General features: G+C 33.2%; 2 protein-coding genes and 1 pseudogene across 3 annotated transcripts in view; all 3 read left to right on the top strand.

The window, feature by feature from the left end:
- Positions 1–260, top strand: part of LOC131047723 (protein DMR6-LIKE OXYGENASE 2) — a 2,602-nt gene extending 2,342 nt beyond the window's left edge. Inside the window, exon 4 of the mRNA XM_057981521.2 lies at positions 1–260. This exon is cut by the window's left edge and continues 119 nt beyond it. Within this exon, the coding sequence (XP_057837504.2) occupies positions 1–172 (172 nt within the window). The 3' untranslated portion in view covers positions 173–260.
- Positions 261–26,989: 26,729 nt separating this feature from the next.
- LOC131047762 (flavanone 3-dioxygenase 2) lies at positions 26,990–28,841 on the top strand. Of its 2 annotated transcripts, XM_057981553.2 has the most exons (5): positions 26,990–27,296; positions 27,425–27,672; positions 27,762–28,083; positions 28,226–28,532; positions 28,612–28,841. In XM_057981553.2, the coding sequence occupies exons 1-4, from the start codon at positions 27,033–27,035 to the stop codon at positions 28,508–28,510; spliced, it is 1,119 nt and encodes a 372-aa protein (XP_057837536.2). In that variant the 5' UTR covers positions 26,990–27,032; the 3' UTR covers positions 28,511–28,532; positions 28,612–28,841. The 2 variants fall into 2 exon arrangements, with proteins under 2 accessions (XP_057837536.2, XP_057837535.2); XM_057981552.2 differs by having other exon boundaries at positions 28,226–28,841.
- A 1,373-nt stretch (positions 28,842–30,214) lies between these two features.
- Positions 30,215–31,665, top strand: LOC131047722 (flavanone 3-dioxygenase 2-like; annotated as a pseudogene).
- The last annotated feature ends 40,424 nt before the right edge of the window (positions 31,666–72,089 follow it).

Raw genomic sequence — 72,089 nt, forward strand, 5'->3', positions numbered from 1 at the left:
TGCTTCGTTAATCACCAGTGGTAACCCTGCGTGGTATAAAAAGTTTACCTACGAAGAATATTATCAGATGTTCTGGAGCAAAGAGCTACAAGGAAATTCATGCCTGGATTATTTTAAAGCCAACTCTGTAAATTCATCTATGACGAATCAAAACAAAGTGCAGTACATGTAGTTATTATATTCAATCGATATTTTTGTTTCTCCCTGTGAAAGATTCCAGACCGACTCTATATGCCAAATTGTGTTAAATGCATATGAACTGACCCACATATTCATAAATAATAAATTGTGTTAAATGACAATCTTTTTAAGATTCCTATTGAATGATTGAGAATAGGGTAGGCATTTCGTTTTCGCCGCTTTCAACGAAGGACCAACTTTTCGTTCCCACAGACCTTAAATTTTATTTTTATTTTATTTTATGACATTTTACACAGTAAGATCCTTTGTCGGTACAAGAGCTAAGCATTATTAATTCGCATGCGTGGAAACGTTTGCATGCTACGCCGAATAGATAGGATAAAAATTAAGCAGTATTAAGCACTAGGAGAAGAAAATATATTATATTGAATGTTGAGTAGAATATAGATGAAATAAATGTTTTCAAAAAATAAATAAACAAAGTTATGGCATTTGGATGGAATTTCAATGTAGACAAGTTGGAATAGAGGAATAAATGTTAAGGAAAAGATCGATTTAATAGTACAGTATTTAATGAACTTAAAAAAATATTCTAGAGTTAAACAATCTTTTATTGTATCTTAGGTGTAGACACTAAAGATTGTTCATTTTTCACTAATCTTTTGTGTAAACTGATTAAATAATTTTAAATATTTAAGTAGTATTAATATTCTTCTAATTTGTTATAATTAAATAATTATTAATTATTTAATAATTAATGTTCATCATTATCTCTTTCTCATTAAATAATCTTGATCCTAATTGCCTAATCGCAACTATTCCTCTTCGATTAAATAATTTACTTAATTATTTAATACTTTTCTTCAAATTATTCTAATAAAATAATTTATTTATTTATTTATGACCCCACTTAATGTTACACAATGCACCACTAAGAGGGGGGTGAATCAGTTGTTCTCAAACTTTTCCCTTTAACTGTCCTATGTGTGTATACTGGTTAACAGATCTAACTGGTTGCAGACTTACCGGTTAGAGGGGAGACCAACACAAATGCAATCACACACAAAGGGGCATCACATAACACCAGCATATACGAGGAAAACCCAAGATGGGAAAAACGTTGATGAGAAATGCTGCTGGAGACTATTGCTCCAATTCGGCCTCACAATCAATCTTTGATTACAATGTTTAGGGCACCAACCCAAGGAGCACTAACCCTTGATTTTAGGGTACCAACCCAAGGAGCACCAACTCCTAATTCACGACACCAACCCAAGGAGCTACAACCCCTACACCGATCTACAACTTAGTGAATACAAAAACATATTTTGATACCAAATTTATCTTCTTGTTACAAATGAATTTTGTAACACTTCTTCAAATATCTCTATTGGATCTCTTGTCCAATTCTCTGCCAGTTCTCTCTCTATCGGTTCTCTCTATTGGTTTCTTCTTCTCTCCACTGCTCTACTACTTTCCACCGGTACAATCTTCTGCCAGTTATATAGCTGCCTTCACTGCAGTTACCTTCACTTCTTCTCTGTCGGTATGGACACTACTAGTTTTGCACTTCTGTCAGTTGAACACTTCAACCTAGTTCTCTCTCACACTTAGTATCTTCTATATCTCCTTGATGAGCACTTGACTGATTTGCTCTCACATCTAGCAGCAATACACTCTCCTTCAACAACTCAACAATATCTTTGGCTTACATGTTTATATCCTGGTTTTCTCCCCAAAAGCCAATTCAAATCTCAAGCAGTTAGGGTTTCCTCATCAACCTCAAGGAAAACCAAATCCAATAAGATCTTATCCAATCTGATCTCCTAGACAACTATCTACACATCACCGCCATTAACGTGTCTTCCAATACACATTTTATAAACTTAGCTAACATGGACAGTCAGTCGATGAGACACAAGATCAATCACCATTAATGGTAAACAAATTCCATCATCAACCTCATCCTACACCTGCACCTGGACAATCTACATCGATCACCTCAGTTTGACCTTCCTCGAGATGCACACCTCTGCAACACACCCCATGATTTACGAGGTCTACCATTAATATCGACCAACTTTGCAACAACATCATCTACCATTGCATGTGTGTCCACCACCTTGACTCCGCATGGCATCCATGTCAGCATCCACCTTTGCTCGAACAACTATGTCGGTATGGATTGGATCACCGATCAACTCCAATACCAGGTTCCACAAACAGCTTACTAACCCTGTCGGTTAAACCTTGAAACTAGATTGTCATTAACCTTGCACTCTACTTCTCTTCCAGTGGAACACTTCGACCAGTTAGCACTCTTGCTAACCTACCTTATGCATATCTTTAGTAGAGGGGAAGTCTTTTGCATCTGCACCTTGTCCATATTACTGGTGCCTACATACCGGTAAACACCGTAATGACATCATGTCATCAACCTTCAACAAACTCCATCTTTAATTTGGCCATTTTCCTCTATTTGCATCTTCTCAGCCTTGCCTTCTTCTTGATCAACTCAGATCTTATATCAACCGGTTTGTCAAAGAGACAAACCCATCACTCTTCATCTGTATCAACAACTCACCTTTCCTTCTTTGTCAGTTCAGTGCATATTCATGCACTTGAGGCATTCCTTTGATTCACCGGTAGATCCGATGTGAGCCTTCAAACAGTTGCCTTAACCTCTTCTTCCTTATCTCACAAAACTATGATGCACACTATGAATAATAGGAGATAAGCTCCACTTACCGATGGTAATGAATCCTTGTCATCTGCATCCTGCAATGCACTCATGTGGCTTCCCTGTTTGTGCAACATATCTTCAAACAAGAACATGTGATCTGGTGTGGGCACATTCACTGTCAGTCATCCCTTCACATAGCGACTACATCTCTATCTAGTGGGAGTCTTGTTGTTCTACATCCACATAGCATATCGATGACCTGTACATCCTTCACCTCATGTGTTGATGTGATTTAGGTAGCATTATGCCTCATCATCATAAACAACAGCTCAAGCAACTTGCCCATCTTGCTTGTACATTGGTTAGGAGCTTTCCGGTTGGCCACTACTCACTGTCAACACAACTCTTACCAGTTGACATCATTTCCTTAACGGTGAAAGACTGTACCGATAACCTGTCCATTTCATCCACACAAGTCAGACATTCTCAATGATCATTCCTTTGAATGACATTCTCTCCCTTACCTTACTGGTGTTCTACAACACAAGGTGATATCAAAGACATCTCATCCTGTACTCATCCATGACAATTTTGCACATACATCTCTTCTACTAGTAGTCACCCTATATCGGTTGACATCAATGACAACATAATACCAACAATCTCCCCCTTTTCCATTTATGTCAACTCATCTAGTATCCGACATCCTACATAGTCTTTCTCCTCCTTTGTGTGATCCAAAATCTTCCCATTTGTATAGTCCATGGATTCTAACACATGTAGTATGTGATATACTACAAAATCTTTCTCCCCCTTTGACAACAATGGCAAAGGGCACTGTAATGGTATCATTCCTCCTTGTATCTATTGAGCACTGATAGAAATCCTTCTCACCTTTTTCTTTACCAGATGTATCTCCTCCATTGATACCAATTGTTACAAATTGCTACATCTTCTCAAGTCACAACACTTGAGATGGAGGACTCAACCATCAACTGACACCAATTGAGTATGCAAATATGATACTGTTTGTTAAAGCACTCAATTTTTGAAAGATGTGTCAGTGAATACTACTTACCTATCGGTCAAACTACATCACCTCCCATTTGATCCCAAATTTCTTAATAATCAAATGTGATTGTACTATGAATACAACCAACTGAATGACAAGTAGATACCCTTGACCATGAGATTCTCCTAGGTATAACTACTACAATTTCCATCATCTAAAATTTGGGCAGTCAGTATCCTCACAAGTTCAAGCATGTTGATTCTTCTTCATAAGCACTTGAAATCCGCCTAAAACACAAACCTCTGATCTTCATCTATTCTGTCAGGTCCTAAACCGAGACTCACATCTATACCTGTGACATCCACCATCATGACCACAATGCCAACTGCAGGTCACATATCGAACCGATTGACCCATAAAAAAAGTATGCACATAAGGTCAACTACCAGAACAACACGTCATTAAGGTCCTTTTCAATATCATTTGAGACATAACCTCATCCATCCAGGCTATCGGAGTTACAACAATGATCCCTAAACTTATTGACTTACATAACCTGCAACACCGATCAACATCAATGCTGGTAACATGTTGCACATACCAATGTCCTATATCGGTATCTTATCTCTACTAGGACACTTTCCTCTTACCGACAGTGGCTTGTTCATCTGCTTTGTCCCTTTCAACTAAGGAGTGAGTGATCTGGTCAATATGTAACTCCCACTGAGTCTTGCATCTCCTATAAGACATAGGAGATATCATGTGTGCATTGAATGCACAATGCCGGTCCATGCTCTTATCTTCTGGCTTCTTCCTCCATGTCTGCTTGATTTCTTTCCTGTCCACATCTAAAGTCTTGGGAGTAGTGTTGACCTTCTTCTTCTCAATGGTTATCTCTCTGCAGATAGTGCTATAGTAGCATACAACATCCATGCCAATCTCATGATTGGGGAATCTTCTAACATACCATTTTCTTTTTCTTTTTTTGTTCATGCCATTGTACCCGACCGCCAGTATCCATGGATTCCTTGCATGTGGAGGAACACTTTTCTTCTCATTCCATGTCATTCTTTGCCTCTCTTGTGTTCAATAACCACCTCTGAGTTGATTAGGATGGTTCCACTAGTTGCCATAGTACTGCAAGTTCTTCTTCCTGCATTTAGAACTTCTATGGGCAAATCCATTGCTGTTATAACATACTATATTTATGTTTTTAGGAGTAGTGCATGAATTCTTGTTAGCATAACCGAGAAAGGGAACAAGCATGTTTCTACTCTATGAAACATTCTTCTTATATGCATGAAATTTATAGCCACTTGATTTACTATTCCTAGACCTCATTTTACATTCTTCTTCCTTATGGCCATATCCTTTACATGCAAAACAATAATTGGAGAAAGAAGGCTTATTACTTACAAACTTATTTTGCTAAACATGAGGTGATCTTACCGGTTTGGCAACTCCATTTCTTCTTCTCTGGGGGTGAATTATAGGTTGTCCATTCTGAGTAGTTCTACCATTAGTTCCCTTCTTCTTCCATACTTGATTTGATTGATGGGCTTCAACATTTCTTTTTCTTCTATTGGAGGGAGGTCTTCCAAGCTGCCTTCTCATGTTCTTGCTTTCAGTGAAGCTATCTTCTCCTAGCTCCCATTTTCCTTTTCAATCTGCATTGTTTCTCCATGCAACACCATTCTTCAACCTTAGCTTTATGTCCTCATCGGTTGTAGTCAGATCAACCTTTTTTCTCGAAGCATATCTAAGTGCAAAGTTTTGTCCCTTTCTATTTTCATCTGAGGAGACAAACTCAATATCCTTTTGAGGGATCTTCTTGCTTGTGGAGCATTCACCGGTACCACATCCTAATCCACCAGCATCCTTGGAGTGTTTCCATTGGCTTAAAATTCTATGCAAGGCTTCAGTGCCACCATCATATTTCTTTCTCAATTTAAGCTCATCTTGGCACTTATCAAGCTCTAATGTGAGCTTTGCAACTTCATCCTTAAGAATATGACACTTCGTGTCTTTAGTCTCCACCTCTTGCTCTAACACTTTGCACCTATGCCTGTTGGTATCCAGATATGATCTGGATTCCACATTCACATTCTTAGCATCAACCACTTGTGCTTTCAGATTAGCAAGGGCTAACTTTGATTCTTGAAGACTATTGACCAACCGATTTTGTTCTACAATAGCAGCATTCTTGAACATCTTGTATTCTTTCCTCATAATCTCCATTTCACTTTCCTTGTTGTCCAAGACTGATTTCAAATCATCAGTCAATCTCTTTGCCTCTTCTAGTTGAGTGGTCAATAAACTAACCTTTTGGTTTAATTCTTCAAGGTAGGTTCTCAACTGGCTGCAATCCTCATAAACTAATTTTTTGTAGTTTTTAAATTTATTTCTAACATTTTGTAGCTCTACTAGTGCACTTACTAGTTCACCTTCAAGATCAACTTCAACATCATCTTCTTCTTCATCGTTACTTTCAAGTAGATCTTGCTGGCTAGATCTATCTACCTTGTCTCCTTCTTCTTCATCATCTTCATTATCACTGCTAAACACATCATACTGGTGGGATCTATCTACATTAACCCCTTTTGATGTGTGATCCTCAATATATGTCTCATGGGCCATGAAGATATGAGTCTCCTCATCATCATTGTTGCTGCAACAATTTGATCTACATCTATCATTTGCACATGTGTCAGCTGCATTTTTCTTCTCACTTTCACAAACTGATCCAGTAGTGGTAGGTTCATTTCCATAGAGATTTTTTAATCTATCCCATAGACTTTTTGTTGATTTGCATCTATCCACTAGTGAGGAAATATCATCTATTAACCCATAGAGTATAGCTTTCATTGTTGCTTCATTGCACTAGTTTCTTCTTTTTGCATCTAAATCGATAGGAGGACTAACTTTACTAGGACAACCATTTACAATAGACATCCACACATCAAAACCTAGAGAGGATAGATAGAATTCCATTCTACAACTCCAAATAGAATAGTTTGAACCATCAAAAACTGGAGAAGGGATTGATACTAAATAAACCATTATGTCCTTGAGCCAGAATCTACCCAAGTTGGAGAAAGCTTGTCTGATTGGGAACCTAGGCTCTGATACCAATTGTTAGACACAATGCATGATTGAGAGAGGGGTGAATCAGTGGTTCTCAAATTTTCCCCTTTAACTATCCTATGTGTGTATATCGGTTAACATATCTAACTGCTTGCAGACTTATTGGTGAGATGGGAGACCAACACAAATACAATCACACATAAATAGACATCACATAACACTAGCACATACGAGTAAAACCCAAGATGGGAAAAACCTTGGTGAGAAATGCTATTGGAGACTACTACTCCAATCCAACCTCACAATCAATCTTTGATTACAATGTTTAGGGCACCAACCCAAGGAGCACCAACCCAAGGAGCTACAACCCCTGCACCAAGCTACAACTTAGTGAATACAAAAACAAATTTTGATACCAAAGTTATCTTCTTGTTACAAATGAATTTTGTGACACTTCTTCAAATCTCTCTATTGGATCTCTTGTCTAGTTCTCTATCGGTTCTCTCTCTATTGGTTCTCTTTGTCAGTTTCTTCTTCTCTGTACTACTCTATTACTTTCCACTAGTACAATCTTCTATCAGTTATATAGTTGCCTTCACTGCAGTTACCTTCACTTCTTCTCTATAGTCATGGACACTATCGGTTCTTCACTTTTCTTGGTTGAACACTTCAACTTGGTTCTCCCTCACACTCAGTCTCTTCTATATCTCCTTGATGAGCACTTGACTGACTTGCTCTCACATGCAACAGCTCAACAATATCTTTGGCTTGCATGTTTATATCCTAGTTTTCCCACCAAAAGCCAATTCAAATCTCAAATGGTTAGGGTTTCCTCATCAACCTCAAGGAAAACCAAATCCAATCAGATCTTATCCAATCTTATATCCCAGATAGCTATCTGCGCATCACCGCCATTAATGTGTCTTCCAATACACGGTTTCTAAATTTATCTAACATGGATAGTCAGTTGGCAAGACACAAGATCAATCACCATTAATGGTTCATAGATTCCATCATCAACCTCATCTTGCACTTGGACACTCTGCATTGATCACCTTAGTTCAAGCTTCCTCGATCCGTGCACCTCTGCAACACACCCCATTATTTACGGGGTCTACCATTAATATCGACCAACTCTGCAACAACCTCGTCGGTGCACACCTCATCTACCTCTACATGCGTGTCTGCTACCTTGACTCCACATGGCATCCATGTCAGCATCCACCTCTACTCAAACAACTATGTCGGTATGGATTGGATCACCGACCAACTCCAATATTGGGTTCCACTAATAGCTTAATAACCATTCCGGTTAAACCCTCAAACTAGATAGTCATTAACCTTGCACTCTGCTTCTCTTCTCATGGAACATTTCAATCAGTTAGCACTCTTGCTAACCTTCCTTATGCATATCTTCATCAGAGGGGAAGTCTTATGCATCTGCACCTTGTCCATATTATCGATGGACTTACATACCGATAAACACCTTGATGACATCATGTCATCAACATTCAACAGAATCCATCTTTAATCCAACCATTTTCCTCTGCCTGCATTTTCTCAGCCTTGCTTTCTTCTTGATCAGCTTGGACCTTATATCAATCAATTTTTCAAAGAGACAAACCCATCACTCTCCATTTGTACCAACAACTCACCATTCCTTCTTTGTCGGTTTAGTGCATATTCTTGATCTCATGCACTTGAGGCATTCCTTTGATTCACCGGTAGATCTAGTGTGAGCCTTTAAATACTTGCCTTAACCTCTTCTTCCTTATCTCACAGAACTATGATGCACACTATGCATAATAGGAGATCAGCTCCACTTACCGGTAGTAATGAATCCTTGTCATCTACATCTTGCAATGCACTCATGTGGCTTCCATGTTTGTGTAGTATATCTTCAAACAAGAACATGCGATTCACTGTCAGTCATCCCTTCACATGGTGACTGCATCTCTATTTGGTGGGAGTCCTATTGTTCTACATCCACACAACATACTGGTCACCCTTACATCCTTTACCTCCCATGTTGATGTGATTTAGGTAGCATTCTGCCTCTTCATCACAAACAACAACTCAAGCACCTTGCCCATCCTTCTTGTACACTGGCCTTGAGCTTGTCGGTTGGCCACTACTCACTATTAACACAACTCTTACCAGTTGACATCCTTTCCTTAACAGTGAAAGACTTTACTGGTAACATGTCCATTTCATCCACATAAGTCAGACACTAACCTGTGTAACGGTGTCCTTAGTGATCATTCCTCTGAATTAAATTCTCTCCCTTACCTTACTAGTATTTTGTAATACAAGGTGATATCAAATATATCTCATCCTATACTCATCCATGACAGTGTTGAAAATACATCAATTCTACCGGCAGTCACCCTATACTAGTTGACATCAATGACAACATAATGCCAACACTTAACTCTTTCACTTTCTAATTTATATCTCCCTTTAACTCTTCTATCTCCTTCCACTTCTGTCTTCCACCTTTTCATTCTTCATTCTTTCATTCCTCCACTTTCAAAAACGTAGTTTTTGATGAAAATAAATAGTTTCTTTATTTTTTTAACTTTCTCATTTTCACTCCAATTACCTAATTCTCTCAATCAATCCTATTCACTCATTACTCGAATTTCAAATCAATCATAGCCATTGATCATAATCAAAATCTTATATTTAAACCGATCAAATCCTCTTTTTTTACAACCACATTTTTTAATATCCTTGCAATTTGTTTTATCAGTTTTCTTATCACATATTTGCATTCACCTAATTGAGAGCTACAAACCATTTGAGAAGAAAGGAAGAAAAATGGAGCCACATTGAATAAATGTATTGTGATTGTGAAATTATTTTTTTATTTGCATTTTAATTTGATGTCTCTATTGGTGTGATTAGGTAATTTGCATAGGGCTTAGCTTTGTGGTTAGCTTTTAAAATTATGCTAGTTTATTCCTGATTTCCTAGTTGACATTTTGGTGAACTTGATGTGAATCACATCCAGATCTTATGAATTTGTGAGTTTTTGTGTGCATGTAGGTGTAAAACAATGTCTTTTTACCTTTTATGTACCCCAAAGGTAGACCTCCACAATTGACACTAGAGGTGCACAATTACAACTTATTTATGCATAGTTAGCACCAGAGTTGCGTAGTTGCATCTTATTTATGCGTGGTTGACACCAATGTTGTGTAGTTGTAGCTTCTTTCTACATAATTGCAGCTTATTTCTGTGTAGTTGGGCTCTATTGCTACATAGTTGACCCTTTTCTATGGCACAATTATTGATTTTAGTTGACCTTTTAATCCTTGTTTGCATGGAGGGGTTTTTGATGATCTAATTTCTAACATGTAGGGTTTATATGATGAATGTTTATGATAAGTTTATCAAATTAAAATGAAACACAAATTGCATCTAGTGTAATTAAGGGGTTTCAATGTACCACAATTCTCACATAGCCTAATTAGGGGATTAGTTTGACAATAATTCCCATTTTTTTTTGCTAATTGGATATAATGTATCATCACATAGCCTAATTAGGGGATCAGCTGACAACTTCTTCTCATTTTATTTTTCAAAATGTTTAAAATGAATCATCAAATAGTCTAATTAATGTTTCAATTGACATTGATTTTATATTTTAATTTGCAAAGCGACTAAAATGAATCTCATCTAGCATAATTAGGGGATCAACTGACAACTTCTTCTCATTTTATTTTTCAAAGTGTTTAAAATGAATCATCAAATAGTCTAATTAATGTTTCAATTGACATTGATTTTATATTTTAATTTGCAAAGCGACTAAAATGAATCTCATCTAGCATAATTAGGGTTTTGATTTTGTTTCAAATTTCCATTTAATTTTGCAAATTTGTTTTTTAGAACCCTAAAATTGATGTTATTAATGTTTTGTTTGGCCTTGTGGCGATCATGGGATGAAGGTTTAATGAGAAAACTACTATTGAATTTGATGCAAGATGTTTGACAAAGATTTGTAATTTTAAACAATTGTGTGTTTGCTTTCCTAATTTAGAAAATACTTATTTTGCTAAAGGTTAATGATCAAATGTGTGTTTTCTATATCTTGTGCGCTTGCACTATGTGTGGTCGACCTACAGTTCCATTGATTATCCTCTCCCCTTTTTTTGGTGTAAGATAAAAGTGTTAATGATGCCGAAATTTTCCATTTTTAGAAAATAGTCTACCTTGAGGGAAAAAGTACTCACCCCAAGGGATGACTCTAAATAGTACTTTCCTTTGGTCTTCTATACAAATGGCCTAGGATAAAGCCAAAGCTACCTAGCCACATGCATCTACACTAATAGTTCCCTAGTACCCAAATTTGTGTGAGGTATATCAACCCTTGTTTGCAAGATTGGGATAGTCTATTAAGTGATTCACTATCGCATGGGTAGACATCAAGCCTCCAAATTTCCCCTACTAAGAACTAAATTGTTTTAGTGACCAAAACTCCTTATTTGTTGGTTCAGAGAGTGCACATTGTACCCCGAAGATACCCTCCATGTACCCTACATTGTGAGACGAAAAACTCCCTAGTTCATAAGGTTTTTTAACCTTTGGGATTAGAGAGAAGGTGTGCCAGTGCTATGTTCTTGGAGTGAGTTATACCTAATCTCTATCTATTAATAGTGTTTGTGGTATTCTATCATAAGGGTCTCAACAAATATCAGCCTCTTTCCAAGCCTAGGTCATATATTTTTTGTAGTCACATAAATCTGTCCATTTAATTAAATGAATATTTGCTATTTATTTGATTAAAAAAACCCACTAGCCATCAGTTAATTAAATTAACATTTAATTAATTCATCCTCAAACATTCTCCTATTAATTAAATAAATTATTCAATTTATTTCAATTAATTCATTAAACCAAATTCACAATCAATTAAATAAATAAATCCTATTTATTTAATTTAATCGCCTTTCTTCTTTTAAATAAATAATTAAAACATTTATTTAAATCATTCCCCCCCCCACTTGCATTCTTCCACAAATGCAAGTTGCAACCACAAGTTGAAATAAATTAATTTTATTTTAATTTAAATCCTATTTTCCCTCACCCACCAAATCCACTTGCACTCCTAAATCCCCTTTTAGATCCTTCTAACCACTTTCTAATCATTCCTAATTAGCCTAATCCATCCCCTAAATATTGTCACATTCTTAAGAAACTTGGAGTCACTTCTCAAAGCCTTCAAAGTCTTTGAAAAGCATTTAATGCTTTATGTGCCCAACAAGCTAACCTCTAAAGTCTTCCAAACCACTAATGGCTCTTACATGACCATTAATGGGTCTTACATGACCATTTATGGTTAAATCCACTTACTCCCATGGTTAGAGACTTTAACTCTAAACTCAACCCTCATGTAACCCATGCGTCTCCTCAAGCATTTATTGCTTTGATCATGGTTATCCTCACCAACTCTTGCACAAGAGTTTATCCATTGGATAAAGACATTATTTATTGGATAATGGCTTTATTCACTCAACTCAACATTAACCTTACCTCCCAAGTTAACCCTCAAGTCATGTCAAGCATTTAATGCTTATTCCCTCTCCTCTCAACTCATCTCTTGTTGACATTTGTCATCCTGGGATTGGGTTAAAATTATTTACATGGATCATTAGCCCTTTAATCCTGACCCTTGTTGAGATCACTCAATCTCAACCATCCATTACTCAATTTTACCTATAAACAGATCTCATTTCTTCATAATCCAGATCCTGAAAACTTGTATGCATTTAACTTATAGTCAATTTTAGAGAGAATTTTAGCATAATCCCTTATATTGTCATTTTGGACTAAAATTAATCTTAGTTCATTTTATAATATCTCATATTTAGTTTTTTTTACATTTGCATAACATAGTTTAAAGCATTTCAACCTTAAATCTCCATAAGACATCCATAGTGCAAAAAGTTGTGGAGAGCTACACTCATTTGGAAACTTGGACAGGAGAGGAACAAGGGAGGAGGAGCTACAAGCATGGTGGAAGGCATTTGGAGATGCCTTGTTGCATTTGTTTTCTTTGTCAAATGTTCTATTTTTCTTTTAGTGTCTCTCTTGATATGCTTGTTTAGAATAATCTTTGGTTGTTAACACTGACTCTTGTTTCTTTTGTTTCTTGTGTGTGTTGCCATACCACAGGTTTTTCTAACCCCCTTTTGCAGAGCATCATTTTTAAATTGTCAAGATTAGTAATGTCACAATTTGCTAATTTAGGCCCTTGAAATGTCACTCTAATTTTTTAGAGTTAAATGACCATGTTTATTGACATGTCATTTGTGATTGTTAAAACAAAACTTTCGATCAAAAGCATAATTCAACAAAAAATTGTCAAAACAATTTGGTCTCAAACTTGTCTCAAAAATGTTGTCTCAAAATTTGGTTTGAAAGTTGTCAAAACTATCTAAATCTGGTCTCAAACACCATTGTCTCAAAAAAAAATCTCATTTTGGTAACAAAACTTGTCTCAAAGTTGGTCTTAAATTTGTCTTAAAACAATCTCAAATCGGTCCCAAAATTTGTCTCAAAACTTGGTCTCAAAATTGATATAAAAAATTGTCAAAAATTTCTTAAAATTTGGTCTCACTTTGGTCTCCAAAATTATATCACATTGGCCTTAAAACTTGTCTCACATAGGTCTCAAAATTATCTCAAAATTGGTCTCAAAATTTAGTTTCACATTAGTTTGAAAACTAGTCTCCAAGTTTGTATCAAAATTGTATTAAAAATGCTTGAATTTCAATCCACATGGGAGGTCAAAATATCAAAACTTTAGAATCTCATTTTAACCATACACTTTAAAACCTATGTCTCATCTTAGGATAAGTATTGCATAATCATGGCCTTTTATTATTGCATTATCCTATACCTAGGTCATTACATAGTCCAAATCTCAAAACTCTTCATTATTGCATTATCACAAGTTTAGATCATTTTCTTACTCCAAATTTCAAAGTCCTTCATTGCATTCCAATAGCGCATAGTTCTCATTTAGAATTCCAAAAACTAGGTTTAGGAGATCCAAAAAATCAAATCTTTAGTTCAAATCTTAGGTGATCATTAAGGAGTACAAACCTTGTCAAAAATTTATCTTTTCATTACCATTGTCAAGTAAAAACCCTAGCTCATCAGTCCAATGATGGGTATGACTTTGTTCTTTGTCCATTATTTTTGTCCCTTTGGTTGTTTTAAGGTCTTGTCTTCATTTTGTCTCTTCGGGTTATATCCTTAGTTTTGCATTTTCCAAGGACTTCATAGAGCTCAAAATCCCAAAAAGATAGATTGCATTTGTCATACTTAAATTGAGTTTTTGAAAATACTGGAAAAATATAGGTTAATTTTTTTTAATGCATTTGTCACTAATCTTTTAGATTTGCATTTGTCATTTTGTAGTTGCATTTCATTTCATCCTTAAACTTGAAAAATAAAAAAATATAACATAGTGCAATGGTTGAAACAAGATTTGAAACATCAAGGAGACAACAAGATTTGACATGCCAACCCATGGATAATATACAACCACGTTTTTCTCCAAGACAATCACAATTCCATCCTGTACAACAACAAGGAAATATTATGTAATTGTTAGGAACCGGGAAGGACAACTGAGAGGGGGGCAGGGGTGAATCAATTGTTAACAAATTGCAACCCAAAATAAATTATTCCAACTTAAAACTCAGTGTCGATAAAATAAATTTACAGTTATAGTATTACTGGTACAACTTAATGCATGAAACGGAGAGAGAAACAACATCCACAACACATGACACAAAGATTTTGACGTGGAAACATTGTAAGGGGGAAAACCACGATGGGAAACCATACCCACAATCAGATGATACTACTGTAGATAGTAAGTGAATACAATAATGGGGTCTGCACATGCAGAAAGGCCAACCGCCTAGAGCTCACTGCTCAATCACAAAATTAGGAGTCACGCTGACTACACAGTTGGATGGTGAAATCCAATAACAATGTATTGCTTCAATTTAGCATCTTCAATGCCGGATTCAGTACTGGTTTAAGCTCTACACATGAGGACCAAACACCTTCATGACCTTTAACAAACTTCCTTCAACCTTCAGATGATATCTGCATGATTCGCACAAGGATCTACTTATTTTAGTTCTTCACAATAATCTTCAATATATGCACACACCTCTTCCAAATATGATCTTACAATTATTTATACAAAACCTAAGACCTAATGGTTAGGTCAACTCCTAAGAGATATTACATTTGAATCAATTACAAACTAAGCCTTGGTGCAATACAATATGTCGGCGTCAATACATTTACACATTATTGAATCAATAAATCATTTCCAAATTGTGTCGTGCTAATCTAGAACATGTTTTCCTATGCCGGTTCATAACCTAGACCTATCTTCTGGTTAAGGAAAATATGTGAACCTAATCAGACCAATATGCAAAATGCCAAATGCAAACATCCAATCCATGTCTTCAACATAACCAAACGATCTCCAGATGATAACAAGAATCTGATTTTTATTTTCAATTATCTGATTTTTTGAATGATTCAATCTTACATACCTAGGTTTATTCTGATTTCCATTCACAGGTTGTTGTTCTTCAGTCACAGTTGAGTTTTCTGATGATGTTGGTGTGACTGGTTCTTCATTCTGTTCTGCTACAATTTGTGTCAGTTCATTTATAATCAGTTCTACTGCTGGTTCAGAACCTATAGATCTTGATTCTCCTCTAAAATGTTCATCTATCTTCACATTAGTACTTTCAATATTTTTCTGCAATCTTTTATTATAACATCTATATGTCTTGCTTATAGTTGAATAACCAAGAAATATTCCTTCATCACTTCTAGGATCAAATTTGCCAATAGACTCATCTCTCCCAATGTAGCATTTGCTTCCAAATATTCTGAAATATTTAAGAGTAGGAATGTGACCGAACCATAATTCATAAGGGGTCTTACTAGTTTCACCTTTGATGTGAACTCTATTGAAATTATAGACTGTTGTATTTACTGCTTCTCTCAGGTACATATGAGGTATATTTGCTTCCACCATCATGGTTCTTGCTGCATCCTGTATAGTTTTGTTCTTCCTTTCCACAACTCCATTTTGCTGGGGTGTCTGGGGTGCTGATAGTTGTCTTTTGATTCCATTCTCTTCACAGAATGCATTGAATTCCCTAGATCTGAATTCTCCTCCTTGATCAAATCTCAAACATTTGATTTTCTTACTGGTTCATTCTCTACCCTTGCCTTGTATATCTTGAATCTTCCAAAAGCTTCTAATTTATCCCTGAGAAAAGTAACCCAACACATTCTAAAATAATCATCAATTATTAGCATAAAGTATCTATCACCCTGAGGACTTCTTGTTCTTGATGGACCACATAAATCAGTGTGAATTAAATCAAGAATATTATTGGATTTCTCAGAAATTCTCTTAAATGTTGGTCTAACTTGCTTTCCCATTTGACATTCCTTACATACCGGATTATGAGGTTTCACAATCTTAGGTAAATCACTTACTACCTTGGTTGAACTGATCTTTACAATGCAATCAAAATTCACATGATAGAATCTTTTATGCCATAACCAACTTCCATCAATCTGAGCAATCAAACATGTCTTATCACTGGTATTTAAGTGAAAGATATTTCCTTTAGTTTGATTACCGGTTGCAATTTCCAATCCAGTTCGGTTTATGATTTTGCATTTTGCATTATTGAATTGTAATTGAAATCCTTTTTCCACTAACTGACCAACACTCAAAATAGTATGCTTTAAACCTTCAACATAATAAACATTGTCAGTATTGTGCTTACCATCCAAAGATATAGTGCCTCTTCCTTTGATTAAACAAGCTTTGTCATCTCCAAATCTTACTTGACCTCCATGATATTCTTGTCATGAAAAAAATTCCTTTTATCACCAGTCATATGATGCAATTAAAACATTTGAAAGGTGCTTTACCTTCATACTTACTTCTTATAAAACCTTTAGGCATCTTCCTTGCAAATAGTGTTTCAAGTTCTTCAACTTCTTCATTTTCTCTTTTGGTATCTTCAAGTTCTTTTGCATAAAGTGCTTTCCAATCAGATTTGTCAGATGATGATGATAATGATGTTGATGCTTTGAAGGCTATATCAGTCTTGACTATAGCAATAGGACCAAATTCTTCAAGCTCAAATGCTAAAAGTTTTCCAACCAGAGTATCTCTAGATACTGATGTATTAGACATTGTTCTCAACTCATTAATAACTATCAAGTTCATTTTGTAAGCCAGTGGCAAAGCTCTTTAAACTTTAGAAACAATTCCATCTTCACTTAAAGATCCTCCACAACAATGTATTCCTAAAACAATTTCATTAACTTTTTCCATAAATGCAGAAATTATTTCATCCTCTTCCATTTTTAAATTTTCATACCTAACCCGGTAACCTTCCGTTTTTACAATTTTGATAGTGGAATCTTCTTCATTCAATGTTTCTAGTTTATCCCAAATAGCTTTTGTTGTAGATCTGTCTGATAATCTCATGATTTGTTGATCTGATAATGCACTTAGAAGTGCTTCTCTTGCTTTGCAATCATTCTCCAAGTCTTTAGCTAAGGTTGGTGGACTAGGTTTATTCAAATTAGGAGCAATATAGCCATTTTTTGTAACATCCCATATATCTCTTCCAATGTAGTTCGGACGTGTCTCCATTCTGATCTACCATATACCATAGTTAGTTCCATCAAGTTTGGGACTGTCCTTCCTGAAGATATTTGCTGCCATAGGATCTCCTCAAGCTGTTAGGCTTTTGCAAAAAGAAGACTATGCTATGATACCAATTGTTAGGAACCAAGAAGGACAACTGAGAGGGGAGCGGGTGAATCAGTTGTCAATAAATTGCAACCCAAAACAAATTATTCCAACTTAAAACTCAGTGCCGGTAAAATAGATTAACAGTTATAGTATTACCCGTACAACTTAATGCATGAAACAGAAAGATAAACAACATCCACAACACATGACACAAAGATTTTGATGTGGAAACCCTGTAAGGGGAAAGAACATGGTGGGAAACCTTACTCACAATTAGATGATACTACTGTAGATAGTAAGTGAATACAATAATGGGGTCTTCACATGCAGAAAGGCCAACCGCCCAGAGCTCACTTCTCAATCACAAAATTAGGAGTCACACTAACTACACAGTTGGATAGTTAAATCGAATAACAATGTACTGCTTCAATTTAGTGTCTTCAATGAAAGACTCAATACCAGTTTAAGCTCTTTGCATGAGGACCAAACACCTTCATGACCTTTAACAACCTTCCTTCAACCTTCAGATGATATCTGTGTGATTCACACAAGGATCTGCTTATTTTCGTTGTTCACAATAATCTTCAATATACACACACACCTCTTCCAAATAAGATCTTACAATTATTTAACCTAAGACCTAATGGTTAGGTTGGATCTTAAAAGATATTACATTTAAATCAATTACAAACTAAGCCTTGGTGCAATACAATATGTCGACCTTAATACATTTACACATTATTCAATCAATAACTCATTTCCAAATCATGTCATGCTGATCTAGAACATGTTTTCCTATGTCGGTTCATAACCTGGACCTATCTACTGGTTAAGGCAAATATGTGAACCCGATCAGACCAATATGCAAAATGCCGAATGAAAACATCCAATCCATGTCTTCGACATAACCAAATGATCTCCAGATGATAACAAGTAATCACCAACTTCCTGAGTTGCCAGTGAAACTTATACCGGTAACTGTGCATAATCCAATATCCATACCAGGACCACAATGTGCCAGTTCATCAACAAACCAATATAACCAAAGTGCCAAATCAACAATGTAGACCTCCAGAAAGATAAGTGTTGACATCAATGAAAAAACCAATGCAACACATGACAAAGTGAGCCATAATACCAATAGTAACCACATTGCAAAAACTAACCAATGGTAGTTTATTCAACTTAACTAAACCTAAACCTATTAAGCAATGTAACAAATCAAAATTCCCCACCTTATTACATTATCCTAAAAAAAAAATCATCTTGCGCTAGGGTCCCCCCCTTAAGGCTTAAACAACAAAACAATATCAATTACATAATATGAATACATTTTTTTAGAATATCTTCTCTTGAAGAAGAAAATCCTGAACCAAGCGGGGCTCCATCAAGTTGTCTCTTGACCTGCAAAAAGGTGTAGCTTTGAGCTGTGTTCTTAAGCACTCAGTCTAGAACTCTTGAATCAAAAAGTCTTGAAATATTCAACAATGATCCCTAAGAGATATGACAGATATCTATCATTGTCTAATGTCCATGAAAGGGTATAATTCTTGATCATATAATTTGAAGCTCGCATGACAACAATCCATATTGAGATCAAAACCAAATCTCAATCCTATCTACAAAATTTAATCTCCACAACACATGTATTCTTCAAATTTGTCAGCATTAACAAAGAAAATTGAAAGTAAGAAATACTAAAAAGAACAAATACTTCTCAAGAAAAACATCATCTCAAAGTGAGAAGCTAACTTGAGATGATGAAAATCCTCCATCCTTTAGTGCCACGAGCCTCCAAGAAGACCCTATTATTCTTTATCCATTTGATGTTTCTTTGGAGGCCTCATTCTCAAAGTGGGAATTATAAAATAATGTTCCAAGATATACCTCATTATTGCCATAATAATGTGCAAGATCAAGTTCATTATTCTTATTAGAAGAGATATTCTTACTCCAAAGATCTCCATGAAGCAAACAATGTTGTATTTCAATCCCCTTATTAGATATCCTAGCTTTATGCATCATTCTAAGCTTCCTTCCTAACTTTGTCTCATGATTTCTAAATGATTCAAAAGTTACATGTAGCTCAATCTGTTGCAACATGTTCATTGTTGCTTTGTTCACACCATAGAGATCAGCACCAACCATAGAAGTTGCTGAAACATTTTTGTCTCAACATATGAACAGTGAATTTCCTTCATAAGACTAGTGAATGATAATTCCACTTAATACCAAATCCCACACACAAAAACAATGCTATGAACTCTTTACCAATTCCAATTTTTTTTTTTAACCAATTTTAATATTTCAAAGCTTTCCAACATCCAGTAACTTTCCTCTAAGTTTCAATAGATGAACTAAAGTTTTCTTTTCAAACATTGTTCAACACTTATTTTAAACGTACAATAAAACCAAAACTCCTATTCGCCTTATATCTCCTATTGCAAAACAAATATTGCATGTACTTACACGATACAACTTTTGAGAGTGTTTCAAGGAAAAAATGACTGAGATTGATATCAAACAATATAAAGACTGTAGTTGTTAGCGCAATCATAAAATGTAAATTTTTCCTTGCTTCTCTATCCATCCTTAATGGATGTTTATCACATGTTTTATTTCCATGAAATTTGCGGTTGCTCTAATTTATTGTAAGCTAACAAAGGATTTGATGTTTCTAAAATGCCCTTGTTTTGCCTCTACTTTTTGCTTTCATAGAGGTTTTATATATTGTAAATTTATTCATTTGTAAACCAATTAATGAACAAGTTTTGATTCTTATTGCTCTCAATTTTCTCTTTTGTTATACTGCAAGTTGTGTTCTTATTTTTAAGCTAGATCCTCTTGTGCGTGTTTACATAAAATTTAACATGGTATCAAAGTGCACGGGTGTTGGAAAGAAGAAGTATTAACAATCATTGACAGTTTTTGAAGATTAGAGCTCTTTTAGAATAGAATTTTTCATTGTCTTGGGGGTTTTTTTGTTAATTTTGTTTATGTATTGATGAATTGATAAAGTTCCAAAAGGGGGTAATCTAAGTCTAGAATGGGAATTAAATATCATCCATCTGTCATCACTTTGGAAGAAGGAAACTACAAGTCCTGGCGTGATGGAATACTAAAGCATTTTCAATGGATTCATCTATTTCCACATTGGTATGGGCTTATTCTAGAACCAAGTACTTGTTGGTAGAAATCTGCATGGGAAAGTAGAAATGATCATGTCTTAGGATTAATTGGTTTAAGTGTTGGGGAACACACATCATGGGCTCTATCACGCATTGAGTTCCCCCACACTCTTTAGGCCACTTTATAGGATATATATGGAGATCTGACTGAACCTCCATTCCCAGATGATCCAACTATAGACATGCTTCTCTCGCTTGATAATGATGATGATCCTATTTATGATGATGAAACTTAAGAGGAAATTTATTATTGGAAGAGTCTTGATTGTCTTGATTACAGTGAGACAACTCCTCCTGCTTCTCCTCTTTCTACACCTTCAATATTGACATCTATTTAGTCACCTCCACCTACGAAGAGGTTCATTCTTGTCCTCTTAATGAGTGAGATATCATCCTATCAGATATTTATCATTTGTTTGTTGAATCTTTTTTTCATCATGATGACAATATTGAGGACATGTGCCATCTCTCCAATGTCAGCTCACATCAAGATGCATATTCTTTTGGTTTGGATTCTCTTGTTCTCTCTTAGCATGGTGCTACTATCTTGCCACATCCTGATTCACATCGGAACAAATCTCACACTTTAGTGGTCATTGTTCTTAAGTCTTGTATGACAAAGTTGCAATTCAACATCAAATTGGAGAAATATAAGTATTTTCGAGAACCATTCATCTTGATTCCTTCACAAATTTCACTTGAGTGGGAATTGAGTAGTTTGACAGCTCCAGGTTTCTATCTTCCAAAAGGAAGAGGCATCATTTGTTGCAGATGAACCTATTACATCATTCGCCATACTACATTCTCTATTGAGATTCTTTCTCTTCTTTGTGGAGGCACAAATGGGCTACATCTTTTTGTTTTCACTTTCTGCAAGACCTTATTTGGTGAAGGACATTGTAACATAGAAGTTGCCATGTAGAATTAATGTTTATTTTGAGGGCGGGTTTTGTTCCCATTGGATTTTCTCTCTTTCCTCTTTCCTTTCCTTTGGCTTTAGTCTCCTTACTTAGACTTAAGGGGGAATGTTAGCACAATCATAAAACGTAGATTTTTCCTTGCTTTATGGAGCTTCTCTATCCATCCTTAATGGATTTTATCACATGTTTTATTTCCATGATTTGAAATCTGTGGTTGCTCTGTTTTATCGTAAGCTAACAAAGGATTCGATGTTTCTAAAAAGTCTTTGCTTTTCCTCTATTTTTTGCTTTCACGGAGGTTTTATATATTATAAATTTATTCATTTGTAAATCAATTAATGAACAAATTTTCATTCTTATTGCTTTCAATTTTCTCTTCTATTATACTGCAAGTTGTGTTCTTATTTTTCAGCTAGACGCTCTTGTGCAGGTTTAGATAAAATTTTACAGTAGTCTTCTGTATTAGTTCATACCTGTACCCACGGAGAGGAATAAACGTCTCAATGGTAGATTGCAATAATATTGTCCAGTGTATCCTACATTCTGGCCACCATGCTTTTTCAGCCTGCACACAACAGTTCCTTCTCCTTGCGTTGTGGGCCTAAATGGAGACATGAACTTGATTTTGCATGTTAGTGAAGAGGTCGGATCAAGATTGATTGTTTTGATTGTTGTATATGCATCACGCCTATAACAAGGAACTAAATGCCCTTATAACAGATTTAAAAACTAATAACTTAGAGAGCGCCGCTATCCCAGATCTCAACATATTTTCTACCATTTCAGACACCACCTCGTCTTGCCAGTTTTGCCAAGGAAGCGGCTACAATCAGAGGCAAGCAGGAAACGACAATGCAGAACTGTCAATAGATTAGAACCGATGAAAATGGCGTCCACGCTCACCACACAAGATATGGACTTTGTTGTTTCATCATACTTAAATTGTCACTCGTACCTGAGAATGTAAAAGAGTCTTTAAAGCTTCATTACACCAAATATGGTCACACATTGTATTGCTTCCTCCTCCACGCAATCTCCTTCTACTCGATATAATTTGTCTCCCAACACCTTTTGCAGATCATAACCTCATATGGCTCCCATCACTCAAAGTGCTCAGGAGAAAAGAGGGCTCTGATACCAAATGTGAAAACATAAATAAATGTTCAATGAAATCTTCATATTTATTGATGCAAACCATATGCCTCTAAATAGGCAATACAAACAAAAGTGTTATGTAACCACACTGCAGAAACTAACCAGCGGTAGTTTATTGAACTTAACTAAACCTAAACCTATTAGGCAATGTAATACGCAAACGTTGAGTAGACTAAGATATGAGTTTATAGCCCTCTAAACTAGAAGATGCATTTTTGTGATATAACTTTAATTCAAAATTATTATGTTTTTTTACCTACGATAGTGAAATAAAAAATAATGGAAGATTGTGTAGTTTAAGACAAAATTGGACTAGAAGAGAAGGCCAAATGCTAAAGTAAAATATACTGTATCTATGAATGGAGAAGAAGAATATGATTGAGGTGAGAGTTCTCATGTGAATGAGAACATCAAGGAATAGGTAGACTTGGATATACTTCAACCTGAAAAGATATGAGATAATGCAACCTATTTTACATGTATGCGCCACTAAATTTTTCTTATATATCTAGTTTAAATTGTAGTGATGAAAAACATTTATTTGTCATGCATGAATTTTTTATTTATTTTTTAAATTCTTGAATCAAGTTTATGTAAGAGGAAGTGATGGCCTTAGATAGATGTGGTACTTAAAATATTATGATTTTTCGTAAGAGAAGGTAGCACATTTATTGCAGATATCAATTTAAAAAGTAAATTTAGAGAAAATAGGAAGTTGAAATAATAAAAGGAGTTGCTTTAATAAAAGGGCATTCCTAGACATATAAACTTGATTTTAGAAATATATTTTTTCTTCTACCTAAGTTAACCTCCAATATATTCTAATTTTTTATTATTGTTTGTTATATTTTAAAGTAGAAAATATAGATATAAAGGTTCTATTTTTACATTGACATCTTAAAGAGGAAATTCAAATGTAATAGCTTAATAATTTATTAGTCAAGGAAAATGCAAATTTTATTTGTAGCTTAAATGTTCATTGTGTGATTTGAATAGTATTCATATATGTGGTATAGAACTTTTGATGCTTTTGTGTTGATCTGGTTTTTTCTAGAAAGGGAGAAGATTATTTTCTTATTTAAAAAGTATTATTTATGAGAAATTATTTCTTATTTAAAAAGTATTATTTATGAGAAATTATTTTCTTATTTAAAAAGTATTATTTATCAATTTTTCATAATTCTCTTATATTTTGATGACTTTTTCTTATTAGGAATAACAAGGCAATGATTAGAGATATTATCAATGAGCTTTCTAGTACATTATATGTAATATTTTTAAGAGTTGTAAACATTATTTTATGAATAAAAAATAATGAAGATCAAAAGTTTGTAATATTTATATTATTAAAGGTAACCATTTTGATACTATTTACTTTACAAAACTCTGAATCAATAAATATTATTTTACTTTTAGGAAATAGAAATTGTTTTTAGCTTGAGGTATATAATTATTTTTATTAAACTATTTATTTGGGCTAGATGTTGCACACATTAGACATATAGAAATTTATTTATTTAGAATGGTTTTGTGACTTAGATACAATTGTTCCATTAGCGGTTATCTAATTTCTTTATTTGATGGATCTATTATTTTGATAAATAAAATGTGACCCATGGTTACATTATCTATGAGAGCATGAGTGCACATGGAAATCACACAAGCCTATAAATAGGTGTACTAGTTACAAAGAATCTACTTAAGTATGTATTTTTATTTTAGGAATATGAGAATAAATTGTGAAAGTGCATTTTTTTTTTATTGGATAGGAATCCCGTGTGACACACTAAGTATATAGATGTATAATATCACTTTGCTTGGGAAATAGTTGATACTAGTAAGGGCACAATTTGAACTAAAAGAGGGATAAAAATTTATTCAAACAAGAAAGAGATACAAACAAGGAAAGAGCCCAACATGAAGAGCACTATAGGGCTCAATCACTGTCAACTAACTAATCAAGCACATGAGTCATATCAAGAAGAAATTGACCCTTATCCAAAATATTCCAATCTTTCATATGAATCAACGCCTGTCTGGCTAAATAGTCTCATTTTTTATTCATTTAATTGATTCATTGATCCTCTTCTAACCTTTCCCTATTTAAATGAATATTTTCTTTATTTAATTGGCCCCACTTCTTCTATTAATTAAATAGATCTTTATTCATTTAACTATTTTATTAGTTTTTTCCCTCCATGACACTTGCCATTCATCTCTTAATTTACCTCTAACCACCTCTCTAATATTTTCCTATTTTCTATACCCACCGTCTAATCCTAGCCGACCATTTATCCGCCCACCTCTTAATCCTAGCCTTTCATTTTATAAATTACTCTCTGTATAAGAGGATCCTTTCATCCCTAAGATGCATAATCCTAATCCTAATAATTCAATCAATTGATGCTTATGCGACCTTTCATAGTGATCAATCACTCAATCACTCAAGCAAATACACAACCACAACCTGTTCTTTGTTGAGCTCTCATGCACAATACAAATTCTGAGAGCAACCACAATCCATATCAGGCAAGATAAATGGAGATAGGAAACAATGGAGATCAAACCCTAATGAGAACGTGAATGGTATAATCTTTCAATATCAAGTGTTTTGCATGTTTTTAGGTTGTTCATTGGTGTATGGTGGATATAATTGTAGAACTCTAGGGTTTTAATGTGGTTGGATCTTTGTTTGGATCTTTTCTTGGTTGGATATTTTCTTTTATGTCTACAACACTCTTAGAATGTTTAGTTGAATGTCCATGAAGCTTCAATTAATTATCATTCTCTCAATATTCTACAACACTCTTAGGATGTTATGACTAGCAGGTCAATAGTGGGATATTAGCTTTTGTGTCTCTTAGGTGTTATGATATTTATGAAAGAGAAATATATTATTACGATGAGTGGATTTTGTGTGAGCTAATGGTTTTGTGTTGGGGAATTAGATAAGGGAGTAGTTCCTATTGGAAGTCAAAAGGTCAAATATGCCTTTTATAACTAGCATCTATCTAGAATTATTGAGTAAATGTATTGGAAAGGAATGGGATTTTATCTTCAAACTTAATTTTCTTTGCACTTGGAATTGGGAAATCCTTTGTGTTTTCTTTCTTTCGATTTCTTTATAAATTAGAATTATAAAATAGAAGATTTAAATTCTCTTATGAGGGAAGTAATATTTTGTTGTTGACATGTTTTCTAAGAAACAAGTTGGGTGGATTATATTATGCAACACCATATATCTAATTTTACCTCCAGATTCCACGATAGTGAATATAAATTTTTTTTATTAAATTAAGGATCTCTTTGATGGTGGAAATTTTCCTCAAGAAATTTGATTATCAATCCATCTCTCATGAGCATTAAAGATTGATTTAATACCAGTTACATCTAGGTGATGCCTTCTTGTGAGGTCATCCATCCAAACTCTTGAAAAAGATTCCATAATTATAATACTAAATACATATCTTCTCAAAAGAAAAATCATCACTTAAAAACACTAAATATGATATATAATTGTGAAAGAATTCCAAACAACTCAAAAATAACAAAATTGAATCCTAGAGAATTATTTGAAAAAGAAGAGAAATAATCTTTTATAAAAAGGAGGAAGATTGGGTATTGGATCGAAGCGAGCGTGAACAAAACTCGATGGGAAGTACTCTAGTGTTAGGGCCACCGACTTTAATGATGTCAGCTGGCTTAAGTCACCTTTATGACAGCGATAGATCAGAGTACTCCGCGACCGTCAGCTGTTGTCTATAGTCAGTAACATTATTGATCGATTAAATACGATATTTATCGTTTCATTAGCCACTGAAAGCAAGCGGTGTGCACGCGTTTACAACTCTGCTTCTCAAGTCGGCAGATATTGTCAAAACAACGTAATCATATTACGTGTCCCCCCAAGTCTAGAGAAGAAAGAGTTCTGGGCTTCTGCCAAATATTTTGCCTATATATACATCTCAATCTGTATTACTTTACACACCTAACAAAAAGTGTTGCCCATCAGAAAGATATGGCTAAGCAGTTGTTAGCACGAGAGGTGATTTTAAGGGACGAGAGAAGTAGTTGCAAAAGGTCTGTCATGTTTTCTGGGAGCAATCATTGTCTTGAAATTCCGAAGGCTTATATCAGACCTCCAGCAGAGAGACCGAAACTTAACGAAGTGGCCTCCTTAGATAATATTTCAGTACTAGATTTAGCTCATCTCAATGGCCCCAACAGGCCTTTGCTCATTGATAGAATTCGATCTGCTTGTCGGCAAGATGGTTTTTTTCAGGTGCATTTCAAGTTTCTAACTATTTGGTTTCCTCAAATTTGTTGTAGTTGTTTGTACTTTCCATAATTAGCTTTGTGAAGTAAAATTAAGTCAATAGAATCAAATCGCTCATTTTTCTATTTGTTCAGGTTATTAACCATGGAGTCTCCGAGGAAGTCATCAACCGACTACTGGAAGTTGCAAAAGAATTTTTTACCATGCCCATTGAGAAGAGAGAGAAGTTCTATTCCGAAGATCCTTCTAGTGTTATACGCTTGTCAACTAGCTTTAACGTTGAGAAAGAGGAAGTCTACAATTGGAGAGAATTCTTAAGGCACCATTGTTATCCTTTAGAAAAATATGTGGACACCTGGCCATTGGACCCCCCTGCTTACAGGTACTTTTATAAGAATATTTCATCATTTTCTTGCCATTATGTCCTAAATGTTGTGAACTAATATAACTATGATTTGTATGTCCACATAGGGAAGCTGTTGGAAAATATTGCACAGAGGTAAGAGCGCTGGCTCTACGCTTGCTAGCTGCCATTTCTGAGAGCCTCGGACTGGAACCAGATTTTCTTGAGAAAGCTCTTGGACAACAGGCTCAACATATGGCTATCAATTATTATCCTCGTTGTCCAAATCCTGAGCTCACATTTGGCTTACCAGCTCATTCAGATCCCAATGCTCTCACAATTCTTCTTCAAGGAGATGTCTCGGGCCTTCAAGTTTTCAAAAATGGACAATGGTGTACTGTGCACCCCGCACGTAACGCTTTCGTTGTCAATATTGGAGACCAATTGCAGGTATACCACTTATATCACGGTTTAGGTCATTAAGAGGTGTAATGTTTGTGTGATAAGAAAATGAGATCTCTTGTTTTTTTTTAGGGTTTTTTGTTTTAATACCCAACTCGTTTGTTCATACCCAATTCATTTTCTTTTGCAGGTTTTGAGCAATGGAATATACAAAAGCGCAATTCATCGTGCATTAGTGAATGCAGCTGAAGCACGCATCTCAGTTCCTACATTTTACTGCCCCTCTCCTGACGCACTGATTGCTCCTGTTCCATCGTTAGTCACGAGTGATAACCCTGCTCAATATAGAAAGTTTACATATGAGGAATACTATCAGATGTTCTGGAGTAAAAATCTGGAAGGAAATACGTGCTTAAATTTCTTTACTGTTGATTCTACAAATGTATCTCCACCGACAGAAGACGATAACTTGTGACATTAATACTTGTTAATTTAAGGTAGTTGATTAGCTCTCTAGTCTGATGTACTCTGCATTAATGTCACTCGTACAAATGATTCTATTTTCATGGCTTTTAGGTTTTCGTTTTCGTTGCAGGTCTTCATGATTCCCTAAATTGCAAGCCCTCGGATGCATCCACCTTGTATTATCCGAGATCTAAAATTAATGTAATTTTTTTAGGTTTTCTTTTCCATTGCAGTTCTTCATGTTTCTATAAATTGCAAGCCCTTGGGCCCATGCAACTTGTATTATCATAGCTCTAAACTTAATGTAATTTTATGCTTTTCATATTGAAGAGCATAGAGCCTTTTCGTGTAAGAACTATATTAAGTATTCCTCGTTGGGAACAATGAAATAGGATACAGTAGCATAGATGCTATGTTTTAAGGACTTTATTTTGAACCACAATTGAGAATTAATTTAAGGCTCCATGAAATTTAGTTTTCTAGCAACCAATATCATACCATTATAACAATCAATAACTTGGAAGATATGTCAATAGCTGAAATGTAATGTTGATAGGCACTTATGGAGATGAAATAAAATAAAATAAAATATAATAAAATATGAGAGTCAATTATATGAAATTGATGAGGTACATGCAATTAATTAATATAATTGGCGGCGAGAATAAATATTTACAATTACAATATTTACAATTAAACAAATATTTTTTATTTGATTGTATTATTGTATAAATAGATATAAGAATTAATTAATTTATTAGTTAATAATACCTACCAGTAATATGTAAAAGTTATAGTAAACTAATAAAGATATTCAATAAAGGAATACAATTTCTTTCAAATTGTAGTTACACATCATACCATGTGATCAACATTAACTCTATAAACAACTCTTAAATTGACTATTGTCATTACTTGACTATTTCCTCAATAATTTATTGAATATGCTCTATTTATTAAATTTATTTAATTTTTATCATCTTATTAATTAAATAATATGTTAATATCTAATTAATATAATTAATATCCATCATTATTCATTTGCATTTTATTTTGAGTCTAAACCATTTAATCATTCCTCTCATATAATCCACCTTACGTAAATAAACCCAAATTTCTACTTAATTGAATCTTTCATCTTCATACTAAAAAATAAATAAACATCTTATTTAATTACCTATTTTCTACACTTCCCACTAGATGGGCTAAAATCAATTAGTCTTTTAATCTTCGGTAACCTTAGTTAAATTACCCCTAGATCATGCACATTCCCACGTGTACATAGATGTGGTATGTTGTACACACCTCATGAACCTCTGAACACATGGTATTGGTACAATGTCACATAGGTCAAAGGACGTATCCATTCCTCAACAATAATCCAAAGTACTCATTCAATTATCATCATCTTATTAATTAAATAATATGTTAATATTTAATTAATAAAATGAATATCCATAGCATAAACCACTTAATCATTCCTCTGGTATGGTCCCCAAATTTCTACTTAATTAAATTTCCCATCTTCATCCAAAAAATTAAATAACCATCTTTAATTTTTTGTAGTAAAATTAAATGGCCAAAACTTAACGAAGTGGCTTCCTTAGATAATGTTTCAGTACTAGATTTAGCTCTTTCTATGATTTGTTTGTCAAATAATGAAATGTTTTATCAATATTCGACCATGTAGTTTCTGAATTAGTTTCAATGATTCATGTTTCATGAATCCATTTCACCTTTTGTTCAGGTTATTAATCATGGAATCTCTGAGGAAGTCATCAGCCGAATGCTTGAAGTTGCAAAAGAATTTTTCACCATGCCCATTGAGAAGAGAGAGAAGTTCTATTCTGAAGACCCTTCGAGTGTTACACGCTTGTCAGCTAGCTTTAACGTTGAGAATTGAGAAAGAGGCCCCCTGGTTACAGGTACTCTTATAAGAATTCTTCATCATTTTCTTGCCACTGTCCTAAACGTTGTGGACTAATATATATATGATCTGTATGTGCGCACAGGTAAGCTGTTGGAAAATATTTTGCAGAGGTAAGAACCCTGGCTCTACGCTTGCTAGCTGCCATTTCTGAGCGCCTCGGACTAGAACCAGATTTTCTTGAGAAAGCTCTTGGACAAAAGGCTCAACATATGGCTATCAATTATTATCCTCGCTGCGCAAATCCTGAGCTCACATTGGCTTACCAGCTCATTCAGATCCCAATGCTCTCACAATTCTTCTTCAAGGATATGCCTCGGGCCTTCAAGTTTTCAAGAATGGACGATGGTGTACTGTGAAGCCCGTACGTAACGCTTTCGTTGTCAATATTGGAGACCAATTGCAGGTATACTAGTAATATTAAGCTTTGTATCATTAGGAGGTCTAATGTTTGTGTTATATGAAAATTTGATCACTTTGATTTTTTAGGGTTTTTGTTGTTGTTATAATACCCAATTCACTTCTTCATTTTAGGGTTTTTCTGTTTTAATACCTAGCTTTGAGGGCTCCTCCGGGAGGAGGGGCGGGGAAGGCCTCCAATTCCACTTGCCCCCCCCTCCCTTTTCCCCTCCTTTTTCTCTCAGGGGCTCCCCTCCAACTCATTTCTTTTGCAGGTTTTGAGCAATGGGATATACAAAAATGCAATTCATCGTGCAATAGTGAATGCAGCTGAAGGACGCATCTCAGTTCCTACATTTTACTGCCCTTCTCCTGTCGCAATGATTGCTCCTACTCCATCGTTCGTCACGGGTGATAACCCTGCCCAATATAGAAAGTTTACATACGAGGAATTCTATCAGAAGTTCTGGACTAAAACTCTGGAAGGAAATATGTGCTTAAATTTCTATACTTGTGATTCTACAAATGTATGTCTACCGACACAAGACAATAACTTGCATGACCATAATACTTGTTAGTTGTAGGTAGTTGGCTAGCTTTCTCATCTGATGGACTGTGCACCAATGTCAGATGTCCAAGTGATTCTATTTACATGGCTTTTAGGTTTTCTTTACCGTTGCAGTTCTTCATGTTTCCATAAATTCCAAGCTCTTGCGTGCATGCGCCTTGTATTATCAAGGTCTAAAATTAACCTAACTTTTTTAGGTTTCTTTTCCATTGCAATAAATTGCAAGCCCTTGGGTCCATGCAACTTGTATTATCATAGATCCAAAATTAATGTTATTTTATGCTTTTCATATTGAAGAGCATAAAGCCTTTTCCAAGTGAACTATATTAAGTATTTCTCGTTGGCATCCACGAAATAGGATAGGCTATAGAGTAGCATAGATGCTATGTCTTAAGCACTTTATTTTGAACCACAAATGAGAATTAATTTAAAGCTCCATGAACTTTTACTGCTTTGGTAAGGGAATATCATACTACTTTAATAATCAATAACTGGGAAGATATGCCAATAGATTTAATGGTTGATACGCACCTATGTGTAGGTGTATTGTCATATAAATGCATGGATAGTATATGAAAATAAAATAAAATAAAATAAAATATGAGAGTTAGTTATATCAAATTGTTGTTGCACATTCAATCAATTAATAGAATTGGTGGTAAGAAAATAATCTATAGAATAATTGTCTTCAAATAAATATGATATTACAATTACAATCTTTATAATTAATCAATTTTTTTATTTGATTTTTATTGTATCAATAGACATAAAAATTAATAAACTTATTATTGAATAATACTTACAAGTAATATGTAAAAGTTATAGTAAAAATAAAGATATTCATAAGTTAGAGGTATACAATTTCTTGCAAATTGTACCTACACATCATATAGTATGGTCAACATTAACTCTATAAACAACTCTAAAATTTACCATTGTCATTACTTAACTATTTCCTCTATAATTGATTGAATATAATCCTAATTATTCTATTGATTGCTTAATTTTCATCATCTTATTAATTAAATAATATGTTAACATTTAATTAATAAAATCAACATCCATCCTTCTTCACCTATATTTTATTTCTAGAGCCTAAACCATTTAATCATTCCTCTCCTATAGTCCACCTAACATAAATAAACCAAAAAATTTACTTAATTAAATCTCCCATCTTCATCCAAAAAGCTAAATAAGTATATTATTCATATAATTACCTATTTTCCACACTTACCACTAAATGGGCTAAAATTGATTAGCCCCTTAATCCTCCATTTGGACACTAAACATAGTTAAACTCCCCTCACATCATGCACATACCCACAAGTGTACATAGGCATGGCATTTTGTACCCAAGGCATGGACCTATGAATATCATGGCATTGGTACAATGTACATGGCTCAAAGAACTTGCCCATCCCTCAACAATACTCCAAAGTAATTATTCAATATTTATCTTCTTATTAAGTAAATAATATGTAAATATTTAATTAATTAAATTAGTATTCATCATTATTCACTTGAATTTTACAACTTACATAAATAAACCAAAATTTCTACTTAATTAAATATCCCATATTCATCCAAAAAAATTAAATAAACATATTATTTATTTAATTACCTATTTTCTATACTTACTACTAAATGGGCTAAAATCAATTAGCCTCTTAATCATTGGTTTGCAAAATAACCTTAGTTAAACACCCCTTAGATCATGCAATTCCCCACATGTGTACACAGGTGTGGTATTTTGTACCCAATGCATGGACCTATAAACATATGGCATGGTATTGGTACAATGTAACATGGGTCAAAGGACTTTCCCATTCCTCAAAAATACTCCAAAGTACCCTTTTCATCTAGTCCATCCAGTCATCCCATGGAGAATCTCCACCCTTGTTTTCCTTTTTAATCCCTCTCCCTCTATATCCTCCAACCAAGTGAGAACACTTGTGCTTCTCTGCTCTTCCCATGGCTCTCAACCAATATGACCCATTGATATTATCTTTTAATCCTAAACATCTAAATTTATAAATAAAAATCTATAAACTAGATGTAATCTTAATCCAAATAAATCATATTCAAATGCAATCTTATGTTTCTAGCAAGAGTGCTCACTTCCAATCATCCATGAAAAAAATAGCTCATATTTATGCAAAAAGGATTAATTCAATAATCGTTTTCATCATTTACATTTAACTCTTATTGTTAATGTGACTTTTTCTTGTATTTTAGGAAGAACACGTTAGTATCATTTTAGGTTATTCTTGTATCCTCAAAATTTAATGTACACATCATGAGAAATTTTTAATGCAGTGTGTTGGATGCCATATATGAATGAGAAAGCTATATTTATAAGATACAAATATATAATAATAGTAATATCATAATAGGAAGGAGAGATAACACACAAAATTAGAGATGTTCACGAGTAAAGTTGTTCTAATATTTAAGATATGAGTATATAAAGTAATCTTTATAGATAGGGCAAGACTATATAATAGTTCAAACTATATCTCACAAAGATCTTGCCTCAATTCTTAATAATTTAGTTAGCCAATATACTCTAAAAGTATTTTTTGCTACATTGATGGAGATAGAAAACATAAAGTAATCTTGTCAATAATTTATCATAAATAGTTAATTTTATGGCACTTCGTTCAATAATTAGTTGTATTACAATCTCTAATTTTGACATCAAATTATAGAGCTAGATAGATACAAGAATATATAAAAGAAGATAACTTATTGTTGTTAAAATTGGGCATTTGACTTGAGATAGTCAATGCTTTTGATTAATATAAGTGGGGAAGGGCACCCAATCATTACACAGAAGAATAAAAAAATATCAAAAACCAAAGGCTTATAGGACAAGCTAATGAAAAAATAAAACCCAAATTAATTAACAATAGATGTTAACAGTACAAATAGAAAACTGGTAAAAGTAGAGTCCAAAGACAAAATATTTAAAAAACTAGTGATAAAGAAATAGAATATTGTTGAAAAAAAAACAAAATCTAAATGATACAGTCCTAATCCTCGACCATCTACTCCAAAGTTACCTCCAAAGCCGTGGAAGCCACAATTTTCTTTCCTTCTTGTTTTCATCCCTATTCTTTAGACCATTCTTCTTGACCATTCTCTCAGCTTTAATCTCCACAATGAACATCCTAATAATATTTTTATGCATAATATTACTATTAATTCTTTTATTTTTCTATTGCAGTTTCAAGTCTATATAATCTTTCTCTATTCTTTTTACAATCAATACAACTCTATGGGGTTTCCAAATTCTCAACCCTAGTTACAATGTCTTCTAGCTTTGTAGAAAGCACCAACTAATTTTCCACCTTGCTAGTAGCCCCTTTGTATTTTGGTTTCTCGTTGACACAACTTTTGAGAATATTAAGGCCATCTAGAGCTTCTTGTGAGTGTGTCTCATAAGGTGGGGAGCAGGAAAGAGGGTCTTTAGGAATAAGGTCAAGTGGATCCTACAAGGTTTTTTTTTGGTCCTTGCTAACATTCTCTCATTTTCCAATTCTAAGGGAAAGGGAGTCATTCAATGTTTATACTCTCTCCTTTTCCAGGAAACCTACCACCTTGAGTGTTTGTAGGTTGTTGATTTAACAAATAACATAATAAATAATAATTAAATAGGTACCTCTTGATTACTCATTTTTATTATTTGTATCCTCTAGTAAGTCTTCTATGCATTCTTCTTCCTCACTCTAATCCCTTGAATTTAAAACAAATTTCTCATATTTTATCATTGTTGAAAGATAACTCTTTTTACTCTCTTTAATTTTTTATGAGTCAATTGAGTTATCTATGGGAATTTGGTTTTACTAGGATTTTATCATATCTTATAATACTTAACCCATTAATTATAAAAGATTTTTTTTTTTTATCTATTATGCATGTAATAAAAAAAGAATTAGATATGTAAGAAAATTAAAAATTCATACCTCATATTAGATGTGATATTTACTATCACCATGAAATAGGTCATTTAGGTTTTAATCTATAATTATTTTAACTCACAAGGAATGGTTTTAAAATTTCACAATATAATACTTGCAAATCTTGTTTGTAATACTTTGGCTATCATGGTTTTAAAATTTCACAATATAATACTTGCAAATCTTGTTTGTAATACTTTGGCTATCATGGTAAACTTTTTTTTTTTTTGATATACTATTGTTATAGTACAACTATAATTAATTAGTAAAAATAATTAGGTGATGCTAAGATCATTCTTCTTTCATTGATCACATAATAATTATCATCAAATAATTTTCCTTATTTATAGATTCAATAAAGTTTTTGTCACCTTTCACCCACTTGGAGATTTTTATACATTGAAAAATCTCCTTTTCATTGATCTAAGTAAGTGGATCCATTTCATAAAACTTAGGTAAATACACCTTTGATACTAGGTTTTAAATTGTACTCTAACTGATAGTATTTATATAAAAATTAACTTGTCGAGATGATTTACCTTGATTAAAGAAATTATAACATTTTAAATAGAGTTCTAGAGACAAAACATTATTTTGGACATGAATCTTTTCATTTCTCCTTTAATTCCATATTAATACTAGTCACTTGTCCATTTATTTTAGACTTAATATACTAACCATTTCTCTCATCACTATAGAATATATATTGTGCAAACCCTATTCTTAATGAAGCACTTTTCCATTTATGATTGAAAAATAAAATCTAAAATCCTACCTAATTTGAACTCTAGATCTATATCCTCTTTGTTAATGTTTTATCTTGCACTATAGGAGTCCTTATGTTATCATGAAAAGGAAAAAATAATTTTTAATAACTTATTCAAAATTTAAATAAAAATAATGTATATTTTATTATAACTTACCTCTACATAGATCTCATGTTCTTAAAAATATTTCCAATAAATTTATTAATGTTATCCTTACAACTAACTTTATTTAAACCCACCTTTTCTTCAATGAATTCTTCCAAATTTTTTTAGTGATCCCAAATATTAACTATAGAGGCTTCAATATTTTCTTGATCACGCCTAAATATTTAGAAAACAATTTTCTAAAGGAGGACATGAACTCTCCATTCTAGCCTCTTAAATACAAGATTACTTCATCTTTTTCCTTCTAGATTTGAAAATCATTCTTTGGTACTACTCATAATGAAAAGAAAAAAAAATACAATTAGAAATAAGATATAAATACTTGATAATACATGATATTTACAATCCATTTCAAGGGGGAAATTGTCTAGAAGTATATTATAACAATAGAATTGCAAATGTATTATAATAAAGTAACTTGTACCTTTTATGCAAGACTTATTCCATGGATTTCACCCACATTGATGTAATTACATATATAAGAATATTTAGGTCATCTTATGACTTAATCAAGGATTATTTATCCACAAGCTAACCAAATACACATCCAATAATAGTAAACGGTTTAAGGGTAGAGTGATAAGTAGTATAACTATCAACACAAGAAATTATCATAAATAGTATAATAAGAAGGAAAATATGCAATTTCTCACCATAGGTAAAAAAATTTAATAAAAAATTTTCACCTCAAGCTAAAGATTGGAACATTAAATGTTAATTTTGTTACTTTATGTTTACAATATAATTTTTTTGGGGATAAAAGAAATGAAGCTTTAATATATAAATAAACTAATAATCAATACATTTACATCAATTTTATGATAATGAAAGGCATAAAGATGCCAAATTTTGCCAAGGCCCTTACCAGAAGAGACAACAAAGAATTGCAAATACTAGGGATAATGAAGAACAATAAAACTACTATAGCCCCAACAAGGGGACATCGATATCAACACCAAAAAGGGAAGGAGATAAACCACAAATAAAATAGAGCCTTGACTAGAGAATAACCAAAACTAAAGAAAAAAGGGTCAAACTAGACAAGAGAAAATATTGAAGCCTACAAAAGAGATGCTTTAGATGAAGAGGAAAAAGTCAACAAATGTGGTTAGATTCCCCCTCTTCTTCAACCTCCATGTTTGTTTACAATAAAGTTTTATATTTTGTATTTTTGAGTTATATTTTCATGACAAAGAAAACAATATCGAAAAGTTAGAGGACTATAGTGACAAGATAGAATTAAATGTTATCAAATTTATTCTTTTAACATTATTAATTCATTTAATACTTTAATATATTAGGAGATTACTTGTAACATGTGTATAGTTAAATGCAATGTCAGTTAAATAAAATATTCTATTTAGCTAAATATCTTGTAACTTGTGCAATTAAATTGATCTTAATTTATTTCCATCTTACATTGTTCGTGAGTGATTATAAATATTTAGTGATAAAATATAATGGTTTAATTAAAAGATTCTATAATGTAAATTTGAGAAAATCTAGTATTTTTAAATTTATCTATGAATATAATCCACAGCAATATATTGAATTATTAAAAGCGTAGCACGAATTTGTAGTATGAATTTACAATTTTTACTTGATATTATTTTTTATTTTGGGTACGCGAAACCACACTACATAGAAATGTAGCTGGCAATTACATTAATATTTTTATTTTTGGGAACTGTGGCCAAGTTATTAGAAAGATATTGAATTCTCATCAAGATTTAGTGAGATGTATTTCTATTATAAATGTCTTGCATTTATATTCCTAAAATTTGTTAAGAAAAACCTTAAGATTACCTAACTAGGATTTTTTTCTATCTACAATGAACCTACTTTCAAGGTAAAAAATATAATGGTATATAATTTTATCCTTTTCTAAAAGGGCTTCCATAATATAATAGAAATATGGATATATGTTGTGAAAAGTAAATAAACATGCATTATAACTTATGCATACTTACATATGTACATTGGTACATTTATATATTTTAAAAAATATAAATATACATTACGTACATAATGTGTCATATAATCTTTACCAAGACTATTTATAAATGTCAAAAAATGATAATTTATTACTATGAGCATATTTTTCACCATTGTTTAAAAGTTCCTTTTGAATTTTCTCTCAATATTCCTAAAGATCTTCACCTAGAAAATTTATTTTATGAATATAAATATAGAGATTTTATTTAAATTATTCATAAATAATAGGTATTGAATACTTTGTCAAAGCTTCAATATTTATGATAATTATCCATAAATTTGTATGTGTAGCGATAATCATACATTAAAAGTAGCCAAATATGTAATTGAAAAAACTAGCATTAGGATTTCACCAAGGGTAGACTTACCAGCAATGAGAAATAATGTGATGTTTTTTTAACATCAAACTGTGTATTTTTATGTTACTCTCATTGATCTATATTTCATGATTATTAGTTCAAAAGAATTTGTTTCTCATAATCATTAATGGTCCATTTAGCACTTGTTTCATCTAGGTGATAATCGATAGGCTATAATGTTGCTAGCCAAGTATTATTCCACAAGAAATCATATCACCATGAATGACAAAGAGCCTCCATAAGGTAATCTACTAATATCACATAATGAGGAGTAAAATAATAGGGCTAAGGCACAAGATACTACTTCCATATAAATTTTTTGTAAAAGAATGAGATCAACTGTCATATAAATACAAGCTCTATCATATAAATCTTAAACAAAATCTCTAAATTCTCTAGATACAATCAACAAGAGAGTGAGCATAACTATGATGAAATAGAAAATATTACTATCTTTGTACTTAAATTTATTTGTGTATCTTATAAAAGGAAAAGTAATGTTTTTATCATGTTTAAGTCTCTAAAAGATTTTTTTTTCTAGATTCAAGTGGGTGTTCATATTAATAGGCCTTGTCTATTATGAGATATGAGGATTACGATTTGGTAAAAGAATTGATAAGGAAGGACGAGAAATCCTACAAATTCTCTAGTAAATTGTGATGAAGGTTATGTAGGGACTTTATGTCCTTGTTCCATCTTTCCAAGACGTTGTCCACTGTATCCTTGTTTAAAAATCATGTTATAGCCAACCTTATAGTTTTCTTATAATTATGAAGGATAGTGACTTCCAAGATAGACCTCATTGCGGTTTGTTGTGTAAGTATACTTTGAAGGGCCAAAGAGATGAATAGGTGTTGGGGATGGATATTTATAGGGGGATATACATCTCTATCATGATGATTCATGTCCACTTTGTTAGGTTTGGAAGATGTGTTCTCATCATCTAAAGATTTATCTCTACTCAAGGTTATATTGAGTGACATATCATTAAGGAAATGCATAACATCATTTTGTCTTAAAACATGTTTATGAATAAGATAAGGTCTTGGATAATGAGGATATAAGGTGATAAAAGTGTTAATATTTTAATTATCAATGTGTTTAGATTTCCCTACTTACATCAAACTAACATTTTGAGAAGAGGATTCATCATTACTCTTTAATGTTGCATCTCCATTGAAGAGATCATTGATAGGAGCATTAACTCTTTCATCATGATTAAAGTATACTCTAGGAGAAGTACATTTATTATTCATCTCAACATAATCCCTTGGAGGATTATCAAAGGTGTCACTTGAAATATCCTCTAAAGATTTAATGCAATCCAAACATTCAATGGACATATTTAAAAATATCATCATATAGAAACATGAAACATGTATGAAATCTTTATTAAAATAAGTGAATGTAGGAAAAATCTTTGAAACTCTTATTATGTGATATATTAGAATGTAGTGGATTAATGTTAGCAACATGAAGTGAAATAATCCACCATTCAATATATTATTGTGACAAATATAGTTAAAAATCAACATAGTCACATACAAAACTACAAATCAATAAGATTTTTGTGAATTCCATAGTGAAAAATTAGATTTGGAAACACCGAATCTGAATCATGAAATATGTAAGAAGTGTTGGGATCACCAAATGGCTCCACTAGTCTAATTATGTAAAATAGGAATCAAACTCATTTACCACATCAATACGTTCAAGAATAAAGCATTAGGCTCAAGTTCAATCCTATTCAAAAGAGTTGGGTGAAATAACTGATTTATTCTTTTGCTTAATTATTTTGATTGATAAGAGAATGCAAGAACTAGGGATAGTGATGTGAAATTAAGAATAATAAAGATAAATAGCATATATGTAGAGTCTGAGTATAGATATGGAAATGAGAATAAAAAGGAATGCGTGTCTAGAACTTGATCCTTAAAGTGTTGGAATATGTCAATAGGCTTCCCAGTAATGAAGGTGTTTGATGCGGATATCAAAACTAGATTTTGAATCAGTATGTCACTTGGAATATCTCCTTGAAATTTCATCAAAAAAGTGTTAGACATTATACAATGATTACCACTATCTAGGTTTTTTTGCTTCTTCAAAGTCTAAATATTTTTGTCTTAGTCTACAATTTAATACTTTAATCCTTCTCTTCAAAATATAAAAATTACACACATAAGAGAGGGAAATTTTTTTGGGGTTTATAGGGGTTTTATAAATCAAAACTCAATTTTGAAATCAACATAGTAATGAAGATAATTAAAAATAATATGAATTCTAAAGCAATACACTGAACCATAATAGTACTATCCATATCTTAATGTTGTTGATAATTATTAAATTGTTTTTAAGTAAAACTCCAAAGTGTTGATGAAACAACATAACATGAACCTATAAGATCAATCATGAAAAGCCACTTGGATGAATATTGATGTAACTTGTTTCTCCATAATTCTTAAATTTAAAGAAATTTGCTCATAATACTTGCTCTAGGTTTTGATTGGAATGCTTGAGTGATGAGGAATGAAAATAAATTATCAAAGATTGCTTATATAGGGTTCCTAAGGTATTTACCAAATTAGGCCAACCTCCAATGTATATTATAATATCAAGATTGGCATCAAATCGAAAGAATCAATATTCCAAATTGGGGGGAGTATAGCACCAAATGCCCTAGTCTATGCAGAAGAGGACAAAAGAAATGTAGCTATAGTTTAAACAAACCCCCAATAGATAATAAGATCACCATATCATCATATGACATCTTTTGTAGTACAAAGACAAAAATAGGCTTTCAAAAAGAGTTAGGAGAAGACAAACTATAGAAAGGGCCTAAAAAGGAGTGTGAAATTATAAGGGGATATAATTTACAACACTACAATTTTTAATATATATGATAAGTATTGGTATTGTAGTGTCATAAATTTTAACTCACAATTTCACACTCCTTTTAGACCCTTTCTTTAGTGGCATCCTTTTAGGCGATTTTCAATTTTTTTTTCCTTTTCACATTTAAACAATTTTCATATGATAATTTGGTGCTTAGATCTTATTCTCTAAGCCTATGAATTCTCTCATGTATTTCTCCCTTTTATGGGTGGACTAGGGCACTGGGTGTCTTAGTCTAGGAGCACTTCAGTACTAGGTGTGTTAGGACCCTAATGAAATTAGATACTAGGAACCTAAGTTCTAGTGGACTAGGGTACTAGGTGTAATATTACCCTAAATTGAGCCCAATTTTTTTACCTATCAATGTGTTGCTTCTCACCATTTATTATGTAGTCTTGACATTTTAATATGGTAGTTGGAAGTTAGCCTTAAAACAAAACATCTTGAGAACGTTGTATAAAGGCATCATACCTAATTCAGTTGGTCATAATTTTATAATAAATCATTCCAATTCAAGAGAAAATATTCTTGCTCAAGAGTAGATCTAAGTTCAAGGAACATCAAGCTAGAACAAGTTATCTTCAAGTATGTTTTCATGATGGATTTTTCTATTATTTTTCATGTTATCACATCAACACTTTGAGGACATATCTAAAGGGAATTCTATCAATAATCAAGGTATAATAATTATAATTCAAGCATTTTATTTTAGATTTAGCCTTAGCCCTACTAAGGGTAAGCTCTCTTTTTCATCATCATTATTGTAGTGTTAATTCCAATACAAGGTTTGACTTAGGAAAACCTATAAACAACCCAACACCATTTTCTCTCTCTTTTATTTATAGGATTCACATATGGAAGAGAAGGATTACAGATTCATAAATTCCATACTGAGATAAAGAGAGCTAGACTTTGGATAATTATAAAAGCATGGACAAGGCAACTATTGCCAGTGTTTGACACATTTCTACTAAAATTTCAAATGGATAACCTATACAACATCTTGATCTAGAATCTATTTATGATATTTCTATGATTAGACATCTCTAGGACAATGATGCCTAGCCACATGGTCAAGTACTTTCAGGTTCAAATAAAGACACAGGTTCCTTTCCGACTCTTATTTTTTTAGATCTACTCTTAGAGTCTACATATATATCATGAGATAACTCATTGATGCAATATTGAACCATTCTTACATTTTTTGTCAAGTTTTGATGTATGGAGGGGTGATATAAGGTGATGATACCTCGATGAATGATTGAGAAGGCTCAAACAACCCAGTGGTTAGCTAAACCTGTTAGAATAAGAGATCATTGAGAGGGGGGGGGGGGGTGAATCAGTGATCTACCAAAAGTTAAAACCAAAAACTTATTCTTTATCCATCAGTTAGCAATGTATAGCAGAAAATAACATAAACATGCAACAAAGATTACACAAATCCACAACACTGAAATTTTTACATGGAAACCCAGAAAGGGAAAAATCATGACCAAGCTAGAACCCACAATATTCATATACTATGACCAAGAGTACACAAATATTAAATAGATGGGGAATGCACTTGCATTGAGGCTCATTGTTCAATTACAATTGCTCGAAAGACTACAACCTTCAAGGAAGTCTCACCGACTTACAATTTGATTATAATAAGGAAATACAAAGAAATGAACTCTCAATTAGCATCTGACTATGCAAGAATGAGTTCCGGTTAAGAACTAATTCTCTAACTGTCTTTGCTCTACTGAATACTCTGTTTCTATCTCAATTAGCTACCGGTTGGTTTGAAAACAAAGTGCGCACGTGAAATTATGCTCAATCACACCAAAAGGATTCACCATATCAATAACATACCAAAAATCAACTGCCAAATTGTTCTTATATATCCGGTCTTTATACAAAAACAACATCCTTCAAGTTGGCTTCAAGAAGTGTAACATGTAGCTCCAAGTCAGCTTCAATCTTGAATAAAACATAGCACCGAACCAAAAGATTATAATCACATGCTTCCAAAATGTCTTCCTAATCACCGAGATCACAAAAACAATCACCAAAAACACTACAATCATCGAAAATCATTCCAAACCAAAAATTACTAAATAGCCTATTTTACCGGTTAACTACCTACTAGTTACCTTCATCTTCTAGATAAAATGAATCATGATTGTCGTATCAAATTACTAAGAGTTACCATCAATGACAACCCTAAACAAATATGCAACTACTAGACATCGTCTAAAACCACCGGATGAGTGTCAATTGCCAACAATCTCTCCCTTTGGCATTGAGGGAAACACCTATGAAAAATGGCTAAGTGTTGAAACTTGTGAAACATGTACAACGGATGAAAGAATAAAAGAATTTTAAGGAATAAAAAATTATGAAGCTCCCCCTTAGATCAAGAATATGCATCACTGAACTATATACTATATACATAATTAGTCTGTACATTTTTCACCTCATCTCTCCTCCTTTGACAACAATGCCAAAGATGGGGTGTTGCCCAAAATTGATATACAGATGACAAAACATTTTACAAATACTTGAAGAGGTCAATATAAGTAGTCTTAAAAAATCCAAGGTGAGTATCCTACCCACTCTTTGGGTTATCCAAAATTGTGATAAATGCATTAAATATTGTAGCATTAATTTCTAATTCACTCAAATTTGATGGTACAGGCTAGGCCATTTTCTTCATATAGTCTTCCTTATTACTTAGCATGGTATCTAATTGGACAACAATTAGGTTCCTTAGTTCACTCACTTTCCTCAAAACTTTCTCCTTATTCGCTTGAAGCGCTAAGATTTGATTATTCAGGCTATAATTTGTCCTTCAATACTTCTGGTTAATGTTACATTAGGGTCAAAAGATTGTGAGATACTAGCAAGATTGTCCTGGAAACCACTTATTTGTTTATCAATATCAATAGAAAATTTGGGAAAAATAAGACAAGATTTATACAATTTATTAGCTTCTGACAATGTGTCAGAAATAGTCCGCAGTCTCTTACTCAATGTTACCATATCATCTTCAATCATTTTTCAAGAATATTTGTTTTCTAACTTCTTTAAACCTGTCCAAAACTTTCTGAGTAGCCACCTTCTCCAAATAATCAAATTGTTATTTACATAGTTAATCAACTGTAATAATTTACCAGAGGGGTTGTTATTCGAATCTAATTGTACATTGGAAGTCACATTCTACAAAATATCTATGGACATAAAAAATATCTTTTTATCTTTATTTTCTGATTTTACCATATCTTGACTAGCTTGAGCTTACACTGTAGTAGCAAGCATAAGCTTTTCTATAGGAAAAATTTTCCCAAGATCAATTAAGCAATCAAGATTGATTAGAATCTGAGGTAGGATCCCTGTAACCGGAGGAGTGGCAATTGTCGGATCAACTCTACCTTTACCTTTGTCCACCTTAGTTACCTCAGCTTCTCTAGATACAACATCCTTATTTCCTCCCTTATCTCCAATATCATTCTATTGAGTCACAAGGGTTGCAAAGCTATCTATCACCGGAGGATTGTCACAGGTCTCAGCATCAATTGTGGTATTTCCTTGGTCTTTTGGTTGATCTTTAGACTGAGTCTCAACCTTCTGACTTCCAGAATCACCTTGCTTATCTTTCAACTAAGATGATCTAAATGCATCTTTGTACAAAGGTTCATTTTGAATAATCTTTTTCCATATTTCCTCTATCTCTTTCCTTACCTCCTCAACATTCCCAATCATTAATCTGTTGATTTTGTTCTTACTTCTGAATTCCTTTTTATTTTCTTCTTCAATTAATCGATTGAATTAACTATGAGTAATACATGTACATCTATTTACAAGCTCTCTCTCCTTCATTTCTCTATCAAGTTTGCGTGCTTTCATTTTTCTAGAATCTATTAAACTTTACAAGTCCTTTGGAATGGAATTTTCTAATTCAATTAATGTCTTACTAAAATTATGTAAGTATAATACTACTTCTTCCTCAACCTTCTTTTGGTCACCATCATCAAAATTTCAAAAATTTGCTTCAAGATTCTTCAAATTTCCATCTAGTAATATTTCATCTATCAACCAATCTAGTGATAGTGGAGGAATGATTGTGTACTTACCTTGTATATTTCCAGATTCTAGGTCTTTGTCAAGTTCACTTTGTTGGCCATTTGGTGGAATTGATTATGTATCACATTGGTGTTTTGTCATTGATGTCAACACTAGTTGTTTGGATGCTTTACCGACACCCTTCTAGTCCTGGTAGGTTGAGTGGTTTTTGGTTAACTTGGATCGGGCATGATCTGACAGACTCCGGTATAATCTGGTGATGGAATTGGCTTGTTCATGATACTCATACTTATATTTGGTTAGTTTCTTTTGGTCTAGTGATTAGATGCTATCCTTCTTACTTAGAAGATTGGTTTCTAGTTCCGGTGAGGGTTTCACTGGCAGAGCTTTTGGTGGACATCTTTGATGCATTGCATAATTGGTGTTGGTGCAACTTGTCATGGAGTTTTAGGATGTTGTTGGTGATCATGTTCGAGACTTGGCATTTGGAGATCTTTGTTGAAGCGTGTGGACCTATACTTGGTCCTGGTTGATCTAGGTTATGGACTGACATTAATGTAATGTGTGGATAGGACCTATTGTTCTATTTCCAGGATGTTTATGTGTTGGATATTATTTTTTTTGGTATAAGGCCAACATGGTTTGTAATTATGTAATTGGTTTATTATTAGGTGGCCGACCTGATTGTTTATGGTTGAGGGTTTGAATAAATAAGATGTAAGATCTCATTGTAGATCATCATGGTTAATGTAAGAGGTCATGGTCAAGGAATGTAATGTGTGAATAATGTAATATCATTCAAGTAGAGGAGTTGGTTGATCATTGGAGATTAGATTGGGTTTGTGTAAGAGGATTTAGTCCTCTGATATTGAGCTTAACCAGAACTGTACCCAAGCAGAGGAGATGCTATCTTTTGCAGTTCAACACTTCTCCAGATTGTAGTCTAGATTTGTATGTAGTTAGTGAGACTCCTTTTGTGATGAGAAATGTGCTCTAGGATATTGGCCTTCCTAGATGTTTAGGCCCCTTCATTGTAAATTCACATACTTAACGCAGAAGTATTATTTGACTGTGGGTAGGCTTCCCACCATGGTTTTTCCCTTTACTAGGTTTTCCACATACAAATCTTGGTGTTGTATGGATGGATTTTATTCCATGATTATTGTTTATGCTTAATTGGATTAACTGCTATTCTGGTATTAAAGTTTAAATTGTTGATGCTTCCAGTAATCTATGACAACTGGTTCACCCTCCCCCACCCCCCACCCCCCCATCTTAGTTGTCTTCCTATTATTTGAACTGTCTAACAATTGGTATCAGAGCTTTGGTCCTCTCTACAGAAAGCTTAACCTCTTGAGGAAGATCCTATGGCGACTAATAGTTCAAGTTCATCCAGTTCTTCTGGAGCTATCTTTCGAAGGGATATACTGAGGCTTGAAGGAACCAATTATACAGTATGGAATATTCAGATGGAGACTTATTTGAGATGTCTTGGCAAGCAGATTTAGGATATCACACAGAATGGTGTCACACCCTTTAATCTAGGATCTGGCAATCCTCTTCTAGAAAACCTAGACAAGGAGCTTGAGAATGATTGTAGAGAAAGAGAAGCCCTCTTGTGTGCACTTTCTGATCAACAAATAATGAGATTAATAGACAAATCATTTGGAAAGGCTATATGGGATAAGTTGCAGATTCTTAATGAAGGTGACCCTACAATTAATATTTCTAAACTTGATGGTTACTAGGTGAGATATGAAAACTTGAAGATGGAAGAATATGAAAGGATTTCTGCATTCATGGAAAGAGTAAATGAGATTGTTATGGGAATTCAATGTGGTGGTGGAACTCTAAGCGAAGATGAGATTATTTCTAAAGTCCGGAGAGCCCTACCACCAACTTATAAAATGAAGGCTATTGATATTAATGATATGAGAACAATGGCTAATACATCTATCACTTCTCAAATGGCTAATACATCTATCAATAGAGATACTTTGGTTGGGAAACTATCTGCTTTTGAGATTGAGGAATTTGGATCTTCTGGAGCTGTGAAGATTGAACTTGCTTTTCATGCATCTTCATCTACAACCAGTAAGAAAGACTAGAAATATTTATATGCAAAGGAATTAGAAGATATGAAGACAAAAGATGATGAGTTTGAACAACTTGAAGTACTATTTGCTAGAAGATTAACGAAAGGATCGGTAGGAAGTAAGTATGAAGGAAAAGCACCTTTTAAATGTTTTGCATGTAATAAGATGGTAATTTTGCATTTAGATGTGCTGAAAGAAATTCAAGATTTGAAGAAAGAGTTAAAAGATCATTTAAACCTAACCTTGGATATCAAAACAAGTATAGATTCAAGAAAAATAGAGACAAATCATGCTATATAGTGGATGAGGAAGGAATTACTAATTCAGATGATATACTAGCAGAAGACTCTACTAGTGGATCCAACAATGGGAAGGAATGGGTATTCTTGGCTATCAGGGAAGATGATCCGATACTGGAAGAGAATGTACCTAAGGAGAAGGCACTTGCTACTAAAATTGAGGACAAGGATGAATGGATAATTGACAATGGTTGTTCACATCATATGACTGGAGATAAAGGGAAGTTTCTATCTTTGCAAGAATTTGATGGCTGACTAGTTAGATTTGGAGATGACAAGGCATGTATGATGAAAGGAAAAGGAATAATATCATTAGATCTTAAGAACAATACTGACAATGTTTATTATGTTGAACGTTTGAAGCATAATCTTTTGAGTGTAGGACAATTGGTAGATAAGGGATTTCAATTATAGTTCAAGGATGGAAAATGCAAAATCATTAATAGATCTGGCTTGGAGATTGCAACCAGTACACAGACAAAAGGTAACATATTTCATTTGAACTCTGATGAGAAGACATGTTTGATTACATAGATTGATGAGAGTTGGTTATGGCATAAAAGGTTGTATCATGTGAATTTTGATTGCATTGTGAAGATCAGTTCAACTGAGGCTGTTAGAGATATACCTAAGATTATGAAGCCCTATAATCTGGTATGTAAAGAATGTCAAATGGGTAAACAGGTCAGAACCTCTTTTGGGAGTATACAGGATAAATCAAATGATTTTCTTGATCTTATTCATACTAGTTTGTGTGGCCCTACTAGAGTTAAAAGTTTTCATGGTGATAGATATTTCATGCTAATCATTAATGATTATTCTAGAATGATGTGGGTTACTTTTTTGAGAGAAAAATATAAAGCATTTAAAAATTTTAAAATCTTCAAGGCTAAAGTGGAAACTGAGACATGAGTGAAGATTAAATGTTTGAGATTAGATCATGGTGGAGAATTCACATTCGGTGAGTTTAATATCTTTTTTGATAAGCATGGTATAAGAAGGGAATTTTCTGCTCCCCGGACACCTCAGCAGAATGGAGTTGTGGAAAGGCAAAACATAACTATCTTGGATGATGCTAGAACAATGATGATGGAAGAAAGTCTACCTCATATCTACTAGAGAGAAACAGTGAGTACAAAGGTTTACACATTCAAAATAGTACATATCAAAGGAGAAACCAAGAAGACACTTTATGAATTATGGTTTGGCAATACACCTACAATTAAGTATTTCAGAATTTCTGGTAGTAAATGTTATTTCTAGAGAGATGATACTATTGGGAAATTTGATCCTAGAATTGATGAAGGCATATTTCTTGGTTATTCTAATGAAAGAAAAGAATATAGATGTTATAACAAGAGATTGAAGAGAATGGTGGAAAGTACTAATATTAAAGTAGATGAGTTGAATAGAAGTCAAATCAGAGTTTATGAGAAGGAACCGGCAGTGGAAATGATTATATCTAAAATAGTAGCACCTTTATTGGAACAGAAAGTTGAACCAGTTACTTCAACAACATCAGAGAATTCTACAATAACTAAAGAACAAGGAAGAGGAACAGAGAGTTAGAAGACTCCTAGGTATGTGAGATTTAATCATTCTGAAGATCAAATTATTGGGGATAAGAGCAATGGAGTGATGATAAGAAGAAGACTGGAAACTAATTAGGTATGTTTAATTTCACAAGTTGAACCGGTATCAGTAATTGAGGCATGTAAAGATAAATTTTGGTTAAAATGTATGGAAGAACTAGATCAAATTGAGAAAAATAACACATGGACTTTGGTTCCCTGGCCTAAAAATAAAAATGTTATTGGAACTAAATGGGTTTTTAGGAATAAATTGAATGTGGATGGTCAAGTTATAAGGAATAAGGCTAGATTGGTTTGTAAAGGATATTCTCGGAAGGAAGGAATTGATTATGGAGAAACTTTTGCGCCGATAGCTAGGATTGAAGTTGTAAGATTATTTCTTGCCTATGTTGCTTATAAAAACTACAAAGTTTATCAGATGGATGTTAAATGTGCATTATTGAATGGGGATCTTGATGAGGAAGTTTATATTGAGAAACCTGATGGTTTTTCACTATTAGATGATATTGATATAGTTTGTAGGTTAAAGAATGCTTTATATGGATTGAAACAAGCACCTACAGCTTGGTATCCAAGGTTGGATAAATATCTTTTAAAGCTTGGTTTTACTAAGGGCAGTGTTAACAGTAATTTATATTATAAAATCACTAATGATGATATACTGATTGTTGAAGTATTTGTTGATGACAACATTTTTTGGAGGTGAAGATAAATTATGCATAGAATTTTCTAAGAACATGGAGAAAGAATTTGAGATGTTTATGATTGGTGAGATGAAATTTTTCTTAGGTTTGCAGATTACTCATACTGACAAAGGTATTTTTATCTGTCAAACTAAATATGCTAAGGAATTGTTGAAGAAATTTGGTATGGGATATTCTAAACTGGTAAGTACACCTATGGTTACAAGTGAGAAATTGACAAGGAGAGATGTTTCTGCACTGATAAATCCTACAAGATACAAATCTATGATTGGAGGTCTACTTTATTTGACTTAGACTAGGCCTGACATTATGAATGTAGTTTGTATTGTTTCAAGATTTCAGAGTGATCGTAGAGAAAATCATGAGATGGTGGTGAAAAGGATTTTTAGATACTTGCAAGGTACATTAGAATATGGCTTATGGTACCCTAAGAATGATAACTTTACTTTATGTGCATATACAAATGTTGATTGGGCTAGAGATGTTGATGACCGAAAAAGTACTTCCGGTGGAGCTTTCTTTCTTGGAAAGAAGTTGGTTTCATGGATCAGCAAGAAATAGTCATGTACTTCTTTATCTACTGTTGAAGTTGAGTATGTTGTTGCTGCTACTAATTGTACACAAGTTCTATGGATGAAGCAGATGTTGAAGGATATAAAGGTGGATTGTGATGCACCGGTAGTTATTCATTGTGATAATTCTTCTGCTATTGATATATCAAAGAATTCGGTATTTCATTCTAAGACAAAACACATATCTATCAAGTATAAATTTTTGAAGGAGAAGGTGGAAGTAAATGAAGTTAAACTGGTTTATGTGAATACTAAAGATCATATTGCAAATATTTTCACTAAACCTTTATCCAAGGATTCATTTGAGTACCTGAGAGACAAATTAGGGGTTTTTGCTCCTCTGACAGAGACTTGATTGATGCGGTTTGGCATTAGAACAACATGCATTATCAGAGATACTATTCATTTTGGCACTGATGTGGGATGCTACTGCTCATTGAGAGTAGTCAACTTTGAGATTAAGAGGCTTATGCTTTTGCTTTGATATTTCTGTCAGATTTCTGGCATTGATGTCAAAGAGGGAGAGATTGTGATGTGAAAAATAAATTCAAAGATTTAATAGAGATATTATTCAAAGAGAGAGAGATATTGATATTGAAAGCTATATGTAGGAGATTGTTGGCTGTCTTCCACAGGGGGAGACTTGTTTGGCATTTCTTGGTACCTAGATATTTTTCACATCTAGTGTTGCCATCAATGCCAAAGGGAGAGATTTTTGGCCATTTGGTAGAATTGATTATGTGTTGCATTGATGTTTTGTCATTGATGTCAACACTAGTTGTTTGGATTCTTTACCGACACCCTTCTGGTCTCGGTAGGTTGAGTGGTTTTTGGTTAACTTGGATCCGACATGATCTGGTAGACTCCGATATATTCTCATGATGGAATTGGCTTGTTCATGATACTCATACTCATATTTGATCATTTGGTTTTGGTCTAGTGATTGGATGCTATCTAGCTTACTTAGAAGATTGGTTTCTAGTTCCTGTGTGGGTTTCACTGACAGAGCTTTTGGTGGAGATCTTTGATTCATTGCATAATTGGTGTTGGTACAACTTCTGATGGAGTTTCAGGATGCTATTGGTGATCATGTTTGAGACTTGACTTTTAGAGATCATTCCTGAAGCGTGTGGGCCTATACTTGGTACAAGTTGATATAGGTTATGGACCGACATTAATGTAATGTGTGGATAGGACCTATTGTTGTATTTTTAGGATGTCTAATGTGTTGGATATTATTTGTTTTGGTCTAAGGCTAACATGGTTTGTAATTATGTAATTGGTTTATTATCTAGTGGTCGACCTAATTGTTTATGGTCGAGGGTTTGTATAAATAAGATGTAAGATCTCATTGTAGATCATCATGGTTAATATAAGAGGTCATGGTCAAGGAATGTAATGCATGAATAATGTAATATCATTCAGGCAGAGGAGTTGGTTGATCATTTGAGATTGAATTGGGTTTGTGTAAGAGGATTTCATCCTTCGGTAATTGTACTCAGGCATAGGAGATGCTATCTTTTGTAGTTCAGCACTTCTCCGGATTGTAGTCTGGATTTGTATGTAGTCAGCGAGACTCCTTTTGTGATGAGAAGTGTGCTCTAGGATGTTGGCCTTCCTACAAGTGTAGGCCCCTTCATTATAAATTCACATACTTACTGCAGAAGTATTATCTGATTGTGGGTAGGCTTCCCAACATGGTTTTTACCTTTATTGGGTTTTCCATGTACAAATCTTGGTGTTGTGTGGATGGATTTTATTCTCTGATTATTATTTATGCTTAATTAGATTAACTTCTATTCATATATTATTGTATTGGGTTCTGATATTAAAGTTTAAATTGCTAATGCTTCCGGTAATCTATGACAACTGATTCACCCCCTGCCCCCCTCTAAGTTGTCTTCTAGTTATTTGAATTGTCTAATAGACTTTTGACCTCTCTTCCTTTTAGGGATCTTCTAGTAGGAACGTGATCTAATTTGGTCTTTTTTCTCTACTGATCTCCACTGGATTGAGGCTTTCTCACCAATCTGACAAATTGAACCTTTTTCTTAGCTCTTCCTGCCTCTTCCTCAGATTTAGTTTCTAAGGCCACCAGAGATACTGCAACATATGTTCTTTTGGGTTTTTCTTTTTTCTTCAGCACACCTTTTCTAGATGGGCTTGGTTTAGTAGGTTGTGCCACCACAACAAGAGTAGACTTAGTTGCCATACGTTTTTCCTTAGAAGGAATTGGATCTACCTTGGGTTTCTTGGTTTCCTCTTGGGACTCCTTTTGAGCATTTTTTCTCTTTCTTTATTCACCTCCTTCTTGGTAAAACCCACTTTAGTAGCTACTTCTTCTGCCATCTTAGTTACTTTTCTCTTTCAGATAGGAGTAGTGAACTGCATGTGCAAACTAAGGTCCTTTTATTTGAATGTGCCAAATCTCCCTTCCTTGGGATCTATCAGTTGAGTCAGAAGATGTTGAGCATATGCCTCAAGTATACCAGAGTCAACTTCATACCCCATGGGCATGATCTAGACTATCTAGGGCTCCACTGCTTCCATAAGACAGTGATATTTATCAACCATAAAGCAGATGGTTTTCTCACATTTCTCAACTACCTCCTTTGCAATCCTTTCCCTATTTTTCATTGCTACTTGAAAAGTTTTAAAATATCCCCTGAGGGAAGATATCCTCATGGTTGCATCACCAATTCTCCATAGACCTTCCTTGATCTGCATGGCCTTCGATCTATCATAGGCCCATTGGACCTTATAATTGATACCAGATATTTCATTCAGGAATTAAAGTGCTAGGCAAATAAAGAGTGTACTATATTTAAAAGTATGCTTTTTATCCTACTTAATTTTCTTCAAATTGCTCAATAATTCATTCGGAAGTGCAGTGTAGAGATCATACCTCTTATCTTCCTTGAACATCTGGTAGGAAGTATATAGAAATATTGGAGATAGAGTTGTACTGAATGGACTCATAAACCTTGTATCTGACTATCATTGAAGAAAACTTTACATCATTCTCCAAAATGTCATTCACAGTCATGGCTCTGTTGTCAAATTTGGATCCAGTGGTTGCTATGACAGTGTCATTTGATACCTTTCTCAGACTGGGTACATCACAAGTTTTAGTTAAACCAGTTACATCATGGATTGCTTCCTTGGTGATTTTGTGGGGCCTATCAAGCTAGATAAATTCATCATTCATGCAGCTAAGAATGTAGCGAAGCCATTATGCCTCATGAAACAATAGAAAATGCATGAACTGCGAGAAACCCTTATCCTACAACATCTTATATTCAGGTTTGAGATTTCCCAAACCATTAGTCAAGTTCTTGTTATACAAGTCCAACATGTTTGCATTCCCAAGCTCTTTCAGGTCATAGTGAATGTAGGCCCTAATATCTTCATTGTGCAACACGCCATAGGGCACAGATGAGAATGCGCCTTCCAAATCATTCTCAACCGATTTAAATGGATGTTTCTTGAAGAGTGGATGAGCCCTATCCTTGATTTCAACCACCAGAAGAGTCACAATACCAGAAACTGAAGTCATTTTGAATCTAGGGTTTGCGAAAAACTGAAAAATCTAAACTGATAGATACCTTGCTTCACAACTAAGTGCTAGAATTCACTTAGAAGTTGTTACAAATTTCTATTAATATCGCCAATTTGCTATTCTCTCATTTCTTCTCTTACTTGCTTGATCGCATTATTACAAATGAAGTCTTGAAATGCACTTTTATCCTTCGAAAACCTAATTTTTTACTATAATAAATGCAACAACCAGTTATCATGATCTTCATGAAATTTCATACCAGAGGACAAGATCCTTTAGAAACTTATGGATATCATTTGCACATATGATTCAATCCTTCTGCAATCTTCCAGAATCGATTGCTGACCAACGAAGAGGGGATTCTTAGAATCTGCATGAAAAGCTCCCCCTAAGGCATAAAGCCCTAGTTACCGGTTGAATATCCTACATCGGATTCGGGTGTAGACTCGTCGTCAGCTTTGGATTCATCCTTTCTCACCCACATCTTCTCATGCTTCTCCTTGATCTCTTCTACTTTCGCTTTCCCTTTCTCATCTAATTTATTCTTGTTTCTATAGTATTTTGCAATGTGACCGGTTTTGTTGTATGTTTGAAAACCAACATTATTCTTCATGGGTCTAAACTTAATCTGATTCTATCTTGCCTTGCATTGTTTAGAAATATGTCCAAACATTCCACAAGCATAACATCTTTTATTGTGAAAGTTATTTATTACTGCTCTACACACATTTAACTTGTGTCCAAAGTTATTGCATATGAAACACTGACTCGTACAGGTAAAAACATTAGTCATGTTGTTCATCATTCCGTTATTTATCGTACTTCTACACTGACTCGCCATATGACCAAACTTATTGTAAGTAAAACATCTACCATTGAATTGATGAGCATTAGGTTGTCTTACCAGAGGATTCTTTCTCTTCTTCTGATTAGGTTTAGGGGTGGGTGCAAGAAGTTGAGTCCCACTTTTGGGCAAAAAGTGGAAGTGTTTTCCCTATTTTTCAAATTTTTTGTCGATTGATGTCAAAATTTGAGGTACTTAGAGTTTGAATCTGAAAAAACTTTAGTAATAGAAAATGTAGTGCTCGGAGTCTAATTTTCAAATATGTAATTTATTTCAATACCCACATGGTAGAAAATGCTTTTTTGTACGCATATTTAAAAACCACTTTTTCAAAATGCATGTTTCAGGACCATACCACACGTGTACGACCACCATATTTTGATGTAAATAAAAGAATTTTTGCAAATCCTTCTGAGAAAAGATACCTAATATACCAAATATTGATGAGAATATTTTTTCTTATTTTTTTATTGAATATATATTTTTTAATTAATTTTTAATTGACTATAAAGTACATTTTCAAAACATCTGGTGTACGACCACCATAATTTGATGAAAATTTCATATTTTTTAATTTTTAATTTTTTAATCTTCAAAAGAATTGTATGTAGATTGATGTCATATAATTTATTTTCAAAAAAACCTAAAAACAAAAAAGTTATTAAAGTTTTACTAAACCTCACTATTTTACATTTAGGTACCACTTTTGATTAATAAATAATGCAAAAATAGTAAAAACTAATCATAACACTGTGAAATTTACATTTTTGAAATTAGGACAGTGAGAACTCTAATGGTTTTTGTTTCATCAAAAAATATGATCAGGAAGACCTTCAAAAAACTACAGCAATGTAGAAATTTGGTATTTCAGTGCCTTAGCCCTTTTTTTGGAGGTCCAAGCATAGGCTTGGTCCCACCAAGCCTAACCCGAAGCCAAAACCGAGGCATAGGTGTGTTTCCCACTCCATAGTTTATGAAACGGGCACCCGTTTTGAAATTTATAGTACTTTTAGAAACGGGTACACGTTTTTAGAAACGAGCACACATTTAAAATGGGCACCCGTTTTTAGAAACGTGTGCCCGTTTCTAAAAATCGTGCACCCGTTTATCTACGGTGGTCCAATCCTAAACGGGCACCCGTTTTATTTTTATGGGTCGGGGCTCCGAAGCTAAACGAGTGCTCGTTTCTTAAAAAACGAGCACTCGTTTCTAGCGGCAAAAAAAATTTCTCATAGACTTCCGCGGAATTGGGACCCAACTTCTTGCACCCACCCTTAGCATTATCTTGTCTAGATCGAGAGGATTCACCTTTCTCAAATCCTAGACCTTGCATATCCTTTCCATGTCTCTGACTTTCCAGCATCTCATCAAGCCTTGCTAAAGTAGCTTTGAATTTGTCTTTGTATTCATTGGCAATAGTGAGTTCATCCCTCAAGGTAGCAATCTGTCTTTCAAGCTCTTGACCATTGTTCATTGATTGTGTCAATTCAAGCTTTAACTGATCATTCTCATAGGTAAGCCTGAAGCATTCATCATCTCTTTCCTTAAGTGTTTGTGCCAGATTCTCTTCATTCTTCTTTCGGTCGTCAATCTCCTTAGTCAGTCTCATCACAATGGATTGCACCTCATTCTTCAAAGTAGCATTCTCTCTCTCAAGCTTGTTAATCTCACTAGCTTTGTCCTCAAATTCCATGATCTGATCTTCTTTCTCCTTTAATTTGTCCATTAATTCCTTCCTCTTTTCTTTACAGATACTTTCTTGATCTTTTATATATAAATGAATTCATTAGCAGTATTCAAGTTCTTCTTCATGGTACGGACCTCTCTTCTAGTTGCATCAAGATCCTCAAGTGCCACATCGAGTTGTCTTTGAAAACTAGAATCCATAGAATCAATCTCCCAGATCTTCCTCAAGCGGTTAAGCTTCCTCAGAGGAACTAGGCTCATATACCAATTGTTAGATTCATAGATCACTAAGAGGGGGGGGGGGGTGAATTAGTGATCTACGGGAAGTTAAAACCACAAACTTATTCTTTATCCTCCGATTAGCAATGTATAGTAAAAATAATCTAAACATGCAACAAAGATTACACAAATCCACAACACCATAATTTTTACGCAGAAACCCCGAAAGGGAAAAACCACGGTGGGGCTAGAACCCACAATATTCATATACTATGGACAGGAGTACATAAATATTACATATATGGGGAATGCACTTGCATTTAGGCTCACTGCCTAGATTTCACTACTCAATTATAATTGCCTAGAAGGCTACAACCTTCAGGGAAGTCTCACTAACTTACGATTTGATTATAATGAGGAAATACAAAGAAATCAATTCTCAATTAGCATCTGACTATGCAAGAGTGAGTTTCGATTAAGCACTGATTCTTTGACTGTCTTTGCTCTATTGAATACTATGTTTGTATCTCAGTCAGCTACCGGTTGGTCTGAAAGAAAAGTGTGCATGTGAAAATACGCTCAATCGCACCAAAATGGTTCATCATATCAATAACGTACCAAAAATAAACCACCAAATTGATCTTATATATCTGGTCTTAACACAAAAAGAGTCTCCTTCAAGTCGGCTTCAAGAAGTGTAACGTGTAGCTCCAAGTCGGCTTCAATCTTGAACAAAATATAGCACAGGACCAAAAGATTATAATCACATGCTTTCAAAGGGTCTTCCTAATCACTGAGATCACAAATACAATTGCCAAAAACACCACAATCAACATAAATAATTTTGAATCAAACATTACTGAAATACCCCATTTTACCAATTAACTGCCTACTAGTTACCTTCATCTTCTAGATAAGATGAATCATGATTGCCAGATCGAATTACTAAGAATAGTTTCCATCAATGACAACCCTAAACAAATATGCAACTACTGAGCGTCTTTTAAAATCAACAGATAAGTATTAATTACCATCAAAACCAAGCGATCGAGAGTTAAACCTTGGACCTACATGGGAGGAATACAAAGGTCTTAGCACAAACTTACCAACCATTTGAGCTATGAGATGAATCCATAGACATGTATATTTACTTTGTAGCTTACCGTTCATGTTGATTATATTGTCAAATTTATCTTATTTAACTTAGTTCTTTGTTTTTTATATCTCAATCATTATCCAATGATTCAAATCAAAAGAGAACAATCAATCATATTGCCCTTGACTCTCCCAAGGGTTTAGAGTTAGGCCTATTAGTTGTTCTCCAATATAATTGATAAGAGTGGGTTTAATTCATAGTTTTCATGTTTAGACTAGTGAACCCATTTTCCTACATTATAGGTATTCATCAAAACAATCCAATATCTATAAATATGTAAGGATAGATCTAAAGCTAGCTGAATTACATTGCATGAGTTGAGATAATGAATATAGTTTAACATATTGTATTCTCCATATTAGGAAGTATTTATATAGGGGATAATTTTATACCATTAGAAGGCATCTTTACAATTCACAATATCATCTACAAAGATATAATATACGAAGCTACCATATATTTTGAATCTTTGATTTTGCCAATACCTTCAAGCTACTCATTATTTTAATTTTGTGTCATCCTCTATTTTTTTATATCTCCATCTTTTGTTGTACAACTAGATAGGAATTTTAAATATGTGAGAATTCTAGTGTTTATGATTTCCTTCATCTTGGTAAGTTTATAGAGAGTTATAATTGTCATCATATTATAATATCCTTCACTAAAAAATTAACAAAGACCATTTAATGCATTGCCAAGTATTTCATATAACAAATTACTTTATAAATGATAAAGAAGTTAATGAAACAATTCTCAAAATGTTTATTTTTAATTAAATAAAGCTCATCATTTAAAATATGTAATGAAAATGACTAGATTGAATATATCTCCCCCATGATAATTGATAATTGATAATTGATGCATCATTTTTCTTTTTAAATGATCATTGAACACACATGAAATAAGAAAATGATAGAATAAAGACAACAAATTCAAAAGTCTGTCTTTCATTTGATCTTTTCATATTTTCACAATGTAAACTAACCATGTGATGCTAATCTAATTATCTTATCTGATTATATTTATTTTAAGTCATACCTATGACCTATTTATAATGACATGAACAAAACTAAGATTGTAGCCACATCATTAAAAATAATTATGATTAAAATAATAAAGAAAAACACTCAAATGAATTCTTTGAAAACCTGAAGACAAAAGATAAAAGTATTATCCCCCAACAACAACGACGATAATTAAATTATATGGATTAATAGGTACCACTACTAAAAATGAGGGGTATAAAGTTGAATTTAATAGAGAGAAAAATGGAGGATGAACATGCACAATCATATTTTGTATGGTTTATTACTCTATATGGACCCCAAAATATCATTTTATTTTTTAATATTTACTTTACAAACATATTTATGAGTGATAACATATATCTAGGCACATTTAATATAATGGTGAAATTTTCTTATTTATGTTTTTTTAGTTTACTTTTTAATCCATTTTGAAAGTGTGGCTTCGAATATACATATATTGAAAAATGTTGTAATCTTGTATGAAGTTGAAAATATTTTATGAACCCCTAATCATCACCATACATACAATCCCATGTACTTTTCCACACCTTATACATACTAACACACATCTCAATATGTTTACTTATATCACCCATTTACCTATGTGCATACTTATCCCTGGAGATTTCATTAATCACCCTAGTCAGGCCAATATAATATCTTATGGTCCACTCTATAGATATGAATTTGACCTTTAAAATGTTTCAAAAAATAAAATAAAAACAAACTCCTACCCATTTTTATTGCCATTGTAAGCAAAAAATACATGTGTTGGATAATTTATTGTTATGTATTTGTATTTATAGGCATTTAATTTCACTCATTTAATATTTATATATCATGAAATATTGTTTTCATTTACAAAAGTAACATACCAGGAATGCTCGAATTAGAGTACCTAAAAAGAGCCTAGTTATAGATCACATCACTTTTGAGGATTTGTACAATTAAAATATGCCATCTCTAATCTTTAACATATAGTTTTGAGATTGGCCTAGGTGAACATGTCCTCTTGTGAATCTTTCAAAGCAATTTTCACATACTGGTGGTATTCACAATAAAGAAATAAAAACAAAGAAGATAGAGGCAAACTAGGTGAATCAATAACCATAAATTCAAAGAGTACCATATCATTTATATTCATGCAAGACACTTGATTTATACACTCAACCTTACATAGTGTAAACCAATTAACCATATTCTAGAATAAAATTATATGTTGTTATATTTCATTTATGATAATTGAACATGTGGAAACATTAACAAAATCAGCCTTCCCTTCAAACACATTATTAAATATCTTTACGTTACATCATTTACTTTTTGTACTTTAACCATTATTATTTCATAATACATATTATCCATTACTATTCATTGCTAATGTAAATGTATTTGTGATTATCTATTAATCAACCTAAATAAATTTATAAAAAATATTTTTCTTTTATAATAACAAACAAGATGTCATAATTTGTATCTTTATAGAAATTTTCATCCTAAAAAGATTAAGAATTATGCATCCTTGTAAAATTGTTTATTCTAAAAGAGTCCAAAAATAAATAATAAAAAATAAATAAAAACAAGAGCTGTGATACAGCTAGAGTCCCTGCCATTTGCTAAAATTTGTTGATTTATTATTTTTTATTAGAAACATGTAGATAGTGGTAAAAGGTCATATGAAAATTATAATATGATTGAGAATAGCAGTCAAATATGTAAATGGGTCACGGATGAAGTGATTTTTGATCATGTGATAAATTCAAAATTTATTGTCCTTTGTAAATATATATATAGACGTGCTCAGTAAATTCTAGTTTAGGATAGCTACAATCGTTAATACAATGCATTTGTAACACTAGCAAGTCAAGTATAGAAAGGAAGCGTTGAAGCTTTATCTCAAAATTTGTTTCTGTGATGTAATATATATGAAACATAAATGAATAAAGTATTTTCTTACATTAATATCTTATTCTAATATTCACATTAATAGAACAAAATGAAAAATGTATAACCTTTGAAAATATGCATCATACAAAACAATCATATTCACATAATTGTTGTGAAAAGTTGTTTGCAACAACTACATAACTATTGGGGAAAGTCATTTGCAATACTTGTACAATTGTTGCAGAAATTTGTTTGCAACCATTAAACAGGTGCTACATAAAGTTATTTGAAATATTTACACTTATTGTGAAAAATCAATCACAATAGCTTTGTAGTGGCCTCAAAAATGATATTTTCAAAGGCAAATAAATGAATTTTAATGGTCTTCTCCAACTAGATTGTACATGACTTGAACTCTTCCATATAGGGATTGCTTCATGTTGATAACATAGTGGTGGTCATAGCTCAGTCTTTCCATTTACTAAAATGTAATTTTTTTATAGAGCTGACATAGGGAGTGTCATAAAGGTGTTGTAGGCTGGTAAAAATGATGACTTAGAAAAGAAGGAACAAAAAAAAACCTACAATTTGACTGCACATCATTGTTTTAATGGAGAATATTGAAGCAATTGCAACTATCATCAAATTACAAATATGACTAATTTTATGTGCAACATGATGCTCTAGGTAATCAAATATCTTTCATGAATGAGATCAATGGATATTCTTGCAAGGCAAACATATCACAATTTGATTTATTTGGTGGAGATTATAGCTATTAGTATTGACCTTGACTTCAAATCAATTAGTACTAGGCACAACTATTAGTAGCATAGTCAATGTTGAGTTTTTCCTTAGAATAAATATTTGTTAAAATTTGATGAGAAAATAATTTATTTGTAAAGAGTCTTTATAAGATTGTTGGTTGTTTTTAATTTTGATACTCAAATTCCGAGTGTAGTTGAATTTGAGTTTGCCACTTACAATAAATATTTTTGAAATGTTGATCATCAAGTGATTTTGAAGTATACTTGAAATTAAAACCATGAATTCTTATCTTATAATTATTTATAGTTCTTAAAAATGGATATGACTAATATCTTTAACTTTTGGTTTAGAATATGCAGATTTTTTGTTGCCAACGTTTCAGATCAAACTCTATGATCCATTGTCAAGGTAGATAGGAGAAGAGAAATGGAAGGATGTTAAGAGAGCCAACATAATAAATAGAGTAAGAGGTCCAAGATGAATGACACAAGAACCTAAAAGATAAGAGATAGATGGATCATAGAGCTTGATTTGAAACATTAAATATAAATAGTCTAATCTAGATGTTAATATATTGATCATTATGGAATGTGGAAATTTCATGAATTTGATGGATATGACTATTTTTCAAGTCCAAAAGTTAGCATATTGATCATTATGAATAGAAAACTTCATCAATTTGATGGATATGACTATTCCTTTATAATGAAATGAGTCTGATATCTTTTGGCATCTTTTAGGTAGATGAATTTAAAATATCTATAGTAATTATTATATATTTTCCAATGTAATAATATTTTTGATAATATTTTAATAATATCTCTATTAATTATTATATATTTTCTAATGCAATAATATTTTTGATAATATTTTAATAATATCTATATTAATTATTATATATTTTCTAATGCAACAATATTTTGATAATATTTTAATAAAATATAAATTAACAAGTGATATAATCAACATTTTAAACTTATATATACATGCAAACAAAATAACATCTACTTTTTTAAATAATAGAATTTAATTATTAATTTTATGTTCAAATTTTTGATATTTATGTTAGAGGATTTGCATTAATTAAATATATTTTATGGTTATTTAAAATAACAATGTGTTATTCTATAACTATATATAATAATAGAAATACAAGTAATAAATATTTTTGAAAGATTAAAATTATATTACAAATTAAAATTATCTAAAAGTTATTTAATTTTTTATTTACTTAAATTGTTTTTTTATAATTTCAATTTCAACATGTTTTTGAAATATTCAATTATGTTTAAAATCATTTTTATTTTTTTATAATATTAAATTAAATGTTATACCATTTAAAATTTGTTTTAACATCCTTTATAACATATATTTATTATTAAATTGTCTTTTTAATTCATTCAAAGTACCCTATATTATTTCACCACCCTTCATTATATTCTTTTAAAATTCATAAGACATATAATGAAAAAGGTATATGAAAAGTTTAAGAGCAAAAGCATTAGCCTTCTTATTATTATGATAAATCAGCTTATACCTATATGGTTTAGTGTTCCAAAAAATACTTATTGTGATAAATCAACATATGCCTATTGGAGCAGAAAAAGGACGGACAAAGCTGGGCCCACGGTCCCACCATCTAAGTGCATAGTGTATGAGAAACAAATTAATTTTCATTTGGTGAATAAGATACAAATAGGAAATGTTTAAATCTTTCCACTGCTCAGCCCTCATTGGCTCAAACATTTTTTTTCTAAAATTTTGAATAGAAAATAACAAAACCCCCACAAAATTACGACGGACCAATAAACGAAAAAATCAATGAAAAATAGTTTTGAAAATTCAGAACAGGACAAACTATAGGATAAACATTTAATTTTTGTATTGACACGATTTCAAAAAAAGATTAATGGGGTGAAGTGAAAACATTAGTCTCTGCCTATATATAGGCAGGGACTAATAAACAATTGTGTTTAACTTACTTTTTGTGACACCTAAGAAAACACAAATTTCAGACTTAATTGAGTGCATCATTACGTAACTCCATGTATTACAACAATTACTTTCTTATCATCTCAAGCATCTCTTGCAATCCTAATCCATCTCGAACTTATACATTCATGGTATTTCCGTTTTACAATTCAAGTTAGTCCATTCTAAAACGTGTTACCTTGGAGGTCATAAAACTCATTTATCTTGACTATTAACCCATCTTAAATATTCTTTCGATATAAGTTCCCTCTGCTATAATTTTGACTGGCTTTTCATATTTCCATTGAAGAGATTTTTGAAAGCCTGTCTACATTGAAAAGCGTAGAAGCTTATTTTAATTGCCGAGTGGAAGAACTGTAAAACATTTAGACATGCATGAGAAAAAACATCAGGAGATGAAAAGACATGACAGGAGGATTCAGTGAACATGCGTGATAACGGCACAATTGATTCATTCCTTACTTACCCATTAAAGACCCGCAATCCATGCAAAGAAAAACGCTTGCACGTTGTGCTACTTTTACTGGATTGACGACTAAAATCGTGCAATATATCCTAATAAATATTTATACAGTACTTATGATGGCACTTGTACCAACCAGCCTTTTTCAAAAACGTTTACTCTCATATATATGAATGTTTTCAACCATAGACTAAATCGCATGCTCACCGAATCTTCAATTATGCATGGTCTGAATTAAGCAGTTGTATGTCTTTATCAGGATTTATAAAAGTCTTTACATTTTATAAGAATACTTATTTTCTGTGCTTACTTTAGAATACCCACATAAGATAAAGACGTCTGACACTGGCGCGCACGCAACATTAAGTGCCGAAAGTAGGTTTTGAATATCTGGAAGCAAAAGCTTGCTTTCTTTACAATATAATTTGAATTTGACAATATACTTTGCATGTGCTTAAAGTAGGTTTGGTTTTGGTTTATGTCGATTTGAACTGTTCTTCTTGATTTGCTTTTTGACTTGAGTGGTGACATTTTCGTCTGCTACAACATATGTTTTTGACTAACGCAGCAATTTGTTTGATTGCGATGAGCGTCTGTCCAATGGCGAGTCCAATGGATGAGTACGGTGCTTCTTTTGTTGAAATTTTGAAAAATGTAACACCCTTTTTACAATTCTAGTGTTATTCATATTAATCTTCTCGTCTGCCATGTTTACAATTTTGTCATATTTTAGTAGTCAAAATTGACCAAGAATAGCCGATATCTACACTCATTTAAATTGTCAAAATCTAAAGAAATTAGGATCTATGAGCTTGACTGAAAAGTTATGGAGTTTGATTTTTGATAAAATATTATAATATGATAGAGTGTGAAAAGTGCCTCACACCTACCAATGTTTACTTAAGAAATATAAGGATCTAAAATTATTCAAGATAGAATTTGGATTGGTGTGGGCGTCCAAGTCCATATGCATTAGGTAGTAGTGGTTTTCTTTAACAATCTCTTCTAAATTCAACATGGTTCCATCATTGAACAAATGGTGTTCTTTGTGTATCATATGACTATTGTAGAGTACTTTGATCATCTATAAGGATGGTAATGCAAAATAAAGCTTACATAGTCTGAAAGTATTTCAGATAAGCATTCTCAAATATCATAGTTTACCATTCTCAAATGTCATAATTCACCAAATTCAATAGTTCTCTTAATTTTGTTTTCACTTCATGTTTAAGAACCAAAGAATAGCTATATCTTGGAAATAAAAATAACATCTTTGGTCATGTCAAGTCACATGGTAGCTGTGTCACAGGGAAATCTACTATAGATTAATCAAATTTAGTAAGTTAACCACCAAAACTCAAATGTACTTAAGAAACCCGTAAAAAACAATAAGAAATATGAAAAGATCAACAATTGAATAATAAAATCAATCATGTAAACTCAACCAATCATTGAATGCACAAAAGCTCTAATTTCTCTTCTCTTCCTTGCGTAATGTTGACTCTTAGAGTCGCACTTGATAACCTACAATATGATAGCACAAGATTTCAAAGATATTGGTTGATGAAAAAGAGAGATTGATGTTGAATTTATAGAAATTGGAGAGAATTGATTGAGATGTGGAATTGTAGTGAGCAAAAAAGATGATTGATAGTTAGAGAGGTGATTGAAGAAGTTAATTGGATTAATTAATTTGTCAGAAAAAGGTGAGATTCAGGAGTGAGTGTTAGTTAGAAATTGGCATGTGCAATAGGAATTCATCATGAAATTGTTTTTAATCTATATTTAGATTTAAATTTGATTTTTGAAAATATCCAAAATCCTGCACATGAAGCAAAATTGGAATTTGAGAATCTAGAATTTAGAAGTGAGAGATGAATTAGATTAAATAAATTTAAGAAATTTATTGAATTGGGAAAACATATTCAATTAATTAAATAATTTAAAGAATTTTTTTAATTAGGGGAAAAATAGAAGTTGAATTTAATTAGATAATAAAGATTATTTAACTAAAGTTCTAAATTCTACATGGCTCCATCATTTAACAACTGGTGTCCTTTCTGTATCATATGACTATTGTAGAGTACTTTGACCATCTATAAGGATGATAATGAAAAGTAAAGCTTACATAGTCTAAAAGCATTTCAGACAAGCATTCTCAAAGATCACAGTTTACCACATTCTCAAATGTCATAATTCATCAAATTCAATATTCTCAAATGTCATAATTAACCAAATTCAATAGTTCTCGAAATTGCACCCTTCGTCTAGCATTCTCAGTTCTTGTTTAAGAATCAAAGAATAGATAGATCTTGGGAATAAAAATAACATCTTTGGTCTTGTCAAGTCACATGGTGAAATTATCTCTCCACGATAGGTCACTCACTCATTTAAAATGCAAAAATTTTATTCGCAATAAAAATTGGTCTCATTGATGAAGAACTCTTAGTCCTTAAATTTGTATGCCTTTGTCAAACACTCGCCACACCTCAATAGACATCTTTTCTTCTATGTGGCTCCATAACTACTCCTCAATCAAATTATCAATTGAAGATTTTGTGATTGGGAAGAATAAGGAAGTAATGTTTGTAATCTAGGAGCCTTTAGATGATGCATGATTGATTGATAACTTCTTTTTAAATTCAAAATTCTATTATAGCTCGATAAGGTTGTTAAATGCCAACTTGCAAATGACACATTAAATGTTACAAGTACAATATATTTTAATATATATTTTAAAAAGGTAATTCATTTTATTTATTAATAGTGACTTACTATTTGAAGTAAACTATCTCTTCTTTTAATACATCAATATTAAACTTATTTATCAAATTTTTTAGCCTAAAAAGATAGTAGTTTTAGTTGCAATAAATATTGGCATATTATTTCTAGCTATAAGGAATATTAAACCTTTATTTAAATAAATAATAGTCATTTAAAAGATAAGTAGCTTACTATTTTAAAATATGTTTGAATCATTCAATAATTGTGACTATTTTATTTTAGAAAGAATAACAAAGGTCTATTTGGATGCTCAATCTAAATTTAATTGATAAAAAGGCTTTAATTTTGAAGTATAAACTCTTATTGACCAAAAGATATGTAATATATAACAACACATTTATGGTTTAAATTTGAACCATTACTGAGTGCAAAAACTGAAATTAGTTTTATTTGGAAACAAAAATTCTTGTTTATAAGAAATTGGAATCTAAGAATAAGAAGCACACTGGGTTTCTTATAACTTGAATAGACAAAAATCTTAAGAAGAAACCGTAACAAAAATAAATGATAATATAAAATTTAGTATGTTAAAGAGTTAAGGAGAGATTAAAGAAAATCATTTTATAAAACTTTTATAATTTGATTAATGTCTAAGTAATATCTCCAACTAGTCCAATACTATCTTGCTAAATAAAGCTAGACTTGCAAACTAGATAAAAAGAAGTATAAAATAGAATGGACCAATTTTAAAGTGATAAAATAATAAATCATATAGTACATATTGTTGAAATCCAAGAACACTAAGAGGGGGGGGCAGGGGGGGTGAATCAGTGTTCTACCAAAATGATCAATTTTAACCTTATTAAAACATGCATTCACCAAACGGTATACCGATACATATAGAATTGAAAGAAGTAAACAAGCAAATAAGCCAATCAAATGAATGAATACCATAACACACAAAATTATACGTGGAAAACCTCAAAGAAGAAAAACCACGATGGGATTTGCGACCCACAATATCAATCCACTGGCCATATGAAGAGATATTACAAAATATAGGGGCCTGCACTTGCAGGAAGGCTTACAGCTTAGAGCACACTGCTCAATCACAAAAGGAGCCTCACTGACTACATACAAATCCAGACTACAATCCATAGAAATGATTGAACTGCAAAGATAAAATCTTCTATGCCTGAATACAGTTTTGGGTAAGCTCTGCCTATTCAAGTCTGAAACCCTAAACCCTTACCGGAATACCCTCTTACAAAAATATCCTCACATACATGATCTCTCTCATATATTTTGCATCTCCACTACTTTCCATAACCTTACATCCTACACATCTTACAAAATGGTCTAATCAACTAACCTATATACCCCTTTACAATTCATCATGCCTTATGTTGACTTACAAAGATAATTATAATATGAATATACATGTCGGGTCAGTAACATAAACACATGAATATCAAAATCAATTGCTGATGTTGGATCTTCCAAATAATGGCAGCCTCCAATACCAATAACTTAAATATAAACCATGTTGGCCTACAATGCCGATAACCTGAGAATTCCTTCCAACCTACCACTTCCAGTGTCGGTGTCAGTGTTGGTGCTGATGCTGGTGCCAGTGCCGGTGTTGGTGCCGGTGCCGATGTCAGTGTTAGTGTTGGTGAAGTGTCAGCTGATATACTACTAAACCAAAATATGAAGCCAGAACATGTTTCCATGTTACAATCAACGACAACATATTGAAACCAACCAATTCAGTGTCAATTGCCAACAATCTCCCCTTTTGGCATTGATGGCAACACTCATGTGAAAAAATATAATGGTTTCCATCTACCGATTTCATCCTGAGCTTGCTCCCCCTAAGATAAATATCTATCTATGATAAAAGATACTCCATATCTCCTTAATATTATTCACCTATACTCCCCCTAATGTATACAAATCCTTAAATTTTTCACATCAATATCTCTCCCCCTTTGACATTGTAAAGCGGAAAATCGCGAGCGAACCCTAAGTGTTTCCTCCACCACTCCAAAGGGGAAAGGGGGTCACTTAGGATTGTCGGTTTTCACTTAGGAGAGACTTTACATTCAAAAGAGGGGTTGAAACCCACAAGATCCAATCCCACACAATGCAAGATTGGATTCTAAATGAGTTTCAAGGGTTAAGACAGCAAGGCTACCCTCTTTTGTAAAGAATGTGGATAGAATGATTAAGCTAGGAATGCATGAAAAGTGAGAAAGATTCACTTATAAACTGAGATAGGGATATAGGATGAAGCTTCGGACCTGGAATTAGCAGTAAAATGTCGACACGGCGCTGTCCTGCAAATTTGAGCGAAAGTTGATGGGACGATGGCGCCCGACATGCACACGGTCCTCCGAAAAATCCACAAAACGAAGGGGGATCTGTTCGTCTCTGCACAAGGATTCCAGATCTTCAATTACAGCCGCGTACCTGTAACCTACACACAGAAAAGCGAAGATGATTGAGGGGTTAGGGATTAGGGGTTTGCCCTTAGGTCAAACCCCGATTTTGGAATTAACCAAGAAATGAGAAATGTTGTAAATGTAAATGTTTGTAATGTAAAACAAGTACTAGTACCTTGTTGTAAGAATGTTTGTATTCTTACATGCGAAGGTGTAGATGTTGTTGTATGTTGTATGTTGTATGTGATCTCCTCTTCAATGGTTGAATCCTTGTCTTTGAATGCAACACTTAGCCTTGAATGGAGACTTAGAATGATCAATTGCTTGAAGGAATGCTTGAATGCTTGAATGCTTGAATGTTTGAGTGTTTGAATATCGCTTCCACCTTTTTTCCCATCCCTTTTTTTTTAAACTGGGAGAGGAAATGTAGTTTATATACTTGTCAATTAGGGTTGATAGACTGATTTTTCTGACCTTGGGCTGACAAGGAAAGAGTATTTTCCAATTTGCAAACATAAAGACCCGGAGCCCCATAGGAGACCGGGCCCAAAAATAGGGCCAGGGACCAGGGCGCTGGGCGCCATGGTCCCGGGGGACCAGGGTGCTGGGCGCCCTAGTCCTGAAGGACCAGGGCATTAGGCGCTCTGGTCCCACCTCCCGGGACAGCAGGGTGCAAGGAGGGATCAGGCAGGGTGTTGGAAAAATGTAGTTTTTGATGTTGTAGACAAGTTTCGGGGTCTCCATTCAGGTTCCGTGTTGCGTCACCATCGTAAAGACCCAAATGCAGTCGAAATTGCAAGTGTCACAATTTTAGGATGCTACATTTAGCCCCCACTTTAGCGGGAGTATAAGCATACGCTCATACTTCTGGTAAAGTACAAGGAAACAACATTGAAAGACTTTCACCACGTCAAGGAGGCAAGACACACCAAGCCCCCAATGGACTAAGGATCTTATGACTTCGATTGACAAAGTAAAAGGGAAGATCACGAGGGAGAACCATGACTATCAGTATTAAGGTTCCCTCACTATGAGTCATGCAAAAGAAATACCAAAAATTTCGCCAAGAAATTTTCAAGTATCCTGAAGGGATAGACGGGGTGTATGCCCCCCTATGTTAAAGCGATCGCACATGCCTCAACGGGGGTGATTGCTTTAAGGTAGTGATACATATAGGAAATGAGAAGGGAAAGGAGCACGTTATCACAAAGATTTAGCCCCGAAGTGTGAGATAAACCCAAGGATAATAGACACAAAACACAAAGCACAAGGTGACTTCGCTTTCCTCGGGGTTAGTATGCTGTATGATAGTTCATGTATATCATATGTATGTATGCATAATTGTTCTTCATTCCCCAATCAAGGAAGGTCACCTAGAAGAATGGAACACATGTGTCTTTTGAGTCAACATGAGAGAGACCAAAAGAGATCTCAATGCTTTGCATCGTCCTCAAGTAGACAACACTAAGGACAACAAATAGAAGAATGAGAATAACACATAGAAGAAGTAACAAAAGAGAAGAGGAGAGAATCTGCTATGCTAATGAAACTAGTCTAGCACGTCACCTACCCCCCGATCTTGCTGATCAATGTTTCGGGAAGGCAGGGAACACGCTAGAGGAGGAACATCCAACCCAGCAGATGGAGCTATCACAAGATCCAAACAAGGGCTATGTTCATGTTCCAAGCCACGTTGTTCTTGTCTAGGAGCTAGGATAAGTGCTTTAGAAAATTCGTTAGATAAATGGTTATCAATATCAACAAGTTCATATTCACTATCAGAAGCAAGAGAAGTAACATTTTCATCATGAATAACATTTTCATCTATATCATCATCAAGATTTATAAAAATAGGATCTTTAACTCGCACAGGATCAAGACCATCATGCATCTTATGTTTTGGATATTTTGGAGAAAATCGAATAATGCTTGTTGAAGGTGTTTTTGGGGATTGCAAAGTTTGAGAAGTAGCTGCTTGGGCTCTAAGACGACGCTTTCGTCGGCGTTCACGTGCAGAACGGTTTCATCTAGTCTTAGTAGGAAGTGGAGAAGATTGAGGAGGAGGAATGTTCTCATCCTTATCCCTTGGGTGTTTAGGTTGTGGTCTCTTAGGCTGGATAATAGGAGAAGAGGAAGGTCTCTTCTCTCTATAAAAGGAAGGAGGAGGAACTGCTCCATATAAAGGAGGAATATTTGGTTTAGGAAGAAGACCAAGTCCATCATGACGAGGAGGTATAGGTCTACTTTTAGAAAGTTTATTAGGCATAGACATAGTCACATCCATAGGGATGGGTTGGGAATCTTCTTGAGGAAAGACATTAGTTTTATCTTTCAAAGGAAGAACTTCCTTCTCAAGAATTATAGGAATATCAAGTTTGGGTGTTCTAGGTTCACTTAGAGATAGGATCATATCTGTTTTCCACTTTTGATAATATTTGAAAAGATGATCACTTCACGGAG

The sequence above is a fragment of the Cryptomeria japonica genome, chromosome 4 (assembly GCF_030272615.1).
Source record: "Cryptomeria japonica chromosome 4, Sugi_1.0, whole genome shotgun sequence".
Classification (NCBI taxonomy): domain Eukaryota; kingdom Viridiplantae; phylum Streptophyta; class Pinopsida; order Cupressales; family Cupressaceae; genus Cryptomeria; species Cryptomeria japonica.

What these genes read in the sequence shown, in the direction of transcription:
- LOC131047762 (XM_057981552.2), top strand. Translation starts at nt 27,033, where the DNA reads ATGGCTAAGCAGTTGTTAGCACGAGAGGTGATTTTAAGGGACGAGAGA. An exon ending in GGCAAGATGGTTTTTTTCAG is followed by an intron (nt 27,297 to 27,424) that starts GTGCATTTCAAG and finishes CTATTTGTTCAG; the next exon opens with GTTATTAACCATGGAGTCTC. An exon ending in TTGGACCCCCCTGCTTACAG is followed by an intron (nt 27,673 to 27,761) that starts GTACTTTTATAA and finishes ATGTCCACATAG; the next exon opens with GGAAGCTGTTGGAAAATATT.